Source organism: Mesoplodon densirostris, chromosome 16 (genome assembly GCF_025265405.1).
Source record: "Mesoplodon densirostris isolate mMesDen1 chromosome 16, mMesDen1 primary haplotype, whole genome shotgun sequence".
NCBI lineage: Eukaryota > Metazoa > Chordata > Mammalia > Artiodactyla > Ziphiidae > Mesoplodon > Mesoplodon densirostris.
Window position 1 is genome coordinate 1,562,224 of NC_082676.1, and position 59,835 is coordinate 1,622,058.

The 59,835-nt window shown below is 60.7% G+C and overlaps 3 protein-coding genes across 4 annotated transcripts; all 3 read right to left on the reverse strand.

The window, feature by feature from the left end:
* Positions 1–370: 370 nt before the first annotated feature.
* Positions 371–20,654, reverse strand: COL9A3 (collagen type IX alpha 3 chain). Its single transcript, XM_060079339.1, has 32 exons — positions 20,577–20,654; positions 19,939–20,007; positions 18,713–18,748; positions 18,005–18,076; positions 17,323–17,376; positions 16,133–16,168; positions 15,878–15,901; positions 15,549–15,602; positions 15,170–15,223; positions 14,735–14,776; positions 13,569–13,625; positions 13,106–13,159; positions 12,418–12,471; positions 12,171–12,224; positions 11,675–11,728; positions 11,270–11,323; positions 10,446–10,499; positions 9,471–9,524; positions 9,322–9,375; positions 9,092–9,136; positions 8,886–8,939; positions 8,752–8,805; positions 8,204–8,257; positions 8,029–8,100; positions 6,939–6,974; positions 6,387–6,431; positions 4,938–4,970; positions 4,617–4,763; positions 4,391–4,445; positions 3,680–3,862; positions 1,419–1,496; positions 371–561 (listed from the first exon to the last, which is right to left on the reverse strand). Exons 1-32 carry the CDS (start codon positions 20,652–20,654, stop codon positions 371–373), a joined length of 2,055 nt encoding a protein of 684 aa, XP_059935322.1.
* Positions 20,655–23,165: 2,511 nt separating this feature from the next.
* On the reverse strand, positions 23,166–30,526 carry OGFR (opioid growth factor receptor). Of its 2 annotated transcripts, XM_060079337.1 has the most exons (8): positions 30,330–30,526; positions 28,540–28,608; positions 27,844–27,922; positions 26,879–26,957; positions 26,034–26,100; positions 25,850–25,903; positions 25,241–25,389; positions 23,166–24,523 (listed from the first exon to the last, which is right to left on the reverse strand). In XM_060079337.1, exons 1-8 carry the CDS (start codon positions 30,474–30,476, stop codon positions 23,491–23,493), a joined length of 1,677 nt encoding a protein of 558 aa, XP_059935320.1. In that variant the 5' UTR covers positions 30,477–30,526; the 3' UTR covers positions 23,166–23,490. The 2 variants fall into 2 exon arrangements, with proteins under 2 accessions (XP_059935320.1, XP_059935321.1); XM_060079338.1 differs by lacking the exon at positions 25,850–25,903.
* Positions 30,527–33,071: 2,545 nt separating this feature from the next.
* MRGBP (MRG domain binding protein) lies at positions 33,072–37,855 on the reverse strand. Its single transcript, XM_060079348.1, has 5 exons — positions 37,658–37,855; positions 37,159–37,280; positions 34,943–35,024; positions 34,584–34,658; positions 33,072–34,100 (listed from the first exon to the last, which is right to left on the reverse strand). Exons 1-5 carry the CDS (start codon positions 37,803–37,805, stop codon positions 33,913–33,915), a joined length of 615 nt encoding a protein of 204 aa, XP_059935331.1. The 5' UTR covers positions 37,806–37,855; the 3' UTR covers positions 33,072–33,912.
* Between the last annotated feature and the right edge of the window lie 21,980 nt (positions 37,856–59,835).

A 59,835-nucleotide genomic window follows, 5' to 3' on the forward strand; every position in this document is an offset into this window, starting at 1 on the left:
CAAGTTGCTGAATATTCTTTTCTCTCGTGAAATTGTACAGAACTTTCTGTATGGACACCCTAGACCCCTCTGAAATGTTGGGTTGACGATTTTATTACATAGGCCTGTGTCTGAGGTATGATGTTACAGCCGAATGGACCACTGTAAATACATGTAGAGACAGAACACTTTGACAGCAGCTCGATGAAGGATGCTCTCGGGGACCAAGTGTCCAGCCGCCGCCACTGAGGACAAGGAGGGGCAGGCCTCGCTGGACGGCACGGCGGTGTCCAACCATTGATGCCAGGACGCTGCTGGTCCCCGTGGGGTCCTCGCACAGCTGGCTGCTTCAGTCGGCATCACTTTCTCACTCGCTTCCTGAAGTTGTGTTTTAGGAGCTCCTGGGACCTGATTTTTCCCCGCCCCCTGCCATCACGGCTCCTTGGCAGGCGGAGGTGTCGCAAATGCCGGGGGTCCCCTGAGCGCCAACAGCACCGGGAAGGCCAGGATCGCCAGGGAGCCCAGGCTCTCCGTGGGCCCCGTCGCGGCCGTCTTTGCTAACACCGGACACGCCTTGTGGTCCTTGAGACACACCAGGAAGGTGAGTGGAGACACAGAGAGAGGACATCAGTGGTGTGTCCGTTCAGCCAACCCAAGTCTTGTGTTTCTGTAGCTCGTTTCTTAACTCTGGGAGGGGCCCAGGGGAGGCGCGCTCAGGCCGGAGAACAGCGAGGGCAGAGGCCAGGGCGCGGGAGTCTGGGTTCTGTCCTAAGCAGGGCAGCTCGGACTTGAGAAGGGTCAGCTGGTGCCATGTGAGGAATGGGTCTGGGGTGAGCGAGGGGGATGCTGACGATGATGGTGGTAACCATGGGGATGGTAACCATGGGGATGGTAACCATGGGGATGGACCAGGCGTGAGGCAGAGCGCCCCCCGCCCCCAGGTGGTGGGCACCTGGGCAGGTGGACGGCAGAGGAGAAACCAGGAGCTGGGGGTGCGGGGAGGGACGGAGTGAGCGAGCAGCTGGGCCGACAGGTGCGTGTTTGCTCCCGGGACGTGTGTGCAGATGCGGTGGCCCCGGGACAGCCCCCGAGAAGGCTCGGGATGGACCGCGGCTGGGCCTGCCCTCCTCCCTCTCGGCAAAGTATTTATATTCAACATGAAAAGTGTCAACATGCAGGGTACATGTGGGTCACTTAAGAGAAAATTCTGTTAGAATTTAACTGAAATAGATACTCGATGGCTTTAGTTGAATAGAATTTAACTGAAACTCCTGAACTAAAACAGACACAGGGTGATCTGATTAAAGGGTCGTTAAAACAGTCCCTAACCTGGCATCTAAGGGTGCGTTGTCGGGAGAAAAGCTGTTCCCTCAGAAGAGGATGAGACGTGCCCGTCACCCAGAGGTGCCTGTGTAGCGTTAGTGACAGCGGCCTCATACCTTGGAGCCCTTGGTCTCCGTCAGGCCCGTCCAGGCCCTCGCCGGCTGGGCCTTTGTCTCCTCTGTCCCCCTGGTTTCCTGTCAAGGGCAAGTGACATACGCATTTGCTTAGAAGCCCTGATTCAGGATCAAAGACAGACTTCTGCTGCGGGTGAGTGTGTGATCCTGCCTTTTTACAAGTAGGGTGCCTGCTTCCTAAGCTTTTTACTGAATCAAAACACATTTAGAAAAGGACACACGGCAAAGTGTCGGTCGGGCTGGATGGATTTGACAGAATGAACCCACCCACGTGACTTGCCAGCCTCAGAGCTGCATTTTTGGACTTCTAGTTTGTTCACAATATTTATGCCTGTTAAACAGCTGAGTGTTTGCCCTGTATTCCTATGTTCAACATGATTTTTGACAAATTATCTAAGGTGTTTTAAAACGTCCCCTGAACTGCGTTCTCCACTCCTCCTCCACCTCCAGCTGGTTTTGGTCTCTGGGAGGTGAGCTGAGGCCCTGCTACGAGGGCCCGCTTGTCAGCCTGCGCTGTGTGTGATGCTGGCTGCAGACAGCTTATCCCGAGTGATGTTCTTGGAAAATTGAGCCTCTTGTCAACGTAGTGACGCTCAGTGAGGCAAGCAGCCTTGTTGGGCACGGTCTGTCCTGCCTGATGGTAAAAGCAGTGACACCAGTTTCCTTTCCGCTGGTGTTTGTCACTTTTCCCATCGCAGAGGGTAACACACCTTCTACAAAGGATCAAGAGCCCCAGGGCCGGGCAGTCGGGGCCTCCCGTGGGGCCTGGGCTTTCCTGGCCTCCAGAGCAGGTCCCTGATCTGCTGTGTCCCGGGGGGAAGATGGAAGCCCAGCCGTGACAGTGGCTTCTGCCTGAAGACCTACAGTATGTATTCTCATTTAATTCAAACAATAACCTTCGCTCATCCCCACCCCGAGGCAGGTGCCCCAGGGAACAGCTGACCCTGCACCGTGTGGCGGCCTCCCCTGAATTCTGCTGTGCAGTTTTTCTGAGAACCCATAAAGTGATCAATGCTATTTTTGAATTTTATTTTCAAATGTCTTAAAGGCATTCAGATCCCTATTTGGAGAAAACCTTGTTTGGTCTTTCTTTGAGGACAACCATCCGTCCCGCAGACTGTACTGGCACAGACGGACCAGGGACGGTCAGAACTCACACACGTCTCCAAGACAACAGGGAGATATCTGATGGTAAACTTGGGACGGTGTGAGAAGGTGCATTTGACACGTTTGCCGTGTAGTGTTGAAACTATTCAATCTCCCAGCGTCTTAACAGTAATGAAATGATACCTCTAATTCTGGAAGCATTTTCATCTGCTGAGGTATTTTAACTTAACCTCACAGAGGACAAAAGGAGCTCACAGAAGTAAGTTTCCCTTGGAAACTTTTTTCTTAAGCTGTTTTTCAGAAACAGAAAATTATTTGGTCAATAAGTTAGGAACACATTGCAATCACGAACTTTAAATCCTGAATGGGGGCCGTGGGGCTAGCTGCCTGGGGGCAGGCCGGCGGCCGTGGTTAGAATTTAAAATGAACTACGTGGTAAAGGCCTTGTTGGAAAAGGTTAGTGGCCAACGGCTCCCTCTCTGGGCACCAAGCGTCCCCACGATCGCAGCCCCGCGTGGGACCAAGATTCTCGCCTCGTTTCAGCTCGTCCCTAGTTCCTTACAGTCCCTAAGATGGAGTTTTGATTTATAATTTTTGCCTTTTGCCACAGAAGTGGTCACACGTGCCAGTTTCCATGAAGGGAAGTGCTGTTCCGTACAGATGGGGCTCCTGTGCGTTCATTCCTCACATTCTTCTCAACCCTCCTCCCCCAGATGTTATTCTAACGGTATTTGAGAAAACCATCACATTTTGAAAAACGTTGTCACACCCGTGGGTTTAACTGAGCTGGGCCTGAAAGCATGAAGGGCTCTACCCGAGGCGGCTTCTAGCAATGGCTCAACCTTCCAGGGCTTTTCTAGATGAGCCCGTGGACCCAGAGGGAGGAGAGGGGAGGGGAGGGGTCCCCCCAGGCAGCTCAGACGCGTGTGTCAGACATGGATCAGCAAGGCCGGAAGGACCCTGGCTGAAGGCCAGGTGACTTTGGGCCCATTTCCCCTCTGGGTCTCTTCCCCCGCCCTGTCCCCGCAGGGGAGCCTCTCTGCGTGGTGGGGGCAGATTTCACGGCTGGGGTACTGGCTGGGGGTACTGGCTGGGGGCTCTGGCGTGTGGCCGCGTGGTGGGTGGACTGCACTCACCTCTGGGTCCGGGGTCTCCCAGCTCTCCGGTGGGACCGCGGTATCCAGGGGGCCCTCGAGCCCCAGGGTGACCGATGGAGCCTGGGGGCCCCGGGGGGCCGGGGGGGCCGGCGGGACCCGGCCGACCGATGGACCCCGGTGCTAAGGGCTTCCTCAGGTGCGCGGCTAGCTGCGCGATTTGCTCTTTTGGAAAACAAAGATCAGACATCTGTTCGTCAGAAGTGTGTTATATAAAGTGCGCATATACTGCCTTTCAAAGGAAGTTTGCTCATTGATTGAAAAGGGCTTTAACGGCTTTGGGTACGTGATAGGTGCTGTCCCAGTGCTCGGTGACCCAAAGAGTGAATCACAGCCCTAGAGAGGAGCTCCTTAAAGAGCTCATGGATTGGAGAGGCCAAAAGATGTCCGCTTGGTCTGTCAGAGCTGAAAGGGCACGATTCTTTGACCCTTGTGACCACTTCCCTGAGCAGACGTTTAGAACATCCCCGGTGCGCCAGGCACCGCGGCAAACCCCGCGGGGGGGCCCCCTCTAGTGCAGACCCCGAGGACCGCGGGCGGTAGGCCAGCCCGGAACGTGGCTTGGCTGGAAGGTGGTGGAGGGGGAGGCTGCGTGGGGATGGGGTGAAGGCGAGGATGGGGCTGGGGGTGGGAGGGGCTGCAGCTCCAGGGGCGGAGCCATGGGCGGGATGGGACAGGACAGAGGGCGCTCACCGCTGACCATCCCCACACACAGCTCTCTGATGCGCTGCTCGCTGGCTTCTTTGCCCTGAAATTCACCACAAAGTCTATCATCGTATTGGGGGCATGCTGGCATCTCCTTGAGGCACCCCCACCATCACACTCTGCAAAGTAACCTTGATCATCTAGAGTAGACTTGATCTAAATCCAGGAAAAGCCCGACACCAATGAGCACTGGCTCCAGAAAGGAGACACGTACCGGGACTCCGGGTTTCCCAGTGATGCCAGGCACGCCTCGCACGCCCTGGAGGCCCATGGGGCCAGGGTGGCCCGGGACGCCGTCTATGCCGCTGGTGCCGTTGGGGCCCTGGATGCCCTTGGGACCCAGCTCCCCTCGACTGCCGGACTAGAGGGAAACAGCAGGAAGGGGTGGGTCAGGGCATGGGCTTCTCCCTCGGGAGAAGGAGGGCCCGCAGTTTCCTGACTTCTGACCAGGGCAGGCCTCTGAGATCTGCACGGCCGTCAGGGCCCCGGGGCTGGCCCGGGGGCCCCGAGGAGCCAGCCTCTGCCAGGCACTCACCTCTCCCTTGGGTCCAACAGGGCCACTGGGACCCTGCAAAAGAGCAGAAGGAAAGTTGTGCATTTTAGTTACTTGCGTGTTGCTAGTTGGTGGGAATTATTTCCCCAGGATGCAGTGTAGCCAGTTATTAGTTGGGGACGGAAGAGAAAAGTCATCCACGAAGCTGCTATTTGATGGCATCACAATAGCCACAGTGGTTACTCCTTTTTATTCTAGGGTTCGTTTTATATTGCTGAGATTGTATTATAGCTACTGATGTTTTTAAACTTATTTTCCCTAGAGTGTTTTAGCTGCATAGTCCTTTTTCTCATCCAAGTTTACTTTGTTCCCGTTCTTTATTTTTTATCTTTTTTAACATCTTTTTTGGAGTATAATTGCTTTACAATGGTGTGTTAGTTTCTGCTTTATAACAAAGTGAATCAGTTATATATATACATATGTCCCCATATCTCCTCCCTCTTGCGTCTTTATTGTTACACATTTGGCGGAGCTGAGGGTCTCTGTGTCTAAGGCTCCCCCTTCTCCAGCTGTGACCTCAGGAAGCTGCCTGGCAGGACGTGGACAGGGACTGGGCCCCAACCAGACAGCAGACGGCCCAGGACCACTCATCCATCCACGCCGCCGCCCTCTGCTCAGGCCACAGCTGGTGGCCCCCCTCGAAGCCAGAGGGAGATGGAGGGGCCAGGCTTTTCAGCTCAGACAGCCTGAGTGGTAAGTCGCTGAGAGCCCAGTGTGAGGGGCACTGCCCGCCAGACAGCCTGAGTGGTAAGTCGCTGAGAGCCCAGTGTGAGGGGCACTGCCCGCCACGCAGGCGGGGGTGGAGCAGGTCGGGGGGCTGCTCCCAGGGTCCCATGTGTCAAGGTCATCTAGGAATTCACCAAGATGAACAACACTTGGGCACACGACTGAGATCATCTCAGCTCAAGCTGGGAAAAATTGGCTCTGGGCTACAAGGTTGTGCTGGAGATGAGGGTCCCTGGGGCTGAGCCGTTTCCATCTCCTCTAGACTCAGAGAAGGGCTCAGTCACAGAACTGGAGACCCTCACCATGTGGGAGCCACGGAGATCTTTATCCCCAAACCCCCTGACTGTTCCGTTTCATTCACCCCCCTGAGGTGTGACTCTGTCGATGAACTCCATTAGGGTTTTATTCTAAACTCAACCTGAGTTTTAGCTCTGTGGAAGCAGGGTTTTCTGTAGCTCAGTCTCAACTCTGGCTAATTCATGCTGGAGCCGCAGATGGAGCACGGGAGGGGGTAGAAAACCCCAGAGCTGGGCCTGGGGCCACCTTCTGCCTTAGGGGCCGGTCAGCAGCCAGGACCTCAGCTGCGCCTCGGTCCTCAGCTTGGCCCACCCCAGCCTGGACCTGCAGAGGCTGCCCTGCCCCAGCCCCCAACCCAAACGCGGCGAGTTCTGTTGTCAAAAGTGAGGCCGACTTAGTCATACTCACCAGTTCTCCTTTATCCCCAGGAAGGCCATCGGCGCCCGCGATGCCCTGAAACGACACAGCTCAAAGTTGAAGAACTGTCCACGCTGCCATCCTCCAACCTTGGTGGGAGCCGGTGCCTGACACCCAGACCCAGGCCGAGGCACCAAGCAGACAGTAAGCAGAGCCTCAGGTGGGTTTAGACTCTTCTAGGTCCTCCTGGTGCTCCCAGGGGGTCAGAAGCAGAGCTGCGCCCCGCCCCCTTGCCCCTGGGCCCTCCAGAGAGAAGGTGCTGCCTGGAGAACAAACACTTTTCTAATCTGCTCCTGGAACCCAGATGGCCAGCAGGGAACACGCCCCACTCTGAGGATCCCAGAGGAGCCGCCCAGGCCACAGGCGGCCCCCGTTGTACCCAGGAGCCAACTGGTCCCGGGTCCGGCTGGGTGCCCAGAGTTGTCAGCCTGTGGGGGGGGGGCGGGGGCGGGAGAGGGAGGGAGATGAGAGAGATGAGAAGGATGCCCCCTAGCCCTGAAGACAGCGGGCAGCCCACAGCTGACCTGACCGCCGGTCGCTCACCTGGTCGCCCTTTGGGCCTGCAGCTCCTCCTGGGCCCTGGGCAGAGAAAGGCTCAGCGTTAAAGAAACCACAGGGATCCCTGGGCGACCCGCACCCGCTGTGGCGCCAGGACGAGCTGGGGGCACCCGGGCTGCTGTGGAAACAGCCTCCTTCCCGGACGTTTGGCATCCTGGCCCCTAAGTGTGCTGGGATCCTCCCGTAGAGCCCTCATCTTTTTAGGGGCTCGTAGCCTCGCCCCACATGGGGTGCGCGATTGTTTCACGGGCCCTGCTGCCGGACAGCAAGGCCTCTGGGCTCGGCATCACCGGAAAAAGTTTGGATCGTGCGGCATTTTCCCGATGTGAGCTGCCGAGTCAGAGCCCGAAGTTTGTATTGATCATCTTTCCAGGGGACTGCGGGATTAGGGGTATGTCTGGGAACTGCCAGAATCACCCCTAAAATGTTAAAATAAAAACTGTCCATCTGCTCAGATAGCAGCGTGAGGAAGAACCCGCCCAAGGGGTCCAGAGAGTGAAACTTCCCTGTGACCTCAAAGTGCAGGTGAGGGTGACCGGGGAGTGGGGGATACAGTAACCGGCCCCTGGCCCCCACGGGGACGGGCGCAGTGTCCAGGGCCTCTCTCTCTACCTCTTGGAGGCCCTGGTGCCCTTGGCATGCCCCTGACCCCTGGCATTTCTGGCCTGAAGGCTGAGGAAGGGCCCACTGTCCCAGCCGCAGGCCGTGGTTTCTGTGGCCCGCCAGGCCCGGAATGAAGGGGCGCCAGAGATGGCAGCTCCTGAGTCCTGTCACTGCCAGCAGGCGGGCGGACGGCCAAGGAAGGCACCTGAGGTTCCCCTGGGACCTGGGGTAGCGTGGCCAGGCCGGAGCCCAGACACAGCTCACAACCTCCTCCCGGGGCCCCCGGTCACCCAGACTGGGGCTCTCTGTGCCCCAAAGATCATGGGACAATAGGGACACCCACAGTGCCCGACTACTGCGCACCCACGGTGTAAGGTGCCTCTGGGGGCCGCTGATGTGGCGCCGCTGTGTGTCCCGTGGGACTGTGGGTGGGGTGCAGGAGCGGGACACCCTTGCTAGGACAGCCACTTACCCGGTCGCCCCCGCCGCCTCGGAGGCCTTGGGGGCCGGGCAGGCCGGGGTCTCCCATGCTGCCCTTCCGGCCCTACAGACAAGGACGCAGCACGTCAGCACCCACATGGAGCCCAGTGGGCCCCTCCCCAGCCCAGCTGGCCCACCTGGGCTCCCTGGGCGCAGACCTCACCCACCTGGAAACCGCGGACACCAGGGGCTCCGGGGGGGCCTTGCGGGCCCAGAGCCCCCTGAAAGACAGACAGAGTGTGAGTGCAGCTCCGCCTCCCCCGCCGGGGCTGGGCAGACACAGGAGCTGGTCCCCAGCCATCTGGCCCAGTTACTGGGGAAAGAGGTGGGAGGGATCCTGGGGGGGCAGCTGGGGGTCGCAGAGGTCAGGCATGCCCTCGGGCCCCGTGTGTCAGTCGGACTTGGCGCGGGGCACCGATGCCGATGTCTTCCTTATCTTGGTCTATGGTGGGGCTGAGAGGCGGGGTGCTTCCACCACACCTCCCAGGCCCAAGGTGGGGTGCTCCCTCGGCCGGCTGGGTGCTGGGACTTTGCTTCCTCAGCACAGAGGTCTCAAGGACAGGACAGCTCGAGCCTGGCGACCACCATGTCCCAGCTTTCACAGGCTCAGCCCATTCATGCATCCAGAACGCCACCGCAGCCCACACAGAAAAGGGGGCCACTCGGCTGTGGCTCCATGCCCACCCCCACCCCAGACTTCATTCCCCCGACTCACCGCTGAGCCCCTGTGGCCAGCCTCGCCTCGCTCCCCGGCCACACCAGCGTCTCCCTACACTCGGGGAGGGGGACAGGGGGTGTCAGCGGGGTCCGCGCACACTCGGGTTGGGGGTGAGGGCTGCAGATACTCACGGGGACACCGGGCTCTCCTGAGGGGCCAGCTTCGCCCAGCTCTCCAGCTCTGCCCTGCAGGAGAGGAGTGAGCCCTCCGTGAGCTCCGCCCACATCCCTCTGCCCAGGATCCAGGCTGCGGCCTACCCTCTTCCCCCTTCCCCACTTCCTTGCCCCTCCCTCCCCCCTCTCCCCCCTCCCCTCCCCAGAAGAAAGAAGCCACATACCAGTCCTCCCTTCTCACCCTTGGACCCTGCTCGTCCAGGGAGACCCTGCAGGTCAGAGGTCAGAGGTCAGCACACAAGACCAGGGGCAGAGCGTCCCCCCAAGGGGGAGGGGCTCCTGCAGCCCCCCCGGCCGTGATGCACAGCCCCCTGCAGGTGCCCCACTCAGGAACCCACGGGAGATGACCACTGGCATTGTCCCTGGGGCCACGGCAGGAGCCCCATGCACTCACCGGCAGCCCATTGGGACCCTTCTCTCCTGGGGCACCATTGCGACCAGCTTCTCCCTGTGGGAGTTTGTGGGGGACATGGGGTGCTGAGGCCCTGGAGGCTGAACTCCCTGCAGACCCTCCTCCCCTGCAGACCGCCAGCCAGTACCAACCTTCTCGCCATCAAGTCCCAGCACACCATCCCGGCCATCCTTGCCCGGCATGCCCTGAGGACAGCGGATGGTGTGAGGCCCAGTGGGCAATCAGCCTGGTCATCCTCCAGGTCACGCCCACCAGGCCCCTCCCTTCCGCAACCCCCTGCACTAGGTCTGCCCTCCTGGGCTCAGGGGGCAGGTAGTAACCTGTGCTGCCCTCCGATCACGCAGATGAGGGCGGTGAGGATGCACCCAGACCACACACTGCCCCCCGCGTCCCGCGTCTGCCCAGACTCTTCACGCGCCCCAGGGAAGTTCTGCTGTGCCCACTTTACGGACGGGGAAACTGAGGCTTGGGAACCAGGATTTGGGCTCAGGACTGCCGAATCCCACAGGCTTGACTAATTTTGGAATCTCAGACACACCCATGTGCTGGGAAGGTGGCAGGAGAGCAGCTGGGGTCCCTCCCTCCCCACCTTCAGCCTCCCACTGCCAGGCTGTGCTACCCCAGGTGGCCTCCCAGGGGCCCATCCTCTAGGGCCAGGATGGGGTGGGGACCAGGAGGAAGTGGGGGTCTGGGCTGAGCATGGGCACATAGCAGGGATGAGGGGGCACAGGTGTGGAGGGCCAGTGCTCAGGACCCTCAGAATGCCCCCCACCTGTGCCACCCAGTCCCCCACCCACCCTCACGTGCCCCTGGAATGCAGATGAGCTCAGCCCGAGGCCCTCTACCTCTGTGTGGTCTAGATGGCAAAAGATTCTGTGGCCTCCAGCAAAACGCAAGTGTGCAGGCCCTTCACCCACCATTAGGCATTTGCAGAAGGCGACAGCAGAGCGAAACAAGGGAGGGCCAGTGGACTGTGCAGCCGTCCCAAGTATAGCCCAGGGCCATGGGAGGAGAATGACTCTCCCGGGGAAGCAGGTGCAAAAGGCAGGGAGCAAGGGGCCAGCAGAACCCCCTCCGCCCCTATGCTGGCATCCACGGGCACTCACCGGCTCTCCGACCAGCCCAGACATGCCAGGGACGCCTTTAGGACCAGGCCTGCCCTGAAAGACACAAGAGACCGCAGTTAGGCCCGCCGGGACTGCTCCTCCCAGATACCTCACTAGGTCCAGGGGAGGTGGGTGGGGAGGTAGGCCCGGGAGCCTTAGACCTGCAGTGCACACCACTTTCTAGACTCCGGGTATTGAGCTTGGGCCAGGGGACAGCTGTGTAGGCCAGGCCTGACCCCCAGGGGAAAAGGCCCGTCACCCCGGGAGCTATCTTAGAATCCTGTGGATGCTGCGGCATCACATGGCCGCCTCCTGGACCTCCAGCCGCTAGGCTCAGGCCAGGGGAAGACAAGATTGGTTCAGAGACGGTCACTTCATTTCGTGAGATGCTTATTATCTCTTGGCTTCACTTATGCTCTGCTTAACCTGAGAGTTGTTTTCTCTGTTGCTGCATCTCACAGCTGGGCATCCTTGGCCCAAGATCAGGCCCCACTGCCCAGGGCCTCTTGACAGATGTTAGTGGCCAGGATTCGCACTCAGAAGTGTGGTCCTCCGGACCCTGCCCTGCTGCTCCGGAGAGCTTCAAGGAGCCACGGGGGCAACAAGGCCGGGGGACTCCTGGGGGAGCCGCCTGGGCAGGCGGAGGGCTGGGACCCCCCAGGCCCAGCTTGGCACTGTCCAGCGGCTTCCCCCCCACCCGCAGGAGAGGGCAGCTGCCCCTCGCCTCCCTGGACTTACCGTTCATTCCCCGCACCCCCCCACCCCGCCCTGTGGATCAGGTTCTCCCAAGGAAGGACCCAGAGAACACAGGCTCTCTCACTTACGAGGTCGCCCTTGGGGCCGCGCAACCCTTCTGGGCCCCTCTCGCCTCTGTCACCCTGCAATGACAAGGGGGGACAGGGAGAGAGTTAACTCAAGAAGGTGGGAGAGCAGGATGACAATGCTGAGGGTCACAGAGGCCAGAGGGACACTCACCACACCTCACTTCATGTCTGGAAAGAGAGAGAACGCAGATCTCCCACGAAGGACAGGCTGACTCTGGATTTGCCCCCTCCCCCCAGGTGTGCCCACTGGTACCTGCCCAGGTGTGCCACATGTGATTCCCCCCAGGTGTGCCCATGGGATAGGCAGCCCAGTGGGGCTGGGGGAGGCGTCTGAGTGAGCAAGAGAGAAGAGAGCCTGGGCCTGCACGGGACCACCCCCCACCCCCCACCCCCAGACACACGTACCACTTTCCCAGGGGCTCCTGGGATCCCGGGGGGCCCTCGGAATCCGATGGGACCCTGTGGAGGAGAAGGGGCACCTGAGCCTCTCCTCTGAAGCCGGGGCAGCATCCCCCAGAGCACCCGGCTCCATCTGGAGAGGCCTGCCGGGAGCCCCCCACCCAAGCCCCCCCAGCAGGCCCTTCCCCCATCAGCCCCCCAATGGTCCCCAAGCCCCTCCCCTTCCCACATTTGCCAAGGCCTCCCCTGCTGTCCCCTGTTTGCCTCTCCCATTCCCTTTGGGCCTAAGCCACAAAAGCCTTCACAGGCCCCGGTTTTGGGAACCATCCAGTGAGTGGAGGCCCAGAGGGCCGCGGTCACACAGGCCACCTGTGGCCACTGGCGAGGACCCGTGCTCAAGGGGCCCATCTAACGTCTGGAGGTGGCCCCCCCAGCCACCTCTTGACCTCGGGCTGGCCCACAGCCCCTCAAGGGTCAGGTGGCGGGGGGCTGGTGGACTTACCCGGTCCCCGGGGGGTCCGAGTGGCCCTGGAAATCCTCGTAGGCCCCGTGGACCCTGCAGAGAGAGAGCTGGAGCTGCAGGGCCTGGGCCGGCAGCCCCCGGACCGCACACCTCCTGGGAGCCGCTGAAGGGCTCTGGTATATTCCCCAAAACCCTGCCTCAGGACCCGCACCCGGTTCCTGTCCTGGGAGTTGGTGGACTGTCCCCACCCCACATCCTCACCTGTCCAACACCTCCCCTTACTCACCTGCAGCCCAACGGTGCCTGGGATGCCAGGGGGCCCAGGGGGGCCGGGGTCACCCTGCAGGAGAGGTGGGTGGCGTCAGCCCCGAGCTCTCCCCACACCTCTCCGAGCCCACTGCCCCACACCCCCTCCAGAGCCCTCGCCGTGCGGGGCGTCGCCCCACTTCACAGCTGAGCCCCCAAGGCCCAGAAGGGTCGCACCGTGTCCTCCCCCGCCCTCCCCAGACACCTCCTCCTGGCGGCGGCCAGCCCCTCTGCTGCTCACATGGCAGTCTGGCGGCTCGCACCGCGCTAGAGGGAACCCAGCCTCACCCGCAGCCTGTGGATGAGGATGCACAGATGCCCTCCAGGGCAGTGGCCATGGGGGAGGGTGGCAGGGACTACTGGGGACCACTTCGGGCTGAGGCCCACCTTCTCCAGCCCGCAGCGGGCCTGCCCAAGCTCAGGGAGCTTCCGTGTGAGGCCAGGTGTTGGGGGCTCTGTCCAGAGGCCCTGCCCCAAATCACCCGGCTCTAAGAGCCAGGCCCCGAGGGGAGGCGTGCACAGAAGCTGCTCCATCAGAGGGCACCGAGATGCAGCCAGCACGTCCTCACACACCCGCAGCCCTGCCAGAGTCCCAGCCCCCACGCCCCCAGGCGCCTGTGCCTCCCCGCCACCCCCCGGGGTGCCACCCAGCCGCCAGCCGCCTTCACCTTCTCGCCATCCTTGCCGACTTCTCCTTGCTCCCCTTTGTAGCCGGTGGGTCCCTGAAAGACAGCGGCGGGTGGACGGTAGCAGACCCCACAAGCAGCCCTGAGCCAGTTAAGGCCTGCCTGGCCCACCAGCCCAGCTGGAGAAGCAGAGGCCCGGTTGGGAGGAGAAGGGCTGGGCCAGGGAAGGGGTCTGGGGGCCTGAGGCCAGCCTTCCCTCACGCCCTCTCTCAGTGCCCCTCCAGCCCCCCAGCGGGTCACCGGGGTGGAGGGGCACAGGGACAGGGCAAAAGGTCCCCCAGCAGGGCAGGGGCCAGCGCCCTTGCTTCCCGCAACAATCCTGCAACCAGGGCAGGCTTTCTGGACGCCCACCTCCCCCCGGACCTCCGCCCACATGGGGGCCCCGCCACCCCCTTGGGGTGTGAAGGTGAGCTGGGGTCTGAGTCAACCCTCAGTGGTCACTCACCTTGAACCCTGGCATTCCTGGGGGCCCCGGGGGGCCTGGCGGGCAGATGGCCGGGCACTGTTGGGAAAGAGAATGGTCAGACCCCTCCCAGTAAAACAGGGGCAGCGCTGAGGTCAGAACCCAGGGGCCCGGAGGTGGACCATTTGGGGTGGGTGAGGGGGAGCTCGGGCCGCACGGGGGCCTCCTGGGGAGCCCAGACAGGGCCTCATTCAGGGCCACCATGGGGCGCGGTACGGGGCTGCAGAGCCAGAGCATGGCCGCCGGCCCCTCACAGCCGGCTCCGATGTCTCAGCCCCAGCACAGGTTCAAAGCAGCTATTCAGCCCGGTGGCTGCGGGCTTCACAAAGGGGCCTTTATCACGCACCGGCTCTGCAGCCGGCTCTGCTCGGGGGTGGTGCCTCAGGGAGGGACACGTGGTCCTCGGGCACAGGCCGGATGCTCCACACCTGGGGGCTCAGCGAACCCAGGGGCGGCATGGGGGTGTCTGGATCATTCCACGGCTGCTCTGGCACAGAGCCAGTGACGTTCACCTCCCCCAGCTGTCCTCCTCTTTCCAGAAGACCCCCAAACCCTCCCTCAGAGCACCAACCGTCAAGCAGGACACGGGTGGGGGAGACAAGGGCAGCAGGGGTCCCAGTGGGCAAGCGGGCTGGGCCAGGCTCCCCTTTAATAACTTCCAGCCGCTCCTCCGAGGAGGCCGGGTGCTGGCCTGGCCCACAAACAGCTGTGCAAACGAAGCCCACGAACCCCAGGCCTCCAAAGTCACTGTTTTTCTTCTGACAAGAGAGACAAAGCTCAACAACCAAAAGTGGGTCCCAGACTCTCTGGTCTGGAAGCTTTTGTGGTCGGGAAGCCTTCTGTCTGCGCCCCCAGGGCAGCCAAGCTCGCCGCTGACGGCACCCGGAGCCTGTCTGTGCCGAGGGGCAGGATGGGCCCACACGTGATTTTGCTTAAATTAACTTCAATTCGTGCTGCTGCGCATGCCAGGGTAGACCGGTGAGGGCGGGGAGGGGCAGCCCGGGGGGGACGTACCCAGAGCCGGTGCCGCTGGCACTGAACCCGTCCCTAGGGGCCCCTGTCCCTGCCTTCCTGTGCTCCCCAGACAGGCCCCTCCTACCAAGACAGGCACCCCGACAAAGGGCTTCACAAAGGCTGCACGTGCCTACCTGAAGGTCAGTAGTGCCTTCGGGGAGGACCCCTGGGCGACCCTGGAACAGAAAGACGCCAGCTTTGACGTGCCCCCCACCCAAGGCCTCCAGGGGACTCAGGGGCCCTTCATCCCCCCCGTGGCCAGTGCCAGGTACTGCTGGTCCCCCCCTGCAGGGCATGTGACAATGACAGAAACCAACTGCCCTTGGGGCGGGGTGGCTACCAGGCCTGAGCCTCACTAGCCCTGGGTCAGCTGACGCACACGGCTCCAGCCTGGACTTGGCCCATGTCTGCGGTGTGGCCAGGACTCTCCACGTGGACATGGGTGCTGGGGCTGGGGGCATGGGGGGCCTGAGGACGGGCACCCTGGGGACAGGGGAGGCAAGCCCACCAAGCAGTCATCATGCCTGGGACTCCTCCTGAGAGGCTCTAGAACCCCGCCCAGTACTCACAGCGGGGCCGGGAGGTCCCGGGGGGCCAGGGAGGCCTGGAAGTCCAGAGGGTCCCTGTGGGGGGATTATGGCTTAGATGGAGCAGGGCCAGCCCCCACCTGAGGTGAGGGGCCCAGCGACTTCCAGAGAGAAGCCTCCCCTCCAAAGATGCCCCTATGGGGGCACTCCCAGTGCTGCCCAGCTGGCCCGCCCCAGCCCTGTGCGTCCTGAGGTCTGCGCTGCCCTGTCCTGGGCATCAGCCACAAAGGCCCACCAAGAAAGAGGGCGAGGGGGGAGGGAGAGGAGGGGCACAGGGAGGCGGTGAAGGGGGAGGGAAAAGGGAAGGAAAGCGGGGAGGCCCCCCCATGGCTGCATTTGGGGAGTCCTGGCAGCCACTCACCGGGGGGCCCCGGAGGCCAATTCCGCCTGGGACGCCGCTCACCCCGGCCTCTCCCTGGGGGAGGTAAGAAGTGAGAGATGGGGATCTGCACCCAAGGAGCTCTGAGGATCCCCAGGGGAGTCCAGACAGACCGGGCTCCCATATCCCTATACAGGACCAGCCTGCACTCTCTTAAAGCATGGGGACTCTGGGTGAGGGGTCAGCTCGCTGTTCCCCCACCAGAAGCCCCCCACCCCCAGCCCTGGTTTGGGACCTGGTGGCCATGTTGGCTCGGGGTGTGGCAGGCATGCTCGGGGGTGGGGGGCGGCACGAGCGTTATCGGTACTCACGGGGGATCCAGGGAGGCCTTTGCCCTGCAATGCCAAGCATGGGGTCAGAACTTGCCGGAGACGGGAGGAGGTTGCCCACCACCCACCCCATCCCCCTGAGCTGGTCAGGTGAGTTGCTGGGGATGAGGGGCACAGCCCAGATAGCACCTAGGACCCCAGCCCGGGGACCAGCCCCCAGGAGACGCTGCAGAGGGGAGCAGACGTGGCGTTCGGGGGCCCCTCCAACGCCCACCAGGAGGAGAAGACAGCACTCACCCCCAGCCCAGGCGGCCCTGGGGGTCCCAGACTGCCCTGCGGAAGGAAAGGGGGCGTCTGGGGTGGGCTGGGCCCAGGCACCGTCGCCTATGTTTGCAAACCTGTTCCCTTCCCTCCCAAGTCCATCTCCCCTGAGGAGGGGGTTCTTGTTTTATAGGAGACCAACAGTGGGTCGGGGGGACCTCTGATGTCCCAGGGGCCTGGGACTGGTCCTTTGCCAACAGTCCTGCTGAGGAAAAGCCAGAAAAGGTCCCTTCCTGGCAGCACTACTGCAGGCAGGACGGGCCACCAGGAAGGCACATGCCAGGTGTGACCTGAGCCACACAGAATAGCCTGATGCCTGGCTCCTCCAGGAAGCCCTCCGGCCTCCTTGGTCCACAGTAGGGAGCCTCAAACCTCCAGCAGCTGGTGGCCTGCCTGTCCGCCCAGCGCCCTCCTGGTCCTCCTGCTGCCTTGCATGCCAAGGATGAGGTCCCCTCCTGTGCCCCAGGCTTCCTGCAGAAAGCCTGGAGCTAGTCCCCCCTCCTCCCTTCCCCCACTTTCCCGCACTCCCCCAACGTCCTTGGGAACATCAGAGGCCCTGCTGGCTGCAGGCAGCCACTCTCCTCCTTGTTTCCCACTCAGAACACGCCCACAGCCCAGGTCCCAAAGGCAGGGCTGCGTCCTGGTTCCCTCCCCATCACAGCCCCCCTGCCCTCTGCACCCCAGGGCTGGGGGACAGTCACTTCTCGAAGGGGGGACAGAGAGGGAGTTGTTGGTCTCAGCTTTGCACCTGGAGCCACAAGAGGAGTTGGTTGGTCAGAAAGGGGGCTTTAGTGAACAGTGGTCAGCCTCGGGGGACAGGCTGGGTGGCCGTGGGCCCCTGGGGTGGGCACAGAGGGGCAGCGGCTCACCAGAGGAGGAGGAGGGCATGTGGGGCTGGTCACGCCCCAACCGTACCAGCGCCCCCAGCAGGGTCTGAGGGCTGGGACAGCTCTGACCAGAGGGGGCGGGGGGGGGGGCACTCATCACCCTGTGTCCTCATGCCCTCCAGCCCCCTTCCACCCCACGGCAGGGGCGGGGCCCAGCCAGTGCGGTCGCAGCAGCTGCCCTCAGAACCCACACCCTGTGGCCAGGTGGTGCTCAGTCTGGCTGCCCTGGCTGGGACCTCGCCCCTGAGCTGAAGCCACTGGACGTCGTGCCTGCCTTACCCGTTCTCCAGGGGCGCCCTTGGGTCCAGGGGGTCCATCCTGCCCGGTCAGACCCTGGGGAGGGAGGTGGAAGGAGGGCTGGAGGGGTCACGTGGGAAGGACGTGCCCTCTCAGGGGGAAGAAGCAGGCATGGGCCCCGCCCTAACTGAAGCCAGTCAAGAGAGGTCAGAAAGACCCTCAGGTCGGGCACCTTCCCCTCTGGCCCCACCCACCGCCCACCTGGTGGGAAGCCAGCGGCTGGAGCACCTACTGGAGTGGGCAAGCCCAACGGGCAGGAGAGTACCCCTCTGACATCCCCTCCGGTGCGTGCAAAGCCCCCGGGCCTGGGGCCAGGCCTTAAGCTCCTGAGGAGCCCCTGACGCAGGCACCCTGGGGCTCGGAGGGGTCTGGATAATGGGCCTTTGTTCCCAGAGAAGCCAGAGCTGGCGGGACTTTCACCTCTCCTGTGCGCTGGCGCTGTCGTCTGGCACACAGGGCCAGACACTAACGGGTGTGGGATGAAGGCCAAGGGACCCTGCTGGGGGACATCCGGAGACACTCTTGGGCCTGGCTTTCCTGCTTGAGCTGGCCCAGTTGGAAAACAGCAATTAAATCTGACTCCTGGGCGCTGGGATGGAACCCCTCCAGGCTGGGAGGGGAGTGGGGGGCTCGTGGGAGGAGAAGGAGGAGCCGGCACACTCACATCCACACCAGGCAGTCCCGGCATCCCGGCCTCTCCTGGTTTCCCTGGCTTCCCTGGGGCCCCTTTCGGTCCCTGTGGAGGGAAAGGGCAGAGGCGTGAGGGGAGCTCCAGCCGGAGCCTTGGCTTCACCGAGGAGAAAAGTGTCCTCCAGCGGGGCACAACCTAGCAGCCCTAGATGGGCCCCTCTCCACCGGAGCCCCAGCCCTCGCTGCCGCCCCGCCCACCCCTTGCTGGCCCCAGGAGGGCTTCCCCCTCCCGCTGCCCCTCTACCCTTCTTCGGTCCCATCTGTAGGACACTCACCCAGACGCTTTGGCCTCCCCAGCTAAGGGCCAGTGGGCCCCTCTGTGGGCCCCTCCATGAGCCCAGAACCCTCAATTCCAGGGCCTGAACAGCTCCAGGACGGCTCACTTGTGGGACCTCTGACAGGCTGGATGTGCAGGTCTGTATGGACCTCTTCCCTGACCTGCCGGGGCACTTGCCCAAGCAAGCTTCAAAGCCAGACCCTGTGTGGAGACTCACTGAGGCCCACCCACTCCCCTCCCACCTCTTCCCGCTCTGCCCCCGCTCCAAGGCCGCCCTTTGGCAACCCAGGGCCCAGCATGGTGGGAAGGGGTGTCAATGACCCCACTGCTCTAGGCCCACCCGTCCCCTCCAGACTAGAAGGAGGCCTCCTCCCCGCCCACCCCCACCACAGCCAGGACACTCACCAAGGGCCCAGGCAGCCCTGGAGGACCAACTTCTCCCTGCAGAGAGGGAGATGCCCACACGTGACCAAGTGTCCTCTGGAAGCTCCGCCCAGGGGAGGAGAGCTGGGCCCCAGAGGAGGCCCCAGGAGGCAGGATGGAACCCTTCACCCCATCATCCACACCTGTAGGCACCTCCCCTCTAGGGCCAGGTGCAGAGGCAGGTGGTGGGGAGAGGGGTGAGCTGGACAGACTGGGGATTTGAGCCCACTTTGAGGGCACAGGGACACCCCAGAAACGGTGGGAGGCGTCATGAAGCCCCACCCCTCCGCCTGCCTGAGAAACTCCAGAAACCTGGTTGGAGGTGGCAGCCTCCAGACACACAAAGGACCGGGAAGGCACCCTGGCACCCTCTCCACCCTGACGGCCACTGGCTCTGAAATCTTTAACCTGAGGCTTTCAGGCCAGGCTTTAAGTGGAAACGTCCCCAGAGGGAACGAACTGGGGAGCCCTGGGGCACCAAGTGCCCAGCCCCACCAGGAGGGGAGGCCACCTGGGTCCAGGGCCCAATACAGCCACACTGAGCGACGGCCCTGCGGGTGGGGTGGCGGGAGGGAGACTCAGGACCATCGAGGGCCAGGCAGGGCCCTGGGGACTCAGAAGGAGGCAGGTTCTACCCGGGGAACAATACCGGTGAGGAGAGGCCAGGAGGGCCCTGACTTCCACGGGTGTGGCTGAGTCAGGGGCTCTCAGCCCGCCGGGTCCTGGGGGCAGGCTTCAGGGTCTCATCTGCCTCCCATACGGCTTAGGCCACGCTTAGGCGGGGGGCGCCCTTGGAGGATGCCACTTCTGGGGCAGAGCCAGCCCCCAGCCCCGTCCAAGGCTGGCTCCAGCCTCTAGTAGCCGCCAACGAGACCCACCCAGGGGGACAGTCTTTACCCCCAGAAAAAGAGGACAGCAGGCCCCTCTGGGGACCCAGGGACACACACCCAGTGCCCACACCTCCAGCCCAAAGAGCACCACGGAGCCACCCCCGCCTGTCCTGGGGAGGCAATCCCCGGGGGGTCTGCCCCAAGAAGGAACAAGGATCGTCTTTGTCCCGTTTCACATCCCACAGCAGCGCTGGCTCATCGCCCCAGCCCTGGGCGGCGCAGTTAGCTTTCTCTCCATCAGGCCTGGGGCTCAGGGAGGTTGGGGAGGGAGCGAGAACCCTGCAGAAGCTCCGCGGCCATCCCCGCCCACACACTCACATCAATGCCGTCCTTGCCTGGCTTCCCAGGTGGTCCTCGGGGGCCGGGGGGGCCTCGAGGTCCCACTTTCTGAAATGGAGAAATGTCATCAGGCAGCTGCATCCCCACTCTCTCCCGCTGGCAGGGGTGGGGGTCCCCCTGGTTGGCCCTGGGGTCAGCCCGACAGAGCATCCCCTCCTGCCAGTCTGGAGGAGAGCTAGGGCCTGTCCAGGGGCCCGCACCCCGGCTCCCCTCAGACCCTCGGGCCTTGGCAGTATCCCCTGCCACCTTGCCTGGGCAGGAGGGGCTGCGTCGGGCCTGAGCCCCGCCAGGAACAAAGGCCACATTGTGTCTCTCTGGTGGAGACACAGAGCTGGCACCGGACCCTGCCTGGTGAGGAGGGGCAGCCCCTGCGCGCATCTCCGAGGTGTCCCGGCGTCCGTGCAGGCTAGCCGGGAGACGGCGAGGAAGCTATGGGGCGACAAGACTGTGCCCGCCGTCGCCAGGGGCCCTGGGCTTCCCGGCTCCCTCACTGACCCCGGGGGCGAGGCGGGGAGCTTACTCCCTGGCTGTGCTGCTCAACGCCGACCTCAGAGCCACGGACCCCCACCCCGGCTGCCTTCCAAGGCGAACCCAGTGCACCGGGGTCCCGTGCTCACCTGCGCCTCGGTCACGGTCACGGTGGCGGCCAGCAGCTGCCCGAGCAGGAGCAGGGCCAGGGCGGGGGCTCCGGCCATGGCTGCACGCACGCTCTGAGCCGAGCCGGCGGGGTGGCAGCGGCCTGAGCTCGGCTCGGCGGGCGGGGCTGCTGGTGGGCTGGATGCCAGTTCCCGCCCCACTGGCCCTCACACAAGCCCCCCATTCAGCTGGGCCCACCTGGGTGGGCGGGGGCTTCTGCGCTGCCCCGCGCCTCCCTGCCGAGCCAGTCAGGGGAAAAAAAGAAACCCAGTGGCATTTTTTTGGCCAGCCTCTGAGTTAAAATTATCCTGGGACTGGTGAGTTACACACATACACCTTTTAGCAAGCAAGAAAGAGGCTCTTTTCTCCCCTTGGTCCTCGACCAGGGTGTGGAGAGGGAGAATCCCACGTTGAAGGGCTCCTTTGGAGAAGGGGCCGTCCTAGTCCTGTCAGCGGGGCGGGTGAGTCCCATACTCCTCCCCAGGGTCCTGAGAGGGACCCAGGCTGCCCAAGGCCCAGGAAGACCCCCCGAGAGGGTGAACACGCCTGTGCCAGGGGTCAGACAGGGCCCACCACGGCCCCGGTTCCCACTCCGGGGCCCTGCCGTGGGCAGAATAGACTCTAGGGCCATGCCTGCTAGGCTGGAACGCCGCCCCCAGGGCCCTCTCCCCAAACTTTAACTGTACTGAGTGGTCCATCCACGTGAACCAGCACTGGCAAAGGCCGGACTCTCACCCGGCACCGCCCCCCAAGAGCCAAGTGGGGGCCCTGCAGAGAGGAAGGCAGGCCCACCGTGATCCTGAGGCCCGAGCAAAAGCGAGACGAACAGGAGCCCTGAGGCTGGTGTGGGCTGTTCCCGTTTCTCACAAGCCTGGGCAGCTCAGGAGTTGCCAGATTTGGGCACGCTCTTCTTCACCCCAGGAGCACATGGGGACAGCAGGGTAAAAGGCAGCCCCTGGGGCCAGGAGGACTCAATGACACCCCCCCCCCCAGGGGACACTCAAACATCCAGGTCACCTACAGAGCCCGCTGAATGCTCAGAATCCCGGCCCCACCTCAGGTGTCTGAGTCTTTAGAATTCCCTGGGAAATGCTGCTTTAGGATGAGCTTCATTTCTGCAGGTGAGAGCTCAGAACTTCTGGGATGCCGGGAATTAGCCCAGGAGGGAGCATGTGGTGAGGCAAACCGAAACAGTTAAAAACCTCCCTTCCCTGTTCGCTTCAGCTGTGGGCTGCTCGTCAGGCTTGGCCACACCCTCCAAAGGGAGGGTGGATTCTATCAGGAAGGGCCAAGAGAATCTCCGAAGTTCCAGCCTTCCAGCCAAGTCAGAGTCATCTTAGGACATCCTCAGAGATGCAGTGCGGGGCTGGGTGTAGGGCAAGCGGCTTCACCCCACCCCTACCTCCAAGGCACCTCCCGCCCGGAGCCCTTTCCTTCCTGCGCTCGCCTGCTGGACGCAGCGCCAGAGGGCTCCTGCTGGGCCAGACTCAGAGGAAGCCTGGCTGCGAAGTCAAGGGAGCGACCTCATGCCTGGAATCCCACTCCCCCTGCCTGACAAACCCACTCCCAGCTCTGTGCAGACCCTCCCACCTGCTCCCTGGAAATACCCTCCCCATGGAGAGCAGCCCCTGCCTCGAACCCAGAGAGCCACAGTGGCCAGGGGAGAGGCCACAAGGCTGGCCTCACATCCACCTGTCCGTCCGGTGTCGCTGCCCACCTGTTTGGGGCCATCACTCTCCCCGAAGCTTGCGGGTCAGGCGGGCCCGAGCTGCCTGCCCTCCCGTCCCCAGGCCCCGCTGCTGGGCACAGACATCTGGCCCCCAGGGGTTGCTCCAATGGGGTCCACTTCTCACCTCACGCTCCAAGCCTCTCCATCTGAACCCGAGCCCCATGACGGTCTGGACGAGGACCTGATGACACTGTGTCCCACACCCACCCTCCCCACAGGACAGGAGCTGTGGAGAGAGCGTGAACAGGGGACCCAGGTCCCGGCCCCTAGCTCCCTCCTCCTCCCCCGCCAGCTGTGACCTCCATCACTCCTGAGTCCCCGCATCCTTGGTGTTGATGTACCAAGGAAGGGAGCAGTCCCGGCACAGGGGACAAAGCCAGGCTGCAGGGCTGCATGCCCTGCGGGGTGGGGGCTGCCGAGGGAGGGAGGCGCTCCGTTCCCACGCCGGGTCCGAGGGCCCAGGGGGTCCCTGTGTGGAGGACCGATGGGGTGAGGGGTGGCTGTGGCCACCAGGGAGGGGACAAAGGGGACAGAGGCACAGAGCACACCAGTGAGCCTGCTCCCCGAGGCTCATCACGGACCCCACATCAGGGCGCACTGAACACTGGTGACAAAGGGACCTGCCGAGCGAGCAGCCGCCCGGCCCCAGCGGCTCTGGGGGGCTGTGGGGTCAGGGTGCCCAGGAGGCCTGCACGACTGCTGCACCCCAGGCACGCCCACGGGCAAAGTGGTGCCACAGCCAGGCCACGTGCACCCAGAGGGTGTCCAGCCAGCATCACTCATGAAACCAGCCCCTCCCCTGCCCCGGCCACCCACAGGGCCACCGTCCACACCCAAACACTCAAAGTCAAATGAGTTTATTCAGAAAAGGCCTCTGCACCAGACTAAGACAATGAGCCCCGCTCCCACCCCTCAGCCCATGAGGAGCCAGGTTACAAAGGGGGCCGGGCAGCGGCGCGGAGGCCGAGAGGCGGGAAGTGAGGTCGAGGTGAGAAGGACGCTGAAGCCTCGGCCTCCCCCAGGGCGGGACCTGCCCTTCCAGCAGCTGCAGTAGTGGCTGCAGGGACCAGCGGGGAGAGGCCCGCAGAGCTGGGCGCGGAGAACAGCTGGCGACCTGGCTCCCAGGCCTGCGACAGGGCGGGGCAGGGCCCCGGGCCTCCCCTTGCCTACGGCTCTCTGGGCTGGACAGAGGGTCCTGCCTCCGTGGGCTCTGCTCTCTCCTCCACCTCGGGTCCTGCAGTGGCTGGGCTCCTGGGGGCACCCTGCTCCGGCCCTGCCTGGCCATCCGCTTCTGCTTTGACCCCATGTTCACCCTCTTCAGCCACTGGGCACCCTGAAGGGGCAGGGGGCTGGGTGGTGGCCAGCGTCACGGTGCCATCATCTGCTGCCACCCCAGTGCCATCCCTGGCACCCTGGTCCGTCTTCCTTCGCTTCCTCACCTCATCAGCCACCTTGGTGTCCAGGGGCTGGGGGCAGGGCTGCTCGGCCTCTTCCGGGGCTTGGCTGCCCACTTCCTGGGTCTCCGCCCCAAGGCTGCCCTGGCTGAGGGCACAGCCCTCCAAGTTCAGGGCGATCTTCTCCACCTCCGAGGCGCCCGGGCCCGGCTCCCGTGGGGCCGGCTCCTCTGGGGCCCGTTCCCGCAGGTTCGCCTCCAACTTCCTCTTCTTGCTCTCCTTGGGGTTTGGAGACTCTGGCCCCTGCTCTTCGCCGGCCTCATCCCCCTGGTCCTTCTCCAAGGCTCCAGCTTCCTGGGGCTCTGTGCCGGGAGGCTGGGGACCCTTGGCCACCGGGTCCCCCTCCTCATCCCTCCCTGGCCCGCAGGTCTGCCCCTGGGCTCCGGCCTCAAGGAGGGGGTCCCCAGGGCTCTCCTCCCCGTTGGCCTGCCTTGGGCGGGCTGGCCGGGGCGAGCAGGGAGGAGAGCACGGCCTGAACTTCTGCAGCTTGTCGTGGGGCCCCCAGACGAACCTGTAGCGGGGCCGGAAGTGCTCCCAGGCAAAGTAGAGCAGCTCACGGCGCTGGTGCCGGCACCGCACAGTGAACACAAAGTAATCCAGGGCGCTCTGCCGGACGCCCGGTAGCTGCCGGCGCACCAGCGTCTCCTCCAGGAAGAAGCGGGCCAGGGGGGCCTGGTAGTGCTCCAGGCCCAGCTCCCCCAGAGACTTGAGGATGCGGGTGATGCGGAGGTTGTTGTGGCTGTGCCTGGAGGGGACAACGGGCGCTGGCAGGGCTACACGGGGCTGGGCGGTGCTCAGCCAAAGCCCACCCTTCCCCCACCCCCACCCCCAGAGCCTGATGTCCACCAGCAGACACTCCGGCCCACAGGCCAGTCCCTGTCCCCACCTGCTCCCCCTGCAGGGCCCCAGTCCCTGAGAAGACGGCCTGTGAGCCTGGATCATGTAGGTGAGGGATTGTGATGCATCCTCTAGAAGGGTGACTGTCCCCTTGGTCCCATGGAACACCCACTCCCACCTCAGCTGGAAGAGGACCAGGTGGGGACCCTCCAGAGGCGGGGGCCTCAGTTACCCATGGGCAAGGGTGGTTGTACCATCAGCAGAGTCATGCTCTGTGCCTCCCCCAAGCCCAGCGTTTCCCAAGGCAGGAGAGGGGAGTGTGCTTGCCACTCCCAGCGGGTGCAAGGCTCAGGGACGCTGTGAAGGTGATGGAGCCCCCCTGACAACCTGACCCATGCCCACGTGGGCAGGAGGGCACAGCCAAGAAGCTTGTGGACTCGCGTGGCTTTCTTTAGTTCTCACACTCCTGTCAGGTGGGGTCCACCCCCGCTCTGCAAGCAAGGAGGGTGCCCAGAGCCTCAGGCACCGGCCCCGCAGGCGTCCTCCCCAGAGGGGCTCCTCCCCAACCTGAGACCGGCCGTGCGGACCCCCGAGCTGCTGGGCCCGGGGTGAGAGGCATCCTCACCAGTTGAGGTTCTGGAAGCGCTTCTGGTAGTTCTGCGCTCGGCACACCCGGCCCGTGTCTCGGTCCTTGAGCTGGATGCCGAAGAAGCCCAGCATGAGCTCGTAGGCCTGGACCAACCGCTTCCTGACCTCCGTGGAGCTTTTAAACGCCTGGAAAACGCCCCCCGAGAGCAGCAGGGAGCTCAGGGTGGTGCCAATGCAGTTGTGGGGCTGCACGCCGCCCTCGGTCCCCGATTCATCCCGGGGCTTCGGCTCAGACCCTTAGGGTGAAGTGCCAGGCTGCAGAAGCCCAGGGATGCTCTCTTCACTCTGAGCTGCCGCAAGGTCTCTCTGAGGCCTGAGGCGCTGCTGTAGCCCCAAGAGGAACTCCCTGACCTGAAATGGGACCTAAGGGACTCCAGGGCTGGACACGGGGCAGCAAGCACCCACCCTGTCTCCTCGGTGCACCTGCTTGGCCTCTCTCGCGGGCTCCTTGGCTCCTGGAGCCCCCTCCCGACCATCCAGGGCATCCCCAATCCAGCCCAAACCAGGGCTGACCAAGGCAGAGCCCGGTCACTCTGACCCTGCTCGTGGCCCCTGCCCTGGACCCCTGGATGTGAGCAATCCTCACCGTTGGATTTCTCTGGAAGCCTGCAAGGAGCACTGGGGGCAGAGGCGAGGACCACTTGGGAGGGAAGAGAATTACACAGCTGGGGGGGAGGGGCTCCTCTAGCTCCTGTACCCCCAGCAGCTCCTGAAGGGGCACGTGAACCCCTGTGGCCAGCCAGGCCCCTCCCCTGGCCTTTAGAGCTCACCTCGACCTCTTGGAGCGTGAGGGGCTTGGCGTGACAGTTTACTCCTGGCTCCCGCAGGGGAAACAGCCTGTGAAGGAAGAGATGGCACAGGCCCCGTCAGTGGCAGACGCGGGCCACCAGCCGCTTGGCACGTGTTGGCTGGGTAGCCCGGGGCGGGTCTCCGCTTGCCTCCGGGGGCTGGCTGGACCACACGTGGCACAGGTTCTCACCAGTCAGTAAAACCAAGGGGCAAGGGTGGGAGAGCTCCAGGGAGAGTGCCCAGGATGAGGGCCCAGGACAGACCCACCTGCAGAAGTCCCAGCCCGCCCACTCAGCAGCAAGGGCACCTGCCAGCCGCCCCCCGGGAAGCCCTCCATTCCTGTTCATTTGCACATTCTTCTGTTCCTCCCATCATTAATGCTGTGGGATTATTCCCCGGGAAACCCTGTGCCCCGGGTTGGCCCCCTGCAAGCTGTCCTTAAAGGACACTGCGTTTGTGGGGCAGCATCCGGGGGCACCTCAAGGCACCGTTAGAACCCGCCCCCGCGGCAGAGGGGCTCTGCGGACAGGCTCGGGACAGGCTCATGGGGCCTCCAGCCAGCTGGTGTGCTGCTCTTCCTGTCCCCCAAGACCGGTGTCAGTTCCCAGTGGCAGAGGCTGTTTACAGCTGGAGAACCCAGAAGAACCCAGACTGCAGGACCGGGTCTCCCCTTAGCTGGCCCCGCCCTCAGTGCCGGGCACTGGGCGCTGAGGGCAGTCAGTGCACCTGCTCAGTAAGCGCTGTGCCTGGGAGAGGCGGAGCCAGGCTCCAGCCTGGGTGGGGGGGCCTCAAGCCTCTCCTCTGGAGCCCCGCCCCGCCCACTCACCACTGGATGTAGGAGTGATTGTCCTCCAGGAGGTCGTACTCTTCCTTCCAGTTCTGAAGAATGTCCTCAATGAAACAGCCTGGGAGCCCCACGGGGACAAGTCAGCCAGGGCTCCCGAAAGCCCCTTCCCCCACTGCCCTCTGCTCCTTTCGTGAGGACCTCGGGGCCGGGCAGCTTCAGGCTGTGCACATCTCGTGTGATTTTAACCCCACTTTGGCCAACTGCCACTCTGCCACCTGGAAAGCGGACCCTTATTGCTGATGGAGGGCAGACCTGAGTGGGCAGGCCCCATCCGGGACGGACAAGCGCTCCCAGACCCGCACCTGTCTTTGCAGCAGGGGGGCCTCGCCACACCCCACAAAGCACAGGCTGCGGCCAGAATTCTGCCCTCAAAGAGAACCTGCAGCCAAGCCCCACCCTGCAGCCTGGCCTCCCGCAGGGCAGCCCGTTTCTGCAAAGGGCCAGGAGGGTAACAGCTGAGGCTGTGCGGCCACCGGCCTGTGCTGTGGCAGGAAAGCAGCCACAGACAACGCGTAAGTGCGAAAGCGTGGGTGGGTTCCAAGGAAGCCTCCCTATGGACAGTGAAATCTGAATCTCATATGATTTTCACATGTCACAAAATGTTATTATATCTTAAATCCTCCCCAACCATTTAAAAACGTGAAGACTGTTATTTCCTGTGTTTACACATGCTGCTTTCCCACTATAGAGGGAGAGTCGGGTGGTCGGACAGACGGTGCGGCCTGCAAAGCCACCAGCACTCCTTGCCTGGCCCTTCGAAGTGTGTTGGCCAGTGGATCCAGGCCAAGGGTTGGGGACCTGGCAGCCCCTCCGCAGCTTCCAGGGGGCCCCATGGGGCTATCTGAAAGCCACGTGTCCAAAGCAGGTCCCAGCAGACCAGACAGGCAGAGGGGAGAAGGGAGCCCCCCGAGGCCGGAGCTGCCAGCAGCCGAGCAGGTACACACCGTCGGGCAGGAACCGAATCTCGTTTTTGTAGAAACGCAGGTTGGGCTGGTCACCATCGCCATCTCCTTCCGCCAGATCCTGAGGAGCAAGAGACAGGTGCCAGTCAGGACATCGCCAAAACAGGCTGCCTCCAAGGGCCCCTCACACTAAAGCGTTCCTGGGATGGGGGGGAGGGGGCGGGTGTCTGCTCTTGGCCCGTGAACCCCCAGACATCCTGGAGGCTGGTGAAGACCCCGAGTGCCAAGCCTGGGCCCTCCACCCTGAAGGTGAGGACGAGCCTCCACACTTGGGGGACAGCAGCCACCTCTGACCACCAGCAACGACCTTCCCCTCACCAACGTGGGGCAGGGCTGGGAGGTCCCCTTCATCTGCACCCCAAAGACAGCCCAGGGATTGCCTGAGACTCTTGGGTGCAGAGAGCCGGGGCTGAGGGAAAGGAGGCTGTGAGATGGGCTAGCGGTGCCGGGCCTCCTGTGGATGAGCTGCCAGCTGGCGCCGTCACGTGTTTTAAAGGTAAGGGCACTGAGATGGGAGTTAGGGCGCCGTGCTCTCACCCCATGATTAGGGGAAGGAGCAGCAGGCCCAGCTGGGGTGTCCGGCAGGACATGGGACATTGTCCAGCTGGCCTTCTCCGGGAGGAGGATTTGGTCCTGGGTGGGCTGCAGGGGGCAAGGGCGCTGCAGGCAGTTACCTACCGGGTAGTGGTGCCGGTACCTGCGTGTGTCCCGCGCTGCTCGCCAGTTTCGGGACCCTGTCACCTTGAGCTGGGAAGAGAGGAGACTGGATGAGACCCCCCCCAAGGAGACCCTCCCCACTCCTCAAGGCAGCCAGCAAGCAGGACCCACCCCACGGAGCCCCCATCCTGGTGACGGCAGCAAGGACCTGGGCTAGCTGTCAGCAAAATCAGAGGGGGTCGGAGTAGCTGGAGTGAGGCTGGCGCCCTGCTGCTCGCTCCAGCCCTCAGGAACCCCAGGCCAATGTGCATTCTTGGGGTGGAGCCCCCCTAACTCTAGCTTCACTTCCTCCTCCCATGTTTGCTGGCTACCCTGCTTGGATCACACCCCAGGACCTTGCCCTGGGAACCCTGCCTTTCTCAGCACTTCCTCCTTGCACTGTGCTCTAAGTTGTCACCTAAGGGCTGTGTCCCTAAAGGCAGTGGCCTTGCCAGGAGGGGCCCCAGATGCTTCCCATGGTGCGCTTCTTAGCCAGATGCCAGTTTGGCCAATGGATAGCGGATGACACTGAAACTCAGCAGACTCGGGCCCCGCCCCTCCATCAGTTTCCATGTGTCTGCCCAGGGAGCTATGGTGGTGACAGCGTCCTCTCACCTACGCTGCGCCACATGCTCAGTGGGCATCTGCCTGGGGAAAGAGCCAGATTCCTGCCCTGTGACTCCTGTGACCTGTGACCCTGACCACTGCCCAGCCTACCTCCCTGAAACACTAGAGAAGTGCCGAGGCTGCCGGCCTTCCGTCCAGGCCCAGGAGCCCCTTGGGGTCCCTCTTGCTGACTGACCACCCCAAGACACAGAGGAAAACCTGAAAACCAGAGCTCTCATCTGCTACAGGAAGAATCCATCCCCAACACCACACAGGCTGGAATTCAAGACTCCCTAGACAGGGTGCCAGGACGCCCTCATCCCAAAGTGAGGGGGACACATGGTGACAGCTACCACTTGGGTCCTTCCCTCTTAGCCGGAACCCCAGCTGCACCCACTCCGGGAATGTGACACCTGGCGAGTGCTAGCAAGTAACCGCTGGTAATGATGAGTAACCATGGTTATGACAAGTAACCGGTGGGCACCGCCGGCCACCCTGGCGCAGGCACGCCACACACATGTAGCCTCCAAGGCCACCTCCAAGACGACGTGAGGTCAGCCCCAGCCAGAGTGGGTGGGTGCTGCGCCCAGCGAGGATCAGTGGGGGTGGGGCAGGCTGGGGGCTCTGGGGCCTGAGGGAAGCTGGAGTCCTGGACAGTGGGGCAGGGTGAGGTGCCCCCGGAGGGGCGCCAGGGTGGAGGAGGGAGCTCCAGGAGGCCGAGGGGAGCAGTGGAGGTGGCCAGCACTGAGGGCTGGGGCCCCTTTAGAGGACAGAGCCGGGGCCTGAGGCTGGGGTAGGACAGAAAGGAGTCCAGGATGTGCGGGGCCACCCCCTTGAGGAGGTGTCCTCACGCAGATCTGGTCCTGGGGACACGGGTCTGACGGTGGCCCTGGATTCCCTGCAAGGTGCCCTGGTGCGGGGGCGGGGGAGGGGTCGGGCGGATCTCAGGGTGTCCTGGGGATCACGATGGGGGAGGAGGAGGACAGGGCCGGGAATTGGGCGACCGCTGGAGATGGGGAGCCGGGCCCCAAGCCGGGTCTCCGGGAGGGGCCTCCACACTCGGCCCCGGGGTCGGGGGGGAACGATTTTCCAGGAGCCGGGCCTTGTCCCCTCTTCCAACGCGGCCTCCCCAGGGGCGCCGGGTCCCCAGCGCGCGGGGGCGGCACCTGGAACGCGCTGGGCCGCGCGTCCGCCTCGGCCTCCACGTCCCCCGGAGCGCCGGCCTCGCCATCCTCGTCGGCCCCGGCCCTCGGGCCCTCGCCGTCCTCCTCCTCGTCCTCCTCCCAGGTCGAGTCGCAGTCCGGGTCCTCCATACTCCGGCGGCGGCGGGACCCGCTCCGGCGGAAGCGAAAGTGATAGAGGGAGGAAGCGCGGGGGCGTGCCGGGGGCGTGCCGGGGGCGGGCCCGGGGCTGCCGACTCCGTCCGCCCCGCCCGGAGGAGGCCCAGCCCCAGGAGGCCCCCTGAAGGATGTCTCCCTGGAGGAGGCCCATCACCCCGAGAAAGCTCCTCCGGAGGATGCTCGCCCCCTTCCCCCGTGAGGTTGCCCCCCACCCATGCCCACCTTGGTGATTTCTCCCTGGAGAGGCCCCCTGGAGGATCCTCCCAGAATATCCCTTTCCCCTGGGAAAATGTCCCCCCCACAGATGTTTCCCTGGAGGATGCTTGCCTCCCCAACCCACCAACCTGAAAAGTCTCTTTTCCACTGTCCGGGAATGTTTCCCTACACCCTGAGATCCCCACCCTGGAGATCTTTTTCTTGGAGGATGCTTACCTCCTAGAAGTCCAGAACCATCCCCTGGAAGAAGCCCCGCCCCCATATCCTCCTCAGAAGAATGTAGCCCAAGATGCCCTCTCCTCTGAGGATGTTTCCAGAGGGTCCCTGTCCCCCAGAGCACCCCCGAGAATGTCCCTTCCCCTCCAGAACATTCCCCCCGGAGGATACCTCTCTCCACCATCGTGCCCCCTCAGGATGACCTGAGGCAGGATGTCCCCCGAAGGGTGGCCCCCCTGGAGGTTGTCCACAGCAGATGTCCCCCACCCTGTACGAATGTGTGGAGGATGTCCCCCCGCAAGGAGGACACCCCCTGGAAGTTGTCCCCCAGGTGTCCCCCCAGCGTGCCCTCCAGGTGTCGACTGGGGCAGCGGTCTCGCCAGATTTCCTCTGGGGACTGAACTGCTTTCAAGCCCCCTCAGCTGGTCGGTAGAACCCATCTTTCTTGGCAGTAGGGCCGAGATCCCTGTGTCCCCTCCAAAAGTTCACAACTGGGCAGTGAGCTTCTTCAAGGCCAGCGGGAAAGTCTCTCTCCAGTAGAGAGTCCCACAGTGCAGTGTCCTCGTGGGCCTGCCCCCCTGTCCCCTTTGCTGTGTTATAATGGTTATAAGAAAGCACAGGGGCTGCCTGCTCTTACAAGGGGGCACCAGGCAAAGAGCCAAACACCTGGAGGCAGAAATGACCGGGGATCACCCTTGGGGCTGTTCAACACAGACTGAGGCCCAGCCCAGCCCCCGGGGATGCTGACCTCGCCCAGCCCTACAAGTCAGCTACGAGGCCTCGGGGGATGTGACAGTCCCCAAGCTGTGCAGCTGGGGACGACCCAGAGCTGAACAGAACCTGCCAATCTTGGCCGTGGGTACAGCTAAAGACCTGTTTTGGTGCTGGTGCCAATTCCTTGAAGGCTCACCAACCTGTTACCTCTCTGGGTACTGTCTTGCCTGGACGACTTTCTAAAAGGACAGTGGTGACTCAGCCAAAGGTATGGAGCTCTGGGCGTTTCTGCAAATCGTCTGCCACCGGATGGCCTGGGCAGGTGTCCCGAGGAGCAGGTGATAGAAGAGCCGCCAGGCATCGGGTGGGGCTGGCCCACCGCAGGCTGCGGCCACGGGCCTGGCCTTCTCCTTAGCTGACTTGCAGCTGGCCTCAGAGCCCCTGGCTGTGACTTCCAGCCTCTGATGGAGGCACTGATGGGTGCTGGGGTGCCCTCCAGGGTCGGGCAGCTCTGAGAGCACATGGGTGGGCAGGCTCCCCCCCTCTGCCCCAGAGAACAGACAAGCATGCAGCGGAGACAGGGCCGTGGCCCCAGCCTGCGGCGCTCAGAGCACAGCCTTCCCACGGCTGCCCGCCGCCACACACGAGGCTTGTTCTCAGATGCTGCCCAGCTTCCGCTTTACAAGTGCCAGTCACACCCAACTGCACCTGGGCTCCGTCTAGATTCCCCTCCCCGTGGCAGGAGGTTACGGCCGAGGCTGTGATCTTCTGCTGGGGACTTACCCCACGGGGGCCCCCCATGCAGCAGGTCTGACCGTGGGGTGCAAGCTTCTGCCCCAGCTGCCCACACAGGGCAGTCGGGCTGGAAGGCCAGGGCTGCTCAGGGTCGGCAGACCCGACCCAAGACACTCAACCTGACACAAGGCACTGCCGGACAACATCGGCCCTGCCGGGGAAGCAGGTGCCGGCCCCCGACCCCGCGCCAGGTGACCTCAGCCCGTGGAGCTCCTGGCCTGGCCTCGTGGGCTCAGCCTGTTCTGACCTCCTGCTCCTGATGCTGGGGGACGGGTGGCATTCAACGTCCTCGTGGCTGGTCAAGATGAGGACGAGCGCCTTCGCCGTCCCTCGGGAGGCCCTGCTGTGCCTCTCGACAAGCTCAGCCGGAGTTCTCACCTTCAAGTTCGTTCGTTCTTGGGAAGGAGGCACAGCTCCAGCTGGTTTGCTCTCTTGACATTTTGCATTTGAAGGGTTGCTTACATGCAACAAAGCAGCCACTCTGGAACCTGTTGTTACTACGTTGTATATTCATTGCATCAAGTGATCCAGTACCTCAAAGTTAGCTGCAGCTATAATTGAAAAAATACAACTTCCTATTGTAGGAGAAGTTAACTTACTTTGGTATCAAAATCACACAACTCCAGGTTGCTTTTTTGTGTTTTAATGTCCCTCAGTCAAACACAAGTGTACCTCGGTCAGCCCGGGGCCCAGGCTGCGGCGGGTCAGCCCACGTCCTGCCTCCCTCCACATGCTCATTTGGTCTGTTTGCGAGTTACTTGAGAATACAAAAATAACCGCTACAAATTCTCTGTATCGGCATATAAAAACTGAGCAAAAAGTATCTCAGTAGTCTGTTACCTTAAAACAAAACATCTCAGAAAAAATACAACACAGGTTTAACTTCTGCAGTATTTTTTTTTCATATAAAACACTAGTAAAATAGGCTTCTTAAAAATTAAATAGTGAAATACCAACCAAATTATATACATCGTTACAGTACAAGTGAATGAGGCAAAATACCCAGTTCTCAGTCTCTCGGGTGGTGGAGGGGCCGGCGCCTACGGCCTGACGCTCTCCTGAGGCCGCAGTCAGTTGAGAGCGGTAGACAGATGGACAGATGGACAGACGGACAGACGGGAAGACCGCGGCTCCTCAGAGCACAGAGGGGGTCGGTGTGTTATTGCTGGCTGTGCCCCGCTCTCTGCCCACGCAGCCTGGTTCACAGGCCCGTGCCAACGCTTAGCCACAGGCGCAGCTCAGCCGTCGTCACGAAGCCACAAGTGTCCGCAGTGGACGTGGCCTGGGCTCACACCTCTCGGGTCTCAGCATCTGAATGGGTCCCGTTCTGGTGGTCAGGGGCCATCTGAGCCCAAGCGATCTGAGTGGCACCGCGGGAGCCTCTGGCACCTGAGGGCAAGGCAGCAGGCCCAGTGGCACTTGACCCGCCGACTGCCTGGTGACCATGGTGCCCACCTGCTGTGAGCGTCTACGTCCGGCGCCGCTTGGCCGCACTGGGGCTGGAGGGGTTGCTGTTGGCGGTCAGGACTTTGTCGGTGACCCGGCTGCGCTTCCGCTTGTCCGGCCCCTCTTTGGACCCCAAGTCTGAGTTGCTCTTGTCTTTGTCTTTGCTGGACTTTTCTGTTGCTTTCCCCAAGCTTCCTGAAGATGAAAAAACTGGGAGACAAAATCATTTGGCTGAAAACAGAATATCCAAAATTTTATTTCATCTTCCTGTTCAGTTTAAGAAATCTACACCTACATACATGACATTGACCCCAAAAGGCTCCTCCCGAACTGGGGGTGCCCATGTGGCCTGCCCCTTGGGGGAGCGAGGCCCAGCCGTGCCCGTCTTTGCTCCTTGGGGTTCGCCCTGCACTGAGATGGCCGCCACCCGTTCCACTTCAGTCGGACACCCTCCTGCACCCCATGACCACTGACCAGGCCCGGGGCCAGGCTGCCCCGTGCCCCGCTCCCTGCCCCGTGCTGGCCCCGTGCGTGATCTCCCAGCGTGGGAGGCTCTGCCTGAGCAGACGGAAGCGGCCTTCTCAGCTGCTGAGCCAGACGCCAGGCCCTGGCTGCCCGCGACAGGGAGGCCTGGCCAGGCTGGGGTGCTGTGCCCCTGGGGCCCCGGGAGGGGCGGGCGAGCTCCACACTTACCATCATCGGCCACACTATGGGGGTCCACGTCTTCCTTCATTTCCTCGTTCGTATCCTCCTCAATGACCACTTTTCCTGGGGGGAGATGGCCGACGGTGACCTAGAGCCCGGGGCGGTGGGCGCCGCAGCCCCACCCGACCTGCAGCGGCTCAGGCCAGGGGCTCCTCCTGACTCGGGAGGCATGTTATGTCCTTCAGGAAGTCCTCCCCCCGTCCCGGGGGCCCCCAGACCTCCCCCTCCAAAAGGGCCCAGCATCACCCTGCCAGTGACGCTCACTTCCCGAGGCGCGTGACCTTCACCCTGACACCACCCCCCTCGGCCTTTCCTAGTTCCCAAATCTGCTCTCACCCGAGTCTTACCTTCTCGGACTTCTTGAATGATTTCTTCCGGAAGGACGAAGTTCCTCTCTGGATTTGGGAATGGAAGAATCTCAGACTCGTGCTGATGGCAAACAGGGCATTTTGGGGTTTTTTAAGAAACAAAGAAGAAAACGTGATTTTAAAAGACACATTTAAAAGAAAATGTGACTAAAGATGTGTAAGAGACAACTCAGGAGCGACCAACGAACACACGTGACCGTCCTGGAGACTGCAGTGGGCAGGCGCAGGGCTGATACCTTTCTTCCTTCTCTTGTGCAGTGTACAGGGGCTGGCTTGTCACAGAGACCCAGACCAGGCAAAACTACAGTGCGAGCCACAGGCAAGCATCACGATGGGAATAAGGGTTTAGTGTCACCTGAGGTGATGCCGGGCAGCTCCAGCGGCTGGCACGCCTCCGGGGGCAGAGTCAGGCAATGCTGTCATGCCGGCCTGGCCCGGCTGCGTGGGCTCCCCCTCCAGGAGGGCGCCTTCAGAGCCCGCGACAGCCGTGAGGAAAGGCCATGGTGCCTGGGTCCCGTCTCCGGGGGGAAGGAGCCAGGGAGGCAGGGAGAGCCACCCCCGTGGAAACCAGGTAAGCAAAGCAAAATGGAGGGAGGTCACACACATGCCAGAGGAACAGAGACCCCGAAAACACGGACCACCGGACGAAGAGAAAGGTGAGCTGGTGGGAAGCGTCTCTAGGTTGGGAGGGGGCTCAGGAGACAGGGCCTCCAGTCCCCAACTTGGGAGCTGTGCTGACAAGCCAGGTGGTCAGCATGTAAATGGTGACCAACATCCGGGAGCTTCGCAAACCCCGAGGGCTCCTGGGCTCCTGGTCACCTTGTGGGGTGTGGTCCACAGACTCCTATTTACAAGGCCCCAGGTGACCGGGGCATCAGCTCCATAGCGGTGCTGGGGTCTAAGGAAGCGAGGGGGGAAGGGCCACCTGTCCTGGGCTGAGACCCCTGGGTGGCCCCCCACAGTGTCACGTGGGCCCTGTGCTGGGCGTCACAGCCACAGGACCTTGGAGCCAGTGCCTGTGCCTGAGAGCCAACTGTTTCTCCTACCGCACCAGGGCCCCCCAGGACAGGGGCCCTGCCACACTCATCTCTGTGTCTAGCTCCTGGCCCCCAGCCTGGAGTCGGGGTGCAGGAAGTTCCTGGGGGTCAGGTGACCCCCAACATGACAAGTATGGGAGCCCTGTCAAGCCTCTGAACACAGGAATTCTCGGGGAGTGGGGCCCCAGCTCATGGGCACAGCCCCTCTGCAGGGCCTGCTTTAGTTTAGCGGCTTGTCCTCGAGTTTCCAGGGTACTGACTGTGGGCCAGGAGGTCAGTTCCAGGGCCCAGCTGGCAGTTCCCCTTTCTATGCGAGGATGACGAGGCGCAAACGACTTGCCCAAGACCAACAGGGAGCGAGTGGCAGCGCGGTTTATGGACACAAGAAGGCCCGGGCTTCGCTCTCCACCTCACAGATGTGCAGCGGGTCTCAGCTGGGGGTCTGGGGCAGCCCCAAGTCCCGAGGCCAGGCAGAGCCTTGCTTAACCCCAGCATATGGTCTCCCACCCTGCTGGTCACCTGACATCCCCACTCCCACTCATCCTCCAGACACCCCGGCCTCCTCTGCGTCCCCTGAGGCACCAACGCCTGCTGCCACAAGGCCTTGACGCCTGCCATTCCTCTGCCGGGAATGCCCACCTGTCTCTTCTGCCGTCCTGGTTACCTAGTTAACCTTTGCCCCCTCAGACACGGCCAGCTGGGGGTTCCATGAGGCCTGGGGCCCTGCCTGCCTGGTTCTCACAGAAACCACCATATTCATCTTAATATGACTCAGACCCGGTCACCTCCCTGCCTAGAGCACTCGGAGACTTTCCACAAGACTGACAATGGCCTAAGAGCCCCCTCCCACGAGCTTCAGCTCCCTAGTTATCTCCTGGCAAGATCTTAACCGACCACCCCCCAACCCCCCACCTAAGGTAGGTTCCATGCAATAACTAGCTACTGTCATTAGGCTTGTGTTTTTCGTAAAACTACTCAGAGCTATCTTGTTCAACAACTGGTCCCCTGTGGGACATCCCAGACATCAAGGTCCCTGAGGCCAGGGCCTGGCAAGGACCCAGGGAGGAGGCATGGAGTGGGCTCCCTGCCACCAGCTCTGTCTGGGGGAGGGAGGGGCTCTGGCCCTGGGATGACTGGGGAGGGTGGGGTCCTGCTCACCAGTGCCTGCATGTCATACATGGTGCTCAGGTGGTCCCAGATGACCTTGGATGGGACCTGCCGTCCGATGTTCTGGCTGAACTTGTCTCGGATACAGATCATGTGGAAGTGCCGGTTCACACCTGCAGAAGGAAGGGGTCAGCTTGTGGGGAGGGGCGGGCCAGCAGGTAGGGTGGAGAAGAGAGGTGGGGGGCAAGGGGGCGAGAGGGGCAGTGGTTGGAGGGGGTGGGGGTTAGAGGAGCAGGGGTGGGGGGGAGGGGGGAGAGGAAAGGGCAGGGGTCGGCGGGGAAGGAGTAAAGAGGGGCCGGGGTGGCTGGGCGCAGGAGCGGGGGCTGCGGGGTGCAGGAGAGGGCAGGGGTGGGGTGCGCAAGTGGGGGCAGGGTCAGCGGGGGTGCAGGCACAGGAGGCCCCGCCCCGTCCACCCCGCGCGCGCCCCCGGCCGTTGCCCGCCGCCCCGCCCCCACGCGGGTGCGCGGCCTCGGCGCGGCGCTCCGCTCACCGACGGGCTTGTGGCCCAGCATGGCGTGGAAGAGGCACACCTCCACCTCGGGGCTCCACACCACCGTCTCCTCGGCAGGGCTGGTGGCCGCTTCCCCCGGCCCCTTGTCGCCCGCTGCGCCGCCGCCGCCCACCTCAGCCTCCCCCATGGCCCGGCCGCCCAGCGACGAGCCCCCGGCGGGAGCTGGCGCGGCCACGGGCTGCGCGCAGGCGCACTCCACGGGGCGGGCGCGCGCTCGGTGGGTTCGCTCTCGGGCTCGCGCGCGGCGCCTGCGCAGGCGTAGCTGAGGGCTGGGTCGCGGCGCCCCCTGGCGGCCCGGTCCCGCGGCGCAGCGCTGTCAGAGTGCGGATCACTGGGAGTGCGTTTGGGGAGAGGGAAGGAAACGCCCTAAATTAGGTTGTGGCGATATCTGCACAGCTCAGGGTAAACCCCGCTGAACTGTACGCTTTAAATGGCGGAATTTCAAGTTACACCTCAGTAAAGCAGATAAGAAGAAAAGCAACAGGCAACCTACAATGCCTGCGAGTGTGGGCTCCAAGAACTTCCATTGCCCCTGGCCTGAGCGCTGCAGAGGGGCTCCTGCGCACCGGGGCAGGGGCGTCCGGGCCCATCGTCCCCGACCCGGGCCTCTAGAGTGGTCGGCAGCTGAGCCCTGGGGGTTAACCCTGGCCGCGGAGGGGCGAGGCCTGGGCCTGGGCGGAGTCTGGTCCGAGGGCGGGGCCAAGCGGGGCGCCGGCCTGAGGGCAGTCCCGTGACGAGCTCAAAGCAACACCCAATCAAGGCCGCCTGCTCCGCCCCGCCCCATCCCCGCCCACCTCGGGCTTCTCCCCGCCCCCTCCCCACCAGGTCACGTCCACCGCGGTGCCCGGGGACAGTACTCTCGGCGAGGAACGCTCTTCGTCTCCCGCTGAGTGTAGACTCTCCGTCAGGCTTCCGGGTCCCCTTCCGGCTCTGTGTGAGCCGGCGAGGCGCTGAACCTCTCCAGGCCGCAGTGCCCTCCTCCGTGCAATGGGAGCGACGACGGCGCCTTCCCCGGGGGTGCTGATGGGGCTGGTTTCTGCTTGGGGACCCGGGCACACGCTCGGGCTTCTTAGCAAATATTTGGAGCCACTCCGGCCAGCCTCACCCCCTGGGACAGCCCGGGGACTCAGAGCCTGAGTCTTGGCTTCCCATCCGTGAAGGGCGCTGCTGGCGATGCCGGTCCCCACAAAGTGGGGAGACGTGGCCCATAGAGGACTCCACAATGGCCCAGGGCCACCAGCCGTCCTGGGAGCCACGATGTGGCTGGACATTGTGATTCCAGCTGGGCCTGTGGTCCTCTCCTCTCTCTGACGCACAGGTGGGGCTCCCCTCAGGGGGTTGCTGCGAGGTGGGAATGAAGCAGGGTCCAAAGCCACTTAACACGGGCTCTGTCACACAGGAAGTGCTAACAGACAGTTGGCCCTCACCATTTATCTCCCTACTGTTCCGGGACATGTCGTGGTACCAGCTCCTCCACCAGGTTCGCCCTCTGCTCATCCCCTACCCCATCCCTGCCTTCTTCAATCTGGAGAGCCTCCTCCCCCAGGAACCGCCCCCCACCCCCACCTCCCACCCCACCGACTGCCTTGGCTGGTTTGTGGCCCTCTCCTCTCTCTTCGGCCCTGCCTGGAGTCAGCTGTGCCTGATTATTTTCCCCGCTGCACTGGAGGTTCTGGGGGCCGGGCTGTGTCTTGGTCCTCTGTGGTGGCCACTGCACCTGAACCGTGTTTGGCCAGCTGCTGTGGTCCACAGACACCTGCTTCCTTTCGTTCTAGGCAGATCCTGGAATGTGTCCCTGGCAATCAGACTCGATGCAGAAAGACAGGTTGGACGATTTGGGCAAAAGGAAACCGTCTTCTCCACATCTTTCTTACTCAAAGCCTCCCAGTTACTACCTGTTTGTCTGCTCCACCAACTCTACCTGTGGGTTCCGTGCCCGCCTCCGTGCCCAGCGTCAGGATGGAGCTGAATGCCATGCTCAGCTACCAGGACTCTGCCTAATCCCAGTGATTTGGCTTATTTCCCTGTGTCGCACAGATGTGACCACAGGTGGAGCTAGACTTAGGCAGGGTTAAGGAATCGGGAGCACTGTGCCTGTGCCTTCAGCCTCTGGGTTTTGGTGAATCAAGCATCAGGCTTCAGGGCGATTGACTGCACTGGTGATCCAGCGTGGGTGACTGGGCCATCTGGGAGTTATTTAGAATGAGCAGCCTCAAAATAAGCTGTGGAAAAGAAGTTTTAAAAAGTGAAATGCAACTGGATAGAGAGATGTGCGTGGGCCCAGTGTGTATCCTTCTGGGATGATCATGAGAGTCTGGGCTGAAGGAAGCCCCTTAGCCCACGAGTGGAAAGCTGCTGGGGAGAAATTCCTCTGTTATGGGCAGTTTCTTCCCACCTGGTTACGAAGGCAAGGGGTGGGTGTTGTCTAGGGATGAAACATGGCTGGGAAAGAGGCGGTCACTCAGGTGTCATTAGCAGTTGATTGTTGAGTGCTTCCTGCATGCTTGGTATGGGGGTGTGGGTAGGGACTGGGCATGGTGACTGCTCTGCTGGGAGCCTATAGTCTGAGGATCACACTGAAGAAGACGTAAGGTCTTATGTGAAGGAGTGGAAGAGAAGGGAGCTTCCCTGGGGACGAGGACAGCCCCGGGTGGCAGGACTTCAGAGAGAGGCCACAGGTGCAACCAGGAACCTGACTCTTAGCCCCACACCCCTGATCTCAGTGCACAGGGGTCCCTGGATCCTGGCATGGCTCAGACACCACCCCGGACACACTCTGGGTGCTCAGAGCCCTGGACACGCACTGCAGGGGCCGACTAAGACCAAGGGCTTCCCCTGGACATTCTGGGCAACTAGACCTTCAGGGCCCTGGGAGGGGTGGGGGATGGGTAGCTCCTCCCCCAGTAAAGAAGACATTGGATCAAACTACCAATGTTATTTTTCACAGAACTAGAACAAATAATTTAAAAATTTGTATGGAAACACAAAGACCCTGAATAGCCAAAAACAGTTTTGAGAAAGAAGAACAGATCTGGAGGAACCACACTCCCTGACTTCAGACTCTACTATGAAACTACAGTCATCAAAACAGTATGGCACTGGCACAAAAACAGACACATGGGTCAGTGTGGACAGAAAGCCCAGAAATAAACCCACACACTTGTGGTCAATTATCTACAACAAAGGAGGTAAGAATATACAATGGAGAAAAGACAGTCTCTTCAATAAGTGGTGCTGGGGAAACGGACAGCTACATGTAAGAGAATGCATTTATAAAATATTCTCACACCATATACAAAAACATAAACTCAAAATGGATTAAAGACCTAAATGTAAGACCAGAAACCGTAGAACTCCTAGAGGAAAACATAGGCAGAACACTTTTTTACATAAATCATAGCAATATTTTTTTAATCTGTCTCCTAAAGGAAAGGAAATAAAGGCAAAACTAAATAAATGGGACTTATTAAACTTAAAAGTTTTGCACAGCAAAGGAACCCATCGACAAAACAAAAAGACAATCTACTGAATGGGAGAAAATATTTGCAAATGATATGACTGATAGGAGTTGATATCCAACATATATGAACAGCTCATACAACTCAACATCAAAAAAACAAACAACCAGATTAAAAAATGGGCAGAAGAACTGAATAGACATTTTTCCAAAGAGAAAAATGCAGATGGCCAACAGGCACATGAAAAGATGCTCAACATTGCTAATCGTCTGGGAAATGCAAATCAAAGCCACAATGAGGGGGGCTTCCCTGGTGGCGCAGTGGTTGAGGGTCCGCCTGCCGATGCAGGGGACACGGGTTCGTGCCCTGGTCCAGGAGCGGCTGGGCCCGTGAACCATGGCCGCTGGGCCTGCATGTCTGGGCCTGCGGAGCCTGTGCTCTGCAATGGGAGAGGCCACAACAGTGAGAGGCCCGTGTACTGCAAAAAACAAACAAACAAACAAAAAACAAAACTGAAAATAGAACTACCATATGATCCAGCAATCCCACTCCTGGGTATATATCTGAAAAACAGAAACAAAAACACTAATTCAAAAAGGTACGTGCACCCCAGTGTTCATAGCAGCATTATTTACAATTGCCAAGATATGGAAGCAACCTGTGTCCATCAACAGATGAATGCATAAAGAAGATGTGGTGTACACACACACACTGGAATACTACTCAGCTACAAAAAAGAATGAAATTTTGCTATTTGCAGCAACATGGATGGACCTGGAGGGTATTCTGCTAAGTGAAATAAGTCAGACAGAGAAAGACAAATACTGTATGTTATCACTTACACGTGGAATCTAAAAAATTAAACAAACTAGTGAATATAACAAAAAAGCAGACTCACAGATATAGAGAACTAACTAGTGGTTACAAGTGGGGAGAGGTAAGGAGGAGGGGCAATATAGGGGCAGGGAATTAAGAGGTATGAACTATTAGATATAAAATAAACTACAAGAATATATTGTACAACCCGGGGAATATAGCAATATTTTATAAAAACTATAAATGGAGTATAAACTTTAAAAATTGTACATCACTATATTGTACACCTATAACATGTAATATTGCACATCAACTATACTTCAATAAAAAATAAATAAGTTAAAGAAAATGATGTTGAGTTCCCTCTCCATCCAACAGCGTATTCCACCTGCACAGAGCAAGTAGGGTCACGTGACAAGCGTCATGCCAAAGTCCCTGCGCCTGTGTGTGTGAGGGTCTGTGTGGCTTCACTGCCCTTCCCGTGTAAGATGAGGGAGGGTGGGTAGGCACACCCTGGGGGCTACACATGGGCTGAGGGAGGGTGCGCTGGGAGAGGCTGGTGGCGAGAGGGGAAGTCGACACGAGGTACGTGGGGGAGGTGTGTGTGAGTGTGTGCATATGTGTGGTGAGGAGGAAGCCTAAGGGCGCCAAGTCCTGGGAGAGAAATATCAATAGAAGCCACAGATAATGCATAAAGAACAAAGAGTGCTTTGTATTAAAAAACAAACTTTGTTTTCAGCCTACCATCTATCTACCTTTCCATCTATTTATCTACCCATCTATCCATCTATCGTTTATCTATCCATCATCTATCTTTTCTACCTTTCCATCTATCTACCTGTCTATCCATCTATCTACCTACCTTTCCATCTATTTATCTGTCTGTGTATCCATCTATCTGTCATCTATCTATGTATCTATCCATCTATTTTCTATCTATCTATGCATCTATCCATCTATCTATCCATCTATTTTCTATCTATGTATCTATGTATCTATCATCTATCTATCTATCTATCTATCTATCATCTACCTATCTAGGTATCTATCATGGGAGGTAAGAGACAAATAATAGCGGCTCCTGGAGGGGGGAGGTGCTGAGCAGATGGGGCAGGGGTACGGAGAGACCCTTTCCCGTGTGTCCTTTTGTACACGGGGCTTTTTGAACCACATGAAGTGAGTTGCCCATTCAAAGAATTAAATGAAAAAAATCTAACCTGCAACATACTATTTGCAATCATTAACAAATGATAAATTTAATTACTTTTTATGAGGTATGATTGACGTATAACATTCTATTAGGTTTCAGGTGTACAGCATAATGATTTGATATTTGTATGCACTGTGAAATTGTCTACTTATTGAGAAAAGATGGCATATTCCTTGTCCAGAAAAGAAGAGGGCTGTGAAGAACCAGCGGGCGGGTGCCGGGCTGAGGGAGAGCAGAACCCCAGGGCTCCACACTGAGATGCAGGCTCAGCAGAAACCTGGGCTCTGCACTGAGCTCAGGTCGTGAATTAACCACTCACCACCCACAGCCCTGCCTGTGCACGTGCCACGAGGCTTGTACGTAAGCAACCTCACCACGGTCCCACAGTCAAGGACAGGGCCAGGAACTGACCTCCAGAAGCCACCCAGCTGTGACCCCCGTCCCTCCCAGCCCACCAGGCCTGCTCTGCTCTGGTCCCCATGTGCTTTCACCTGGGCTCCCTCTTGCAAGCCACCCTCCAGCCCCCTGGGGCCACAGATACCTCCCCTACCTTTGCCTGTCTCCCTCCTGCCCAGACTTCAGCTCTCAGGTCCAAGGTCGCCGCCCCAGGGGCCTCTCCTGACTCCCAGACAAGAGGGGCTCCTCTGCTGCTGTCTGGTGCCCACGCGGAGACCTGGGAGGGTACGCTAATGGGGGTGTAAGAGCTGGGCGCTGGCCGGGGCTCCTTCTTGCCCACGGCCATCCTTGGGCCTCGTCCCAACCTCCGGACCCGGGAGACGGCTCTGTCACCTCGGTGCCCGGGGCTGAGGGGCCTGGAAGGTGAGGAACCAGCCTCAGCTTGCAGCCCCACATCACACCTCTAGGGGGAGTTTCCCACCCACTGTTTGGACCCAAACCAGGGCTCCTGTCTCAGAAAACTGCAGGCAGGAGCCTAGTGAAGGCATTTCCTGTTCCCTGGGACCAGGCCCACCCCAAGGGTGCCAGTTAGGGTGTTGTGTTTTTTTTTTTTTAATTTTATTTATTTATTTGGTTGTGTTGGGTCTTTGTTGCTGGGTGTGGGCTTTCTCTAGTTGCAGCGAGCGGGGGCTACTCTTCGTTGCGGTGCGCAGGCTTCTCATTGGGGTGGCTTCTCTTGTTGTGGGGCACGGGCTCTAGGCACACAGGCTTCAGTAGTTGTGGCGCTGGGCTCTAGAGCGCAGGCTTAGCTGCTCTGTGGCATGTGGGATCTTCCCGGACCAGGGCTCGAACCCGTGTCCCCTACATTGGCAGGAGGATTCTTAACCACTGCACCACCAGGGAAGCCCGTTAGGGTGTTTTGAAGAAGAAGTCCAGTTCTTCAGGCAGGGCGCATGAGGAAGCGCTGTGGTGACCGCAGGGACATTTGTCCACCCGCTGGGGGAGGCTCTGTGCTCAGCCCCTGCCCTCGTACTGTTACCATTCCCACCGTGTCACCCAGGGGGCCCAGGGGAGGTGGGGAGCCCCGGGGGGGAAGGCTCAGCTGCTGGTCACTCCTGACGCGTGGGGTGCTCAGGTTCCTTTTGGGGTGGCCAGATTTCACATGTAAAAATAGAGGATGCTCAGTTAAATTTGAATTTCAGATAAACAATGAATAATTTTGCACTATAAGTATGCCCCAAATATTGCATAGGACAGACTTATATCCAAAATTATCCACTGTTTATTTAAAGATCAAAGTTAACTGGGTGTCCTGTATTTTACCTGTGACTCCTCATGGCTTTTGACTGAATTACCTTCCGGTCAGCAGCTTGATTTGTCTTGAAACGTGAGGGCCACCAGGTCCATGGTGTTCCATGCGGCTCCCGCTGAAGCGAGCTGCAGAGGGAGGGACAGGGCGGCCCCGGCACCGCAGGGGCTCGTTAGCATGTGTAGAGGGGCTGAGGGCTGCGGGGCGCTGGTGCTACAGGTGCAGAGGCCCCCCGGGAGGGGTGCGCAGCCTCCTGCCTTGATGCAGGGGTTCTCTGTGCGTCTGTGTGATGGAAAGCCGCGTGGAATCCTGCTGCGTGTGCACCTCAAGTCCCTGAGCCTGGGGAAGGGGGGGGGTTCCGATAGACCCGGGCCGCTCTGCCGGCCTCTTGCCGGTGGCCTCGGCATCACCTGGGAGCTGTCAGTGCTGCAGCGTCTCCCCACACGTGCGCACGTGCACGCAGCTCCCCTCCAGGGGCCTCGGGGGGACCGAGATGGGAGATGCCGCCTGACCACCTCCCACACTCCCCTCCAGGGGCCGCGAAGGCGGTGGGGGCCGGGCTGAGCTGCTTTTTATCGTTTTTTTATTTTCCAGTCTCTTGGAGGAGGTGACCCGTCGTTTCCTGCCAGTCCTGGGAAGTGTGGCCGTCCAAGCCCTGGGTCACAGCCCTTTGTCATCAGAGCGAGGCCCTGCTGGAAGGTCTTTGTCCAGCTGGCAAGTGGCAGCTGTGGGAGCCAGTGGCCTCACCTGTGAAAGCAGGGACTGAGCCGACGGGAAATGAGTGGAGGGTCTCCCGGGCAGTGGCGGTCCTGATCTCCTTTGTGGTGGGGACACTGAGGCAGGCTGGGTAAGTGGTGCCCTGTACAAGGTGGGGGGCCAGGCTGACTGCTCTGCTCCTGAGGCCCCGGAGCACCAAGCCCCACCCTCTCACCTCCCCTGAGGCTGGGCTGCCACAGGACAGCACTCATGTTGCTCTTCCCTTCCCCCCTCCTCCTGTGGCCCCAGGGAGCCTGGGGACCCCTTTGCAGCGGTGCCCTTCCGGTGGAGGGGACCACCTCTGAGGACTGTGGAGGCGGTTCGAGGTGTGGGGAAGGGGCCCTGCCACACGCAGGAGGGTTGTGACCGTGCACAATGGACCTTGTTCTCAGCTTCTCCATGTGGTGTGGCCTCACCTCCGGGGTGGGGCGGGGAGCAAGGAGCAGACCCTTGATCTCCACAGGCTGGCCTCTTACTGATGTCAGCTCTGAAGACCCCTGTCCCCAAGGTGACTCAGCCAACTCCTGCTTCCCCCAAGCCCCGTTCTGTTTTTCTTAATGAGGCTTTTATGCAGCCAGCGGATGGCGAGTCATGCATAATTTTCCACTGTTATTCTCATCTCCTTGGCTCTCCTGGAGCCCTGGGACAATTAGGACTTCAGAGACACCGCGGGACGACGATATGACGGTCGTGAGATGCGTGGAGCCTGTGCCTGGGTGACCAATCATCTCAGCTCTTAAGGCAGTTTCAGTGGGACGAGCCAGGCGGAATGCGTTTAAAAAGATAGACTCTTTCCCCATTAATTCAGCTGCCAAAGGCCAGCTCTCCTTTCTTGAGCAGAAGCAAGAAAAGGAAATGATTCTTTGGGTCAACGTGGAGAATGGCTAACACTGTCTTTGTAAAAGGAGCGATTCTTTTCACAGGCGAGAGAAATCATCCTGAATTAAAATCCCTTCCGCCTCACACTTTCTGAAGTCGGGGTCCACAGTATCTGGGCCTCGGCGTGGTTTCTGTCCACTCTGAGGAGGGAAGGCGTGGGCTTTGAAGGTCGTCAGTATGGGCCTCAGGTGGGTACAAACTGTAGCTCAAATATGGACACAACGCAGGGGGACAAAGAAGTGACCACTGGGCTCACAGTTGCCCAGCAGGACTGAAGCAAAAGGGTCCCTCCTCGTGTTGTCTCAGAACCTGGAAACAAGGAGAAAAGCCAGGAGCTTAGAGAGAAACAGGCATGATCCCTAGAGACTCAGAGCCAGAGTGACGCCGGCTGCCTCGGACCAGCAACGCTCATGAGGAGAGTGATGCTGGGCCAGAGTCGGGCCAGCCCGCGCCTTCTTCAAGCATGAGGACGAGGTGCTGCCAGGCTTGGGGCCTCCCTGGCACGACGGCACTGGGAAGGAGGTGGGTTCACCAGGCCGACGTGACCCCCGAAGGGAGGTCGGGCGCAGGTGCCGGGGGAATGCAGCAGCACAGGTTCATTCCCTCCCTGGGCCCAGCACAGCCCTGGGCTCCTGGAAAACCACGTCTCTGTCACCGTAACACTTAAGTGCCGTTAATCAGCGTTACCTGGTTAGAAGCACTATCGACCAGGGAGGAAGCCTTGACCGTGTCACAGAGCGGAAGGTGAAGGTCTCCGATCCGATGTGTAAAGGGACATAGTGACCAGCGGGGAAGGAGAGTTCACACCACAAGGTTGGGGCGGGTGGAGCGGATGGCTAAGAACCAGGTTTCACTGTGTTCTTGAAAGTTACAAAGGCGTCCTCTCCAAGACAGAGAGTAACACCCTAACCTAGGGAAATTGGGGGTGGGAGGGGAGTCAGCAAGGAGCATAAATGCCCCGAGTCTACCATCTTTCAGAGCGAGTGTATGTTGAAAAATCAAGAAATAAAGATGCCAGCAGACTGAAGGTTCTCATGCTCACCCCGTGTCTTATAGCTCGGGCTGCTGTAACAGAGACCGCACACTTGCAGGGCTTATCCACAACAGACGTTTATTTCTCTCGGCCCTGGAGGCTGGAGGCCTGAGATCAGGGAGCCGGCACCGTCGGGTCCTGGTGAGGCCTCTTCCCAGCTACAGACGAAGGTCTTCTCCTTGTGTCCTCACGCGGCGAGGGAGCTCTCTGGGGTCCCGTTTACAAGGGCACTAATCCCATTGTGGGGGCTACACCCTCATGACCTCATCACCCACCTCCTAAGGCATCGCTTTGGGAATTAGGGTTTCAACACTAGAATTTGGGGGGACACTAACGCTCAGACCATAGGACCCTGGAAGAACTAGGAGGAAACCCTGCAATAGACGCCCCTGGGGCATGGGGTGTGTGTGTGTGACAGGAGGAACCTGAGAAGGGCCTGGCCCACCAGCATCCCAGGCTGCGGTGAGCATGCTCAGAATGGAGCCTGACACACAGCCAGGTGCCACTGGGAGAGGCTGTCACCTTTTGAGCCTCCGCTCTGTACCCACTGTGCTGTCCAAACTGTCTCACACCAACTCTCTTTTTACGTCTATTAAAAAAAAAAAAAATCCACCAAGGCAATGATCTCAGATGGTCCAGAAGAGGATCCATAGAGAGACAGGGGTTGAAAAGCAAACTCGGGCAGATGCAGCAACCTGGTGCGTCTGGAGGTGGGGGAGGGGTGGAACAAGATGCTCTTGTATTAGTCATGCAACTTGAGCTTGAAATTATTTCAAGTTAAAAAATTTTTGGGCCTCCCTGGTGGCGCAAGTGGTTGAGAGTCCGTCTGCCGATGCAGGGGATACGGGTTCGTGCCCCGGTCTGGGAGGATCCCATATGCCGCGGAGCGGCTGGGCCCGTGAGCCATGGCCGCTGAGCCTGTGCGTCCAGAGCCTGCGCGTCCGGAGCCTGTGCTCCGCAACGGGGGAGGCCACAACAGTGAGAGGCCCGCATACCGCAAAAAAAAAAAAAAAAAAAAAATTTTTAAATATATAGAGATGGAGAGGAAAAAAGATACGTGAAGGAAACCTACCGCAACAGTGAGTTTTGTTTTGAAAAATAGCATTGTATAATTTCATACATGATCGATTCCCAAATCCTGGCCTTTCTAGGTACTCCAGAGCAAGGCTTTCTGGTTAAAATAATTCCCCAAACCTGCTTTGTAAAATGAAATCATTTCCATTTCATGTTAAGTCCACAGATGGAGGTGGTCAGTGTGAGGTGGTGGTGGGGAAGGCAGAGCGGAAGTGAAAAGGGCTTTCAGGGCTGACCCCTCAAAAGGACCTCATGGGGTCACCAGGGGTCTCCCGTGGGCATTGGGGTATCTCTGACAGGACCACTTGGACCAGTTATAGCCCCAAAGATGGGGTGGGGGGCCTGCTGGGGTAGGGGTCACTCTGGAATCCTGGGAACTCATGTAGAGACAGGTCCTGGTTTCAGCACTGGTTGGAGGAAACGCAGTCATGAAGACCCACCCGCCCCTTGGTTTTACATAGGAGGGGAAGGACCCCCGAGACTTGGCCTGGGTGCAGCTGAGGACCCCTATGGCTCCTGGCGGTGCCAGAACCCACCGTGTGATGCTGGGCCCCTGTCCCCCCCAGGAGCCATCACGGTCCTGGCTGTGAGTGTGGTCTGTCCTGGGACAGAGCGTCTGGCGAGAGCTGTCCTGAAACAGTCACACGTTATCTGGCTCACTGGGGGTCCTGGCTGTGACTCTTGCCCACCTCTGGGATCTCGGCTCCCACCAGCACCTGCCAGGGCAGCTCTTGCCCAGGACAGGCTTGCGCATCCGCGGAGGCCCGACGCAGGATGGCCCCAGCGGGCAGGTTTTGACCATAAGTTCGCAAAGACGGCAGTCGTGGCTTTGAAAATCCTCAGCATGAGAGATCACACCCGGCCTCGGCTGGAGGGCCTCCCTTCCTTCCTGAGTGTTCTCCCTCGTTTCTGTGTTGGGGGGTCTGGAGTAGTGAGCAGCAGAAGGGACCTTGGCTGGCTCGCAGAGCTGACAGGGGATGGGGTCGCTGGAGCAGCTGGGGTCCCCTGCTCTCCAACTCTGTTCCTCCAGTCCAGGCCCACGTGCTGGGAAGGGGTGTGTTGCACTGATTGTCACCAGCTGGATGGGCCTCAGGGGGTGGAAAGGCAGCCCTCGAGGAAGCCTGAAGGACTGCTAGGAAGGGACATGGCTGCTGGACCCCACTGCCCCCCGTGAGACAGTCTCCTGGCTGCCTTCACGCTGGCCCGTGGGGCCGGGGAAGTGGGATGGCTCGGGGGAGCCCAGGATGGGAGCCCAGGATGGGACCCGACAAGCCCTCCTACACAGCCCCCGTCTGAGAGCGGCCCCGCCTGGGCTCCAGCTCTGTCACTGGGTCCCGGGACCCTTGCCTGGCCTCGTTGGGGACGCCCACGTGGGGCCTGGGCCATGCGCTCCTCCTTGGTTAATCTCTGAGGTCCGCGTGAGGCTGGGGCAGGGCGGCCGCTCGTGCGGACCTGGGTTAAGTCAGAACAGATGCGGTGTTGGCCTTTCCTGGGACTGAGGCGAGTGTTGGGCTCAGAGCCCAGGGCCTCTTGGCATTGATCTGTCCAAGCTGGGCCGTGCCACCTGTTAAAGACCCTTCCCATCCTTCACCTGAGGCTCAGGGTCCGAGGATTGGGCAGCAGTCAAGGCCAAGCGCTGTGCTGGGTCCCCTGGGTCCCAGGCAGGGCGGAGGGCTGTGTGCCTGTCCCCTCCACTGTGACGTGGGCTGTTTCCTGTCTGTTGGGCGCTGGAGCCAGTCTGGTCCCAGCCCTGCTCATCTGGATGACAGTCCTCGCCGGGGAGATGCCAGGAATGGGGGCATGGCCTTTGTCTGAAATGTCCAGATAATTAAGGAGAATCTACTTTCTGGTCAGGGATCCCTAGAAGCAAGGCCAGCTGTGCTGTTGTCTGAGACCTCGGTGAAGCTGCTGGGCACTTCACCCAGGGAGGCTCAGCAGGCAGGGCCCACGTCTTAGTGGAGCCACGGCGGTCGGAGCCTGGAGACAGAAGCTTCCACAATGGTCTCTGGGTCCAAAGCCCAAAGGAGACTCTTCTAGTTCCCTGGGTGCACGGGGGCTCGGGGGGGTTCCCCGGGGAAGAAGCCCATCCCTGGCCAGCGGCGCTCATGGCCTCGGCGCTCTGTTACCCTCTGGATCCCCACCCTGTTCCTCTAGTTCCCGGTGCGTGAGGATGCCTGGCCCCTTCTCTCCTCATGACAGCGTGCACACACGGGACGCTGACAGCTCTGAGGAAAGATCACAGCATCTACCACATTTTCCTGAGAATCTGACGCATCACAACTGACTCACAAAGTCATCAACAGACTCACCCCCCCCCCCCGCCGAGGCCCCCTGGGGGCTTCAGGGGAGGCGCCTCCACTTCCTGGTCGGGAACTTCCCCAGAGAAGCCATAGAGGGGAGGAAGCCCCCCTGGGGTCCACCTGCTGCCCAGAACTGGGGGTGGTCCCATTGGATGGGGAGCTGCCACACCCCTCCTGCCTCCTCACCTGGTCCTCTGGTCGGGATGCTGGGGGGCTGCCGCCCACCCCGTTGCACCCCCATTCCCCCCCATTCCCCCCCCACTCCATCCCCACTTCCCCCACCCCTCCCCAGGCCCAGGTTTCCCTCCTGCTGTCCTGGCTGTGTCCTAATCTCTGACCTCCTGGCAAACTTAAAAGGAAATGTAGAATTGTTTCCTTCGCACTTGTTGAATCTTGCTGGTGGGTGGCCAGGTGCCCACTGTATACTCTCTCAGCTTTTCTGTAGGTTTGACATTTTTCATCATAAAAAAATTGAAGAATATAAACACTGTCTCTATGTTGATGAAGATGATTATTATAAAAACCAAACCAGTAATCCCTACACGGTAAAGAACATTCTGGCTACAAAAAGTCTATGTGGAAAAGCCACCCAGGCCCTCTGCCCAGAAGCTTGGTTTTCCATCCGTAATCCCCTAGTTAAAAAGAAAAGCCCAAACGGAAGCCCACTCTGCCTGCTGCTGGCACTTCACTTTGTTTTTAACTCAGCAGCTCATCCCAAAATTTATTGCATTTCAGCCCATAGAGATTCGCCTCACTTGTCAAATATTTGCTGAGAGCCGACGGTGGACCAGGCACTGCTCTTACCTGGAGAGGCCTGGGGGTGGGCTGGGCCCCCGTGCGCAGAACTCTGAGTGAGGAACGCCCCCGGATGCGCCACCCTCTGCCCCAGGCTTCTTCTCGTGCCCTGTGGCTGCTGTCTGGGGGCCTTGGTGGTGGGCACCAGCTCTCCCGCCCCTTGGTGGGACTCTTGGAGTTTCTGCACTGTCCCCAAGGAGTCCCTGGTGGGACGGAACCCCCATGACCCACAGACATGCTCGTTGATGCCTGACCTGCTCCCGGGATCACCTCCCAAGGACACTTGGCATGTTTGTCTTGGGCTGCATCCTGGGACTCAGGGGGAGTGCCGGGCGCCGAGGGTCAACACAGCCAAGGCTGGGGCTGCAGCAGACGTGTCATGTTTGGGAAACAGGTAGCAGCTGGTGGCCAGGGCAGAGTGGACGTGGAGTGGCGGCAGGATGGGGGACCCCACAGCTATCTGGGGACCCGGGCAGGGGACCCTCTGGCCACCATCTGGACCCAGGCTTCTGTCCAGAGTGAGAAGGGAACAGATCAGAGACTGGGCTGACCAAAGTGGGGACCTGGAGGGGGCCAGCGGGAGCCCATGCCTGGCACTCAGGACCTTTGCGTTTGCAGGAATAGCTGTCAGCTCTGAGGCACACACACCTCTTCCTCCCAGGCCACCCCTCCCTCTCCCCCATCATGGCCCCGAGGTGCACACACTCCCCACGTCAGGGTGGCTGGTGGGAGCGAGTCCCCGCCCATGGGAAGCTCGTGAGTGGGCGAGGAACCATCTAGAAGCAGCAGGCAGAGGGGTGGTAGGGAGTGTTTGTTTGGGTCTCCAGCCTCCAAGCTGGGCCCATTTGGGGTCCCTGTCACGGGATTCTGCACGGGGCCTGGGGTTCGGCCTGTGACTGATGTTCTGTGGCCACAGTCATTGTCCCACCCCACTGGAAGCAGCTGGCAGAAAGTTCTAATTGTGAGGTGTGCACTCAGGCACCAAATCCCTTCTAGTCCTCTGGGTGGGCACAGCTGTGCAGTCTGTTTCCACAACCGAGATGCTGAACCTGTCAGAATCTTCATTTCCAAATAGAAATTTCCTAGGCAAAGTTCACCAGGCATTAGCCTTGTTATTAGCAGCTATTTTGGCTCTACAGGCAAGGAGTGTCCTCATGTTGCCCCTCGGCAGAGAGAGAGACAAAATGATCAACAAGAAGTACATGGCGTCTTCCTGCGGTGCACTGCGTCTCTCCTGCCTTTACCACCCATCCTCCCATCCACCCACCCATCCACCCATCCACCCACCCATCCACCCACCCATCCTCCCATCCACCCATCCACCCATCCACCCATCCACCCATCCTCCCATCGACCCACCCATCCACCCACCCATCCATCTACACACCCGTCCATTACCCATCCCACAGACATTTGCTGGGTGCCCACTATCTACGTGTCAGGCACTGAGGTGTGAACACTGCACGATTCCTCATGTTTGAGAGATGGGAATAGTTGATAAGAGAACAAATCAAGGCATCCACAGTGGAGAAAAGCAGAACAGGGTGGAGGCGGGTGGGGTCTGCCACTTGCAAGCGACCCCATCACCTGGAGGCCACATGGTGCTCGTGGGGGTTTTTCTTCCCCTCTGTTGCAGGGCTCATCTTTGTGCATATCTGAGAACTGTCTCCCCCTCAGAACTGTACCGTCCAGGTTGGCACAATTTGCCCCCCTCACCGCAGTGTGACGGCAAGGGGTGCTGATAATCTCTCTGAGTATCATTGTTTTCCCAACCACCCGACTCTCGGCCACTGAGAACTGTTTCCCATAAGAATCGACACTCGCTTTCCCACAGCCTTCTCTGTCCTTTCTCTACCTGCTCGTGGATTTGGGAGAGGCTGCCTCTGTGGGGTCTGAGGCTCCACCAGGGGCCAGATCGGGCAGGACTGAAGGGATCCGACCTCACAGCATTAGGGACACACAGGCCAAGCCAGGAGGTTGGACCAAACTATTCCCTGTGCGCTTTTGACACAACCTGCTGGGTGCCAGGACTCAGGGTCCTGTCGTACCTGCCGGAGGAGTCTCCATGTGTTCTGAAATCGCCTGGAGCATTTTCCTGCAAAGCAAACCCTTTCTACCAGGCTTGAGTAAGAAACAGACCAGAATATTCAGCCCATCTGAGCACAAACCTTCCGGTGACCCCTGGACTGAGCCTGTGTCACAGCTGGACCCTGGGGGTCACGAAGGTCCTTTCCAGGAAAGGCTCGCAGGGATGGCCACCTGAGCAGGTGAGCACCGGCGGCCCTGGCACCAGCAGCGGAAGGAAGGGGTCCCAGCTGGGGGCCTAACTGGGCAGGAGCGCGTGGCCATGTCCTGCCCCTGCTGTCCCCTCGCTGCTGACTGTGCTGTCCCAGGCCGGTCCTGCCCTCCAGCTGTCAGGAGCAGCTTTCGGAGCATCGTGGAGAGCAGGGCCTTGTTTGTTTGGGAGCCCGGAGCTGTCCCCTCCTTGCAGACAGGGAGCCAGAGCCCCTGTCCCTCCTCCTTCATGGCCCCCGACTCAGATCCAGGATACCACCAGCTCAGGATGAAGCAGGTGACAGCCACACAGCACCCAGAATCAGGTGGCCCCTGCGGGGAGGGGCCCGGGGCGGCTGGGATTGTGGCCATGTGTAGACACAGCCTCTGCAGGGCCCACAGGAGAGGGTCACCTCAGGGCTCATGAGCACGTTGACCTGCACAGCATGTGCACCAGACAGCGTGCAACGATACTTACTGCAGAAGTTTCTTAACAGCAAAAGACCAAACAGAATGTAGCTTTGCACCCACAGGGAGCTGGTAAGTGTGCTGCAGCAAAGCCCACAGCGAGACACCATCAATTCCCTGATTCCCCAGCGGAAGCCGCAAAAAATGACCACAACGTAGCAGCACCAAACAGCACAATTTACTGCTTCACATTCTTCAGGGCAGCCAGCTGCAAGGCTCAGCTGGGCCCTCTGCTTGGTCCGCAGGCTGAAATCACAGTGTCACCCACAGCTCCAACCGGGAGGCTCCAGGATGGAGCCGCTGCCCGTTGTCCAGGCCGGGCTCACGCGGCCACGGTGGGCCCACCTGGAAACCCAGGAGGCTCTCCCCCCGCTTAATCACATCTGCCAAGTCCCCCTGCCTGTGACGTGGCTCCAGGGGCAAGGCAGATCCGTATGTGAGCCTGACATGGAAGGATCCATAGCTGCAGTCAGAGGCGGTGGGCTGGGTGTTCAAGAAGGGCCACCTGGTCACCCACTTCCCTGCGGGGGATGCCTCTGGGGAGGACCAGAGGGGCGGTGGGGGAGGTACGGGATGGTGATGTTTCTTGGCATCAGCTTTGCACCTCTTTTCGTGCTGCACGGTGTGTATATATCAGCTATTTGAAAAATTATATGTATATGTATGAAAAAGGTATATTTTAAAAACAAACAATGGGGCGTCCTGGTGGTGCAGTGGTTAAGAATCCGCCTGCCAATGCAGGGGACACGGGTTTGAGCCCTGGTCTGGGAAGATCCCACATGCCGCGGAGCAACTAAGCCCGTGTGCCACAACTACGGAAGCCCACGCGCCTAGAGCCCGTGCTCCACAACAAGAGAAGCCACTGCAATGAGAAGCCCGTGCACCGCAACGAAGAGTAGCCCCCGCTCGCCGCAACTAGAGAAAGCCCGCGCGCAGCAACGAAGACCCAACGCAGCCAAAAATAAATAAATAAAATAGATACAATATTAAAGAAATAAAAAATGTTTTAAAAAATAAAAATAAAATAAAAAAACAATGAAAAGCTGAGATGTAGAATCAGGTCTCGGTCAGGGCTCACCCTGAGGCTTGCACACTGGGGAGTTATTTTGGGCTCCCCGGCAGGTAATTAGTGGAAAGTCATTCAAAGTCACCGACAGGCACTTGCCTTTACAGAACCCCGAGCTCAGGCTGGTGTTTTCGAGGGCCAGCAGCAAGCCTGTCCTTGAATTACGTGTGGGGTTGGCTTTCTGGATGGATGGGAAAGCGGTTACATACCCGCTCAGCCGGCTGGCACCTCCCTCTGCCCGGGAGGTGGCAGGCGGGGCATCTGGGCAGCCGAGATGAGTGCCTCCTGGGTGGGCGGGAGCCGGGCGGGTTTGCCTTTTCTTTCCAGGAGCGCCAGCATCTCTGGTCATCTGCTGAGACATGTGAGCACACCTCTTCTAGAGCCAAGACGACACACCCGTTGACCACACATGTTCTAGGTGAACAGCTGCTGGTCCTCAAGTCGCAGGGCTTGACAGCACCATTGTCACGTCCAGTTCACCCTAGATCCACCTGGTAATGGGGGTGACCGTCTGTGTGAGCCAGTAGGCTTTATCCAAAGGAAACGTCAGCCTCTCACATGTCTATGACAGGAGGCAGTTTGGGGTCAGGCTTCTGCGCCCTCAGGGGCTGGGAGAGGGGCGCCATCTCCTTCACGACTGCATTTCAGGGAGAGACGGCTCCCAGCCCCCTGAGAAACACAGGCCCGGGCTGGAAGCTGGCACTTGGCTTATTTAGCTTTTAAGGAGATGTATTTTTCTCTCAAAGGGAGGTGCTATCCAAAGCTCTCTAAATAAACACTTGAAGAAAAGGGGAGGGGACTCTTTCCCTTTTTGCACCAGGAAAAATTCTTTTTTTCTTTTTCAATGTCTATTTACCCATATAGGGGCCAGCGGGGAGGTGTCCAGCCAGCCCTGCTGTAGCACCCACGGGCCTGCGCTGAGCACATGGGGCCGCTCAGGGCACAGGGGGTCCTGGCTCCGGGCCCCAGCCTGCCACTTCTTCTAGCCAGGTGATCCCAGCCAGACTGTCCGATGCCCTGGAGCCTTGGTGCCCCGTGAACTGGCTGCGTTGACAGATCCCTCCTCTGGAGCCGCGGCGACGAGGTTGCAAGGCGCGCTGGAGATCCCAGCCATTGGTCTCACTGCTGTGGTCGTGAGCAGGGCCTAGGACACACTTAAGGGCAAGCGGGGCACATGGGGGCTGCAGACAGGCTGCCACTCAGAGGGGGAGTGGACGGGGGGGGCCATGGCAGGTTTTGGAAACAGGGCATCCTAGGCCAGGCAGGGACAGGCCTAGGATGGGCAGGAGGTGGGCAGGGCCCGTCACATTCACCCCCCTGGTCACAGATGCCACCTCGCCAAGTAAGAATATGCCTCTCTGGCTTCTTGGGGCCCCAAGGGCTGAGGCCAGGGCTGCTCTGGCCGGGGTTGGGGTGGAGGAAAGGGGATCAGGACCCCAGGGACCCCACGGTGGAAGGTGGGCCTTAAAATTCCTTCCCTACTCATCCCCACTGAGGCTGGATTCCCACACCAGCAGTGGGCAGGGGCTGGGAGACAAGCTGCTCAGGGACACAGGCCTTTCCCCAGGCCCTTCCCCCATCAGTAAACTAGGGACAAGGCAGGGGCATCTTCTGGCGCTGCTGGGAGGCTCAGAAGGGACCAGTCCATCCCAGGCCGGACCCCATAACTTCTGGGTAAATGCAGCTTCCCAGGCTCCCTACTGGAGCCCCAGTGCAGGGCGTCCAAGAACCAGACAGCCTGGTGTTGGGGGGTGGTGCTGCACTGAGAGGGGCCTGAACTGAGGCCAAGGAGGCCTCCCATCCTGAACCCCCGACGAGCTGCTCCCTCCCGGCTGGGTGCATACGGTAGGTGCTCATTAAATGTGTCGAGTGATGGAAACAGGTGCAGACTGGTGGTCTGGGCTGTGGGGACCGGGGGGAACCCCAGGGGACCGTCGTCGGATGTGAGGGGACTGTGTGGGCAGCTCCAGGCCCCTTCAGCCCTGGGGTCACCTCAGGTGGGGGTCCGCGCCATCAGACAGGAGGTGGGGCTCTGCCTCCAGAGGTCCTTCTGGAAGCGTCCCTTTCTTTTTTTTTTTTTTTTTTTTTTTTTTGCTGTACGCGGGCCTCTCACCGCTGCGGCCTCTCCCGTTGCGGAGCACAGGCTCCGGACACACAGGCCCCGCGGCCATGGCTCGCGGGCCCAGCCGCTCCGCGGCATGTGGGATCCTCCGGGATCGGGGCACGAACCCGCGTCCCCTGCATCGGCAGGCGGACTCTCAACCACTGCGCCACCAGGGAGGCCCCGGAAGCGTCCCTTTCTAATGCAGACGAATGATGAGGCTGCTCAGAGGAGCCTGACAGCCGGAGAAGGAACTGAGTGATTAAGGGTAATCTGGGCCCGAGAGAAGTGACGAATGTGGCTGCCCTACTGGCCCGGATCTCTGTGGACACGAGGGTCCCATCGCTGGGCTGGGCCGACTCCTGTAATGTCTGTAATGCCACCCCCTACCCGCGTGTCCTCAAGGAGCTCAGAATAAAGCCGGCCCTGCCACCCAGCCCTGCCCACCTGTCCCCCTTCTACCCTTGGCTTTCCTGCTCTGGCCACACAGGTGTCACCCTCCCAGCCCCCGAGGGAGCGTGCCCCTCCCAGCAACTCTGTCTGCTCCCTGAGAGCCCACCCCACGACTCTCACCTCCTCGTCTGTTTTCCTCATTCTCATCTGTGCCCCCGCTGCCCAGGCCCGGGGTCCTGCCCTGCTCGCCACTGGGTCCCCAAACAGCCCGGGCCTGGCACTCAGGAGGGGCTCAGGTACATCTGTCCACGGGAACCTCCGGCCACTCGGTGGGCTCTGGGGGACTGTAGCCAGGGCTGCGCCCCTTGCTGCCTCCTCCAAGCAGCCTCGCTGGATTAGAGCTACCATGGGCCTGGTGGGGGGGGCCGGGGATGCCCCAAGTACCTGGGAGGGTGGGGGAGGGCAATTTGGTGGTTTCTCGGGCACCCCTCCCTGTTCCTGCTGAGGCACCAAGGGTGGCGCAGGTGGTTTTGAAATGAGGTTTTCACGTTTCCCTCAGGCTCCTCAGACGACCCTGGGTAGCAGAGGCTGTAATCTGTGTGCTCATTAGTTGCCCAGGAACAGCACATTTGGAGGAATAGGGGACAGTGAGGTGACCCCTGGTGTGGGGCAGGTGGACTGATGAGGGGGGAGCAGCTGCCCGGGGGCTGTGGACCTGCCGCCAGAGGTGGGGTGGGGAGAGGGGGTCCTGGTGGAGGGAGGGCCAGGCCGGAGCTGGGAGACCTGAGTGTCCTCTGCCTTGCTGCGGACCCCAGGTGACGTGGGCAGAGACCCACGCTGAGCCTCAGTTTCCTCATCAGTTAAAGGAACCACCCCCCTCCCTGTGGAACAGACACAGAAACCAAGGCATGGAGGGGCCCAGCGACTCCTGCAAGGTCGCACAAGCCGAGAGAGGGCAGCCGGGTGGTCGTGTCCCTTCCCTGCCATTCTCCCCCCTTCCTGTCTCCCTTTCCTGTCCCTGCCCTCATTGCTGTCCCCTCAGCCCACCTGGGCTGCATCCAGTGACAGCCTAAGGAAAGGGGGAAGGGGTATAAAGGGCTCCCCGTCCCAACCCCCCCAAGACACCCCTGAAGGGCCATCCCCGTCTCTGGGCTCCCATGGGGTCAGCTGAGGCCTGTTGGGACAGGGCATGTCCTCTGCTTGGACACTCGGGGACCTCTCACCTGCACAGGAAAATTTGCTTTTGGAAACATCTGAATGTCAGAAATTTATTTTAACTTTGTGTCTAAAAAATGGCTTTTTGGGTGCACACAAAGGAAGGGAGGAGCGCTGTGTGCACTGACATGGCTGCAGCCATGTGTGTGTGTGTACGTGCATGTGTGTATGTGTGTGTGCGCATGTATGCGCATGTGTGTATGCATGTGCATGTATCTGTATGTGTGCATGCATATGTGTGTGTGCGTGTATGTGTATGTGTGTGTGCATGCGTGCGTGTGCACATGCATGTGTGTGTGTGCGTGTGTGCGTGCACGTGGCAGTGTGCACTCCATTCAAGGACTGGCAGTTTTGTCAGCAGCGGCTGGCAGTGCCCACGGCCCCGGGTGTTGTGCTCGCCCATCTGCAGGCCTGATCACCTCCAGGTGGCACTCAGCAGACACTTCCCTCTGTACTTTGTCCTTTCATGTGATTTCAGTTTTTCACGAGAGAATGAATTGCTTGTATCATAAAAGATAAAGGTTTTGCATCTTGAAAGTTAATGGGCGCACAGCAAGCTAGACAGGTGGGGGCTCCGGGTGGGGGGACTGGGTCCAGCCCAGCCCGCCTCTCGG

Bases quoted from the DNA above. Each gene is read 5' to 3' on its own strand.
- MRGBP (XM_060079348.1), bottom strand. From the start codon at position 37,805: ATGGGGGAGGCTGAGGTGGGCGGCGGCGGCGCAGCGGGCGACAAGGGG. The intron at 37,281-37,657 runs GTGAGCGGAGCG...TTCCTTCTGCAG, and splicing joins GCTGGGCCACAAGCCCGTCG to GTGTGAACCGGCACTTCCAC. The intron at 34,659-34,942 runs GTAAGACTCGGG...ATCTCCCCCCAG, and splicing joins CATTCAAGAAGTCCGAGAAG to GAAAAGTGGTCATTGAGGAG.
- OGFR (XM_060079337.1), bottom strand. From the start codon at position 30,476: ATGGAGGACCCGGACTGCGACTCGACCTGGGAGGAGGACGAGGAGGAG. The intron at 25,390-25,849 runs GTGAGGATTGCT...GGCGTTTTCCAG, and splicing joins GCTTCCAGAGAAATCCAACG to GCGTTTAAAAGCTCCACGGA. The intron at 24,524-25,240 runs GTGAGGATGCCT...TGTCCCCTCCAG, and splicing joins CGCTTCCAGAACCTCAACTG to GCACAGCCACAACAACCTCC.
- COL9A3 (XM_060079339.1), bottom strand. From the start codon at position 20,654: ATGGCCGGAGCCCCCGCCCTGGCCCTGCTCCTGCTCGGGCAGCTGCTG. The intron at 14,777-15,169 runs GTGAGTACTGGG...TTTCTGTTCCAG, and splicing joins CGGGACCTCCCGGCCCCGCT to GGTCGCCCAGGGGTCCTCCC. The intron at 6,432-6,938 runs GTGAGCGACCGG...GTGTCGTTTCAG, and splicing joins CAGGCCCAAAGGGCGACCAG to GGCATCGCGGGCGCCGATGG.